Here is a 67642-nt window from a genome sequence, read left to right on the forward strand (position 1 = left end):
TGGCTTCACTCCTCTGCTGAGGAAGCCTCTCTCCCTGATTACTGCTTCCTCCTTTCGCCCTTTCAAGGCCAGGAGCGGTGGCCACTTCCTGAGGTTAAAAGAAGTCCCTCATGCTTTGCTTATTCACTTAACTCTGCCCCTCCTTTGTAAACTGGAGGGATTTGCTGAAATCCCTCCAGTGATCTTTCTGCGCATGCTATCTGTTTCTCGCCGGGACCATGACTGATACCGTAACTGCCACCAGAAGTGGCCCCAGAAAACAGACTCAAAATGGGACGCTAGCATTGGGTTGCACATATATTTGATGAGCATGTGGCTAAAGTCCTTGCCCGGGGAAACGGAGTACCAGGAGCTTATGTCATCCAGGGGCAACCCACTTCCTCAAATTATCACCAATGGTGGCATGGGATGTGGTGCAAGTGGAGGGCAAACAGATGTGTGGCCAAGGGGATGAGATATTTAGTCGCTATGGCAAATGCGGGGTTACAAAGACTATGCAGTGGGCTGGCTACTTCTGAGGGCTCTGGGAAGTACACACAGGAAAAGGACGGTTCACACCTTGGGTGTGTCAGTGCCCTCCAGGCAGGCCACCAGGAACACACCTGTAACTCAACAAGCTGGGATTCTTCCTGGTTGCAGCTAAAGAGACCACACACCTGGGGGATGCACCGGGGGACTTAGAGGGCATTAGAAAGGACTCCTTATAGAATTGGGGCTTTTGTAGGTGGTTCTGGGGAGGGTTTAAGGAAGCGGGGTTTTGCTGTGGATTGGATGCTGTCTGGAAGCTTCTTAATAACTCCCATCTAGAAGGTGAAGCTGTAATGGGAAGTGGCAGCAGTGTCCCAGCTCGGGTGGTGGAGGAGGTCCACCCGTGACTGGAGTGGTCAGCAGCCCTGTCTGATCGTGGTGCCTGGGAAACTGCTTGTGTCAACAGCAGAACACCAGGCCTAGGGGAAGCCAGGCCTCTCCACCTCCTCCCCGGACGGACAACAGCAAAGCTCCGGGGTCTCCTGAGGAAGCTCGGCCAGCAGCCTCGGGGCAGACCCTGCTGAGGGGCCGGCGGGAAGCAAGGGGCGGAGTGGTCAGCGCGCGGCCTCACCGCGGACACACACGGAGGGCGGCCGCCGCACCGAGTCACTCCGGTCACTCGGCGAGGCGCGGCGGGGCCACCCACCCGTCCTGCCGCGGGTCCAGCCGGATGCACCAGCAGCTACAGTCCGCGGCCCGGCCCCACGGCCCGCCCCCACCCACCCCCCAGCCCGGCGCGCGTGCGCACACTGCTGGCTCGGGAGCCATTTCGCGGGGCCGAGGGGGGCGGGGAGCGACTGCGCAGGCGCCCGGCGCCGGAAAGGGCGGGGCGGTGTTGCGCCGGCGCAGTGGGCAGTGCGGGGGCGGGGCCGGCCGTCAGCTGACTGTGGCGGCGGCGGCCTTGCGGGGTAATAGTTAGATCGCGGTTCCGCGCGAAGGGTCGCCGGCGCGTCACCTCTCGGAGGACGAGGCCTGAGGCCGGCCAGACCATGGCGACCACCGTCAGCACGCAGCGCGGGCCGGTAGGCTCCGGCTGGGGGCGGGCTCCGCGGCCTCAGGGCGCAGGGGAGGGCCCGACGCCGGGCTCCGGGCAAGCGGAAGGGAGTTCCGGGACGGGGGCGGCCCCGCACCGGGTGGGTCCCCGGGTTGGGGGAGGCCCCGCACCCAGTGGGTCCTCGGAAGGAGGAGACACCCAGAGAAGCACCCTGAACCCTGGACAGGCTCTTGGATGGTGGAGGCTCCCAGGCCCGGCTCTGTTCCTCGGTTTCTTAAGTGACAAATGAGGGTCTGGGAGCCGCGAGCTGGGAGTGCCCTTCCGCGCAGCCCTCGCGTCCTGTCTTCTGGCCCAGCTTATTGTGTCGCTGCCGGCGAGCGAGTCCAGACGGGCTCAGGCCGGCTCCTGGGGACTCGCCTCCAGCCGGGCGTTCAGACTGGTTTGGGGTGCGTCCTCACGAGTAGTGAGGTTTTTATCACAGCGTCTTGAAACGTACGGTAGACGGACACCTGGGTCCTTCTGAGTCGGGACAAGGTTCTTCTGTGGACACTTGGATGTGCGTTCTCTCAGAAAGCCGCTGCTGAGGGCTAGCCCCCGGCTGCCGGGGCTCCTCACCCTCGAGTCGGGCCTGACAAGTCTTGTTTGTGTTTCTCCCGACTGGCGAAGAATCCACAGAACGTTTTTCTGAGTTTGCGGAAGACCAGGGCTTGTTAGAAGCCCCCCTGGGCACAGATGTTCGTTCTGAGCGTTTGAATGGGACCTGATGGGAGTTCCTAGCCGACTTGGGTGTGGAAACGCCCCAGTCAGTAGAGTGATTTCTCAGCGTTTGCACGTCTTCACCGTCACTGCGGACAGTGAAAGTGTCTGTCGGCACTTTCTCATTTTTGGGCAAGTGGCTCATCAGAGCAGCACAAGGAGCAAATTAGTGGCTCCCTGGGGAGGGGAGCGGTGGCGCAATGGGCAAGCGGCCCGGCCCCGTTCCTGGCCTGTCACGTGTCCTCAGCCTGCTGGGAACTCAGAGCCCTTGTCGTCGGGAACCACAGGCAAACACACACAGCCGGCTCGGGGCCAGGCGAAGGGAGCGCTTGGTGAAGGTGGGCCCCTCCTCTCACCAAGGGGGACGTCGGCCATGTGCTGTGACAGGGCTGCGACAGGGCCAGGGCGGCGGACGGTGTCCGGACTTGGGGCCTGTGCTGTCGGGGTCTCGATGACCTGGCCGACCGGCCCTGTGCGGTGCTTCCCGGCGTGTTCTCTTGTCGAGTGGTCGTGGGCCTTCTGTCCGTGTGTCGTGGGCCCCATGCGTAGACCAGCAGGTGTTTGAGGGCTGCCCTCCATGACCTGTGCTCGTGCAGTAAGGTTCGGTCTGGGCCAGAGCTGCTGGGGGCTCAGGGGTCTTGGGCGCCCTGGAGCCTGTGCGGCTTGCCCAGATGGTGTGGGTGCTCTCGGTATCTTGGGTGGCACCGTACGGTGACGCCTGCCATCAGGGTCTCACAGAGCGTCCACTCTCAGACCCTGAGGCCTGAATTCAAGTCCGGGTGAATGGTGGCCTGCCTGGGCCGGGGCCGGGGCCGGGCTGAGTAAGGGTGTTGGGGCAAGGGTCTCTGACTGGAGACTTGATGGGGTAGCAGGAGCTGTGGGGTGGTGGGAGGGGAGAGCATGGAAAGCAGAGTGGGACAGGGTCTGGGAGATGGGGGGGGCTGCTGCTTCAAGGCCAGGAAGGGTCCTGAGCAGGGCTGTCTGTGCCAGAGGGCGGGGCCGCCAGTGCAGCTGCATCTGGCCTTGCGTTTGATCTGGTTGCTACAGTGGACTGTTTACTTTTTACTGTTTTCTTCCCCCCTAAGGTTTTTGCCTGGTACACATCCTCTCGTTTCCACATCTCCCCGCTGGCCCACCCCCTCTGGGTTAACTGTACTTGTAAAGGCTTTTTTGCCGGTTATCAGACTTGGAGAACCCCTCCTTTTGTGGTTTTCGGGGTCTGGTGGAGACCTCTTCCTTTGCCAGGGTGTACAGACTTGGCGTTGAAGGAGCTCCCACGTGCTGTCGTGTGTGTGGTGTGGTGGAGGCCCCGCGGGACGGCGTGGCTCGTGGCAGAAGCTGCAAGTCCAGCTGGGGCATCCGGCAGGTGCTCCCCATGCCGGGTCCTGGCTGGGCGGCTCTCCCGAGGGTCCACCCTCGGCCGGGGGGCCCCAGCCCTACCCACACAGGATGGGGTTCAGCCTCGGCCCAGGGTCACTCAGCAGGGCTCCCAGGGCCTGGATTCACGCTCGCTTGGGCTGACTCTGAAGTCTGACTGTCTCTTCCCGCTCGTGGTGAAGGAGGGACAGGCAGAGTCCTCGGGCATGGGAAGCAGAAGCCGGGGGGGGGGGTCCCACGGGTCTGGGGAGGTTCCCTTTGTCCCTGAGAAGGGGAGCCTGAGGGGCTAGGAATTTGCTTAAGTTCCAGGAGATGTGGTGTTTGCGTCTGCAGGTGAGTCCCTCCCTGAATGGCCACCGAGGGATGCCCAGCCCTGTGCTGTCTGCCCGCTTTCAGCAGTGCTGGTGTTTCTGTTCTGACAGACCTTCTCCATGCCGTGATTTTGTCTGGTCCACGAACTACTAAAAAGCACCCGATGGGCACCCACAGCAGTACCTGTGTGGGGGCCCCGCTTTCTGAGGTAGAACTCGGGTCGGGGGGGTTTGCGGGACCCGCCGCTGTTGACCACAGTGCTGCCGGTCAGCTCGACGGGACGGCGGCCAAGGCTTGGTCACAGGCTACGATGTGTGGTGTGTCCCATTGAGTCCAGGCCAAAGGGGGCCAGTAGGGACCACTTGTCCCGCTTTTGGAGATGCTGGTTGATCAGTGTGGCCCCTCCTTCCTGTCCTCACAAGCCTTTGCACGAATTGATAATTGACTTCACTGGGGGTGACAGAGGGTGATAGTTGAATTTTTTGTTTTAATTTATTTGGGCTGCGTTGGGTCTTTGTTGCTGCGAGCGGGCTTTCTCTAGTTGTGGCAAGCGGGGGCTGCTCTTCGTTGCGGTGCGCAGGCTTCTCGTTGCAGTGGCTTCTCTTGTTGTGGAGCACGGGCTCTAGGCATGTGGGCTTCATTAGTTGTGGCATGCAGGCTCTGTAGTTGTGGCTCGCGGGCTCTAGAGCGCTGGCTCAGTAGTTGTGGGGCACGGGCTTAGTTGCTCCACGGCATGTGGGATCTTCCCGGACCAGGGCTCGAACCCGTGTCCCCTGCATTGGCAGGCGGATTCTTAACCGCTGCGCCACCAGGGAAGCCCCTGATGTTTGAATTTTGTCACTTGTTCTGAATTTATTAGCTGGACCTGTTTGTACAGATGAACGCTGTCTGGTTGTCCTTAAATACAGTCTGTATGGGAAAGGCAAGACAGCTGCTTAGTTCTTTCTCTTTCATTTCCAATGTTCAGAGGAAGGAGTTGTTTTTCTTTTTAGGCCTGCGCTTGGCTTTCTCTTTTTCGGGTACAGTTGTGGACCCGCACTGTTGGAGTCTGGACCATCGCCCGTGTCCCCGTGAGCTCTGCTCTGGATTCTCAGGGTGAGTTAGGAGCGCATCCTGGTTTAGGATGGCCCCGTCTTCCTGTGATTTGGACCTTTTTGCGTGTGGTGACCCCTCTGGCCATGCACAGGCCTTTCTTGTTTGGTCTGATGCCACATGGCAATGCCAGCTTTCTTTTAGGGAGTGTTTGCCTGATGGGGTTTTCATTGTTGGACCACATCTTTCAGAACATGTGTGTCAGGTTGGTCTGTTGTCAACAACATGGAGCTGGATTGTTAAAAAGTCAAATCTGAAGTCTGTCTTCTTCATTTTTTAGCTGGAATGTGTTAGATAGTTTTATGTGTATAGTTATACACACACACTTTTTGTTCCTAATACTTTCATTTGTGCTTTTATTTGTTTCTTTTTCTCTCCTTGCCTTCTTTTGGATTGATTAAACATAGTTTTTTAAGTTCCATTTTTTGGTTTCTGCTGGTTTGGAAAACACATGTTGTCATTCTGTTCTCTTTGGGGTCATCCTGGAAATGTTAACGTACGGACTTCGCGCTGCAAGGTTAACCCTTGTAACTGCCCTCCTCCTGATGGGTTGCTGCCTCGGGTGGCCTCTCCCCATCCTCCCAGGGGCAGTGTTACCTTGATAAGCTGGTGCTTGCTCACAGGGACTGAGACATGTGCTGCTTTCTCTAGTTCCTGAAAGGTGTGTTTGCTGTCTGGGATTCTGGGCACACAGTCTCCTTCTCTGGGGACGTGAAGGTCCCTGTGTGGCATCTGCCATTGAGCTGCTGGTGGCAGATTCACCTGTGCTCCAGCCCTGTGCCTCTTCCCACATCTGAGAGCACCCCCAGCCCCTCTTTCCGCTCCCCCGCTCTGCTCTCTGTCGGTGTCTGTGGCATCTATCTGGGCATTGTGGCCAGCAGCTCTGTGCCCGTACCCTCCCATGTATACGGCCTGGGGGCTGCCCGGCCCCTGCGTTACTTGTCGTTTCTCAGACACCTGGCCAACTCCTCGGGCTCCCCGCCTGCAGTCCTGCCTGGGTACCTCCCATTCCACCCACCTCCCTCTGGTGATTCTGCTTCACCACCAGCTGGACAGGAGCTGGGTGGGAGGTTGGCGGTGCAGGGCTGGGGGCCGAGGAGGGGCAGCTGCCTCAGCCGACAGTGAGAAGGTCCTGCAGGTCGGGAAGCCACCTGTGCTTTGCAAGGTGCGGGGGTGACCGAGTTGGGGTGGGGCTCGGGTGGGGCCCCCGCAGCGGCTTGTCTGGCGGGTTCATTGTGGGCACGGCCGCAGCAGTGGGCACAGGTGCGATGGCCTCTCACTGCCTAGGGTCGCGGTCTTCACACGGGTTTCCTTCCACGGCTCCTCCTTTCTGTCCGTCTTGCTCCCTCGGGGGTCTTGGGGAGTGTCAGCGCCCACCCCACTCATCCCCAGGCTGACCATCCTGAGCGGCTCCCTGTCTCCCAAGAATATCTCACACGGACCCGCCCTTTCCTTCCCTGGAACCCTCCCTGGCTTCCCCGTCCCCTTGGGCGGCCTCACCTCTCCTGCCCACTCAGCCGCTCCTGTGGCTCTGCCTTGCGAGCAGGTCCAGCATCGGATTCCTTCTCAGCCTCTGCTTCACCCACACCAACCGCACCCCTTCGACTGGTCCTGCCCGCCCCCACCCCACCCCCCACCCCCTACTGTCACACGCTGGGGCCGGGCGCCAGGCAGAGCCAGATGTGCCTGCGCAGCACCTCACCTGCCCCGGCACCTCACCTGCCCCGGCTGCTCACCTGCCCCGGCTGCTCACCTGCTCCGGCACCTCACCTGCCCCGGCTGCTCACCTGCCCCGGCTGCTCACCTGCCCCGGCACCTCACCTGCCCCGGCTGCTCACCTGCCCCGGCTGCTCACCTGCCCCGGGGTGCTCACCCCGTGATTATTTACAGCGCTGCGACTTTCAGCAGTTGTCTTCTTTTGTTAAACTACGAGCGCCGCGGGAGCAGTGATTTCCCCCCAGCATTTGGCGTGAAAATCCACACATACGGTGGAGTTGAAAGACTTGCAGTGCGATGCCCGGCCCCGGTGCCCCTTGGCCCATCATTGGCTGTCTCATTTTACTCAGATGTGGACAGGGTGATCCATCTTGCTCGCACCCAGACCCCGGGCTGGCGTGAGAGGCTCCGGAATCCCTGGGCAAGGCCCCGTGGAAGACGCTGCTGTCCTGTCAGCATTGTGGTCTGGTCCTCGTTTGGGCCAGTGGCGTTGTCTCTCTCGCTGACCCTCCGGCGTCCTCGTGCTCAGTTAACGCCGTGTCTCGGTCCCCTCGTCCGGAGCTTGTGTACACTGTCCGGCAGGGCTGGGACAGCCAGACGTTCTGGCTTGAGTGGCCTATCCAGGTTTGGGTCATTTAGAAAGTTGGGGGAGGCCTGAGGGATAGGAATAGGGGAGGAGAGCTGACACAGAGGTTTTTGCAATGAAACCTGGAAGAGGATTGTGGCGGGAGGGGCGAGGGGGGAGGGACTAAGTGGCACCCTCTGGGGAGCCCCCCACGGCGCCAGCCCTCCCTCCCTGTTGCTTCTGGGCTTTTTCCTCCTTTCCTGTTTCCTGAAACCAGGTCATCGGCAGGAGGTGCTGGAGACTTGAGGAAGGAGCAGGGTGTGTGTGTCTGTGGGGGGCGGTGACTCGTGTGGAGACCCATCCCCGTGGCTGCAGGTGTCGGCTGGCAGTTGGAGTTCTCCTTGTAACTTCCTTTGGGAAGATGCTGAACTGATGGAAGAACGTCAGTGACCCGTCCCGTGACTGGCAGGTGTCTCTTAGGCCTCAGCGGCCACGTCCTGGGGCCTCTCTGTCGGGGTGGGATGCGCTGGGATGAGCGTGCAGCCTGCTGCTTGCCGCAGGCCTCTGAGGCTGCTGTGCGACGGGGCCTATTGGCTGGTGGGGCAGCCGTCAGCTGCGCTGGGTGCTGAGCCCCACATGCCCTGCCCTGACCCGCCATCACCCTGGGCCTCGCCCCTTCTGTTGTCTCTGGCGGGCGGGCCTAGGGCAGGTGTCCCCAGGGTGCCTTCAGGCGGGTGGCCCTGCAGACCTGGAGGCTCCTCCTCCCTGGGCTGTGATCCCCCCTCCCCCGCCCCTCACAGGCTCTGACCACGTGGATTGGTTTGTTGGGCTCTGTCCCCCTCCCTTAAGGCCTCAGCGTGGCCCGCTGTCCCCGCGTGGCTCCTGTGTGGGCTGTGCTGAACCCCAAAACCAAGATGAGTAAAGAGGGAGCATCCCCCAGGAGTTTCATTTCATTCTAGTTTCATGACCTCTAGGAGCTCCTGACAAGACAGGATCAGTGAAGGAACAGAGAGGCCTTTCCTGACCGGTCACTCTCGGCACTGAATGTCCCCATGCGGCCTGCTCCCTGTGGGGTCCTTGGCGCTGAGGTGGGCAGTCATTCCTCAGACCAGCAGGCGGGGGTGGGGTCTGTGCGCCAGCGACCCCTGGGAGAGTCATTTCAGTAAGACGAGTACCGGGCAAACGGCAGGGAGCCTGAGGGGCTCTGGATGGGGTGCGTTTGGGGGGTCACAGGGGCCTGGTCTTGGCGCTGGCAGGAATTGACGATTGGCATGTCCCGGGCATCTCAGCCCTCCTGAGGGGTGTGGCCCACGGGGTGTCACCACCCGCTTTCCTTCGAGGGCCCGTCCTGGAACCCCCTCAGCTGCACTACGCGCCCAGGAAACGGAGCCTGCGATGCCCTGGGGAGGGAATGGAAGGCACTGCGCTCCTCTCCTGGCAACGCCGGGGCCTCTGGGGGGCAGCCTCCGGGGGCACCCTCCCCTGCCCTGGGCTGGGTCCTTGATGCAGCGGAGGTGTGAGACGCAGAGCTGGCTCCCAGACAGAGGGTCTTGGGGGGCGGGGGGCACGGCTTGCTTTTAGAGAGAAGCAGTGGGAGCGCTAGGCCTCTGGGTGCAGAGTCGGCGTGCGGGCTGCTGGGAGCCAGCGAGCGCCCTTGTGTGCGCTTCCATCAGCCTTGGTGGGAGCGCATGATCTCCAGGCCCAGACCCTCCCAGGGACCTTCGATAGGAAAGGCGCTGGGGGCGCTCGCTGGGGGAGGTGCTCTCCCAGGAGCGCTGTGAGCCAGGTGGGTGGGCGCTGTCTGGGCCCCTGCCTGGTGCCGTCTGGTCTGCGCAGCAGAGACCCCCGTGTCATGTGGCGCCCGGACGTCAAGTGGTCCCTGGCGGCTGCTGTGAGCGCAGTTGCCAGAACTCGCTGTGACACGCTGGGGTCCTCCTTTCCGTTTCCACGAGTTCTTCAGGGCCCGCGGCTGGGCTCTGTGACGTCCCCTGCGCGGCTGAGGGGCCTGTGGCTCCGGTTTCCCCCCCAGCAGCCAGACCTCCATCGTGGGTCCTGCGGCTGCTCCCTCCCGTTCACCTGGGCTCTGCTCGCACTGTGGCCCCTCCAGGCCCGCACCCCCCCCGCCTGGGGGGCGAGCAACGGTGCGGCTGTCGAGGGCTCTGAACACGGGGTTAGGCCGTCTGGCTGTGGGCCGTCTCTCCGTGCATGGTCTCCTGCGGTCTTCTTGGGAGTCGTCACTCTTGGAGCCCCCAGGCTCCACCGGGCTCCACACTCAGGTGTGTCCCTGGGAGCCGATGCCTCCCCATCACTTCACCTGTCCAGGGCCAGGTATCCGGGCTTCTGGTGGTTAATCTGTTGGGTTCTTGGTCTCCGGGGCGTTTTTGCACGCGAGTTGTTTCTCGTGGAGACGTTTGAAGGGTATCAGCACAGAGGCCTTTCCAAGTCACTGGACATCCAAGCTTCAGGTTTCACCCCGTGAACAGCGCTCACGGTGGACAGGCCTTGCTTGCGGCGGTCCTGGTCCTGGGGAAGGGATCATGGACACGCGGACCAGAGCGTGTGAGGCCCCCAGGCCCAGCGAGGACGCGAGGCCTGCTTTCAGGGCGGAGACGCACTCGGGCCTCCACAGAGCCCCCCGTTTGCTGAGCGTCCTGATGCCAAGAGTGCAGGCCCTGGGAGGGGCCCGCAGGGTGGATATCTTGCCGCCGCGGACCCTCGTCCTGTGGGCGGGTGGCGCCCAGCTCTGACCGCTGTGCTCTCCGCAGGTGTACATCGGGGAGCTGCCTCAGGACTTCCTGCGCATCACGCCCACGCAGCAGCAGCAGCAGATCCAGCTGGACGCACAGGCTGCACAGCAGCTGCAGTACGGAGGGGCGCTGGGCACCGTGGGCCGCCTCAGCATCACCGTGGTGCAGGTGGGTGTGGCTGCCTGCGGGGGGGCTGTGGGGGGACGGGGGCCGGAGCGGGCGGGGCGGGGCCTTCACTGTCATAGCCTGTTGCCACATGGATGGATGGGGCTTCCTCTGATCCCGTTTTTCCGGAAACACATACCTGGTGGAGAGCGATGGATGTGAAGATACTGACGATCGCCCGGGTTTCGCCAGGAAGAGTTAGAGAAGGGGTCCGGAGCACCGCTCTCCCTGCCGGTGCCGGGGAAGGGGCGGTGTGGCTGCTGCCTGGTCACCCCGGCCCCCGGGAGAACCAGAGGTGCTGTCAGGACAGAAAGGGCGCTGCCACGTTGCTCTGACGGGCTGCATGAGGCCGCGGGAGGCAGAGACATCTGTCCATCCGTCCATTTGTCCGCAGCAGACACCAGGGCCGTGCCTGGAGGGTCGTTGTGCCCAGTAAGCTTCGGGGTGGCCTTCCTCAGACACTCGTGTGCCTACAGCGCAGCCCAGTCGATGTCTCAGGGGAGCCACTTGGAAGCGGGCAGGCCAGGCCTCCGTGTCCCCTCCGTGGTGCCGGGGGCGCGGGAGGAGAGCACAGTGGCAGACGGGCCTCTGCAGAGGGCAGCAGCCGTGAGCAGAGCACGGCCTTGGGGCCAGTCGGGGTCCAGGTGAAGGAAGGCGCCTCCCGCACTCACGGGCAGCTGGCCTTGCTCAGACCACGAGCATCGGATTATTCAGGTGGAAAAGCCTTAGCGGCTAGACAGAGACAAAACAGCTGCCTTGAAGCTATCGAAAATCAGGCCCGTTTCAGACTTTGCTGCTACATGTTTTCCAGAAAATACCAGGGCAGCTTCTAGGAGTTTTGGGGGGAAAATCTGCCGTCCTGAGAACTGCTCTAGTGAATTCACAGTGAAGACAACAGCGTGTGAGGGCTGAGGCCCTCTCCCGGGCGCTTTCGGGAAGACATTGCCCGTGTGATCCGTGTTTGCTCTTGCAGACAGAGGAGCAGGAAGTCAGCGGGTGAGGAGGGCAGGGCAGGGCGGCAGTAAACGCCTGCGTCGCCCTGAGGGCCGGGGTGCAGTGTGCCGATGGCGATGGCGAGCTTGGGGGGCAGGTGTGGAGTGGCCCAGGTATTATCGAGGAAAGTACAGCTTGAACAGGAATCGCCACCCTGTGCCAGGGGCTGCTTCAGGGCCAGGCCCTCCTGGTGCTGCCCGCTGGGGGTCCTGTGGCCTTGGGGCTCGGCTCTGAGTGGGCACCCTGTCCTGAGCTGGAGTTCAGGGCTCCCTCGGGGTCTGTGTCGGGAAGATGTGGGCGAGGCTGGAAGGCCCTGCGCTTGGTGCTCCTGGGGGAGAGCAGCCGACTTCGAGGCGCACCCACGTGGGGGCAGGCGGGTGTGTGACCCCAAGGCCTGTTGCCAGCGCCCAGGGGATGGAGGAGCCTCGACCAAAATGGGGGAAATTACAGGAGGAACAGGCCGGGAAGGAAACTCGCGGTTCGGTGTCGGACACGTTAAGTCGAGGATGATTTAAAGGCAGGGGGCCGAGGCCGGGAGGCTGTGGACTTCAGGGGAGAGGTCCAGCAGTGACATAAGGTGGGCATCCTGAGGGGCTCAGGCTGGTCCTGCGCGGAGGGGTGGTGGTTCTGGGACGTGCGGTCGTGGGCAGCCCTGGCCAGAGCTCTGGGGAAGTCGGCACGAGAATGGGGGATGCGGGGGGGCAAGGAGGCTCGCAGACAGAATAGGGGCTTGTGCGGAGCCTTCCAGAGGGGAGAAGAGAGAGGGTGTCAGTGCAGGCAGCAGGGCTTTGGGGAATTTTTTGCTGTTTTTTAAAAAATCGACCTTACTCAATATGATTTACATATGTTAAAATGCACTGATTTGAATTAGCCTGTGTTTCAATGACCTCTGACGAGCCTGTCCACCCCTGTGATGAAGAGAGCTTCCCCAGCAACACAGATAGTTCCCTCTGCCTGTCGGTGGGCCTGCCCTTGACCGCAGTGCTGACCAAGCTCAGGCCCCGGGGCACTTCCCAGAGTCTGTTGCCCAGCAGGGACGGGGGTCCCAGCCCCGGGCCGCTGTGAAGCGCGGGCTTCTGTGTGAGCGTGAGTTCCCATTTCAGAGTGGACTCCCAACTCCCGAGCTGGGTGGAGTCTGCTTTGGAGAAGCTGCCAGGCTGGTCCCTGCACGGCCACACCGTGGCTTCTCCCAGCCGCCTGCGGGACTCCTGCGCTCTGGGGGTGGGCGGCTTGGCCCGGCGGGCTGGGTCTGAGCCCGTCCAGCAGCTCCTTGTGGCCTCACGGGGTTCTGCTTTGCGTGTCGCTGATGACCGATGGTGGGGAGCGTCTTCTCACGTGCCTGTTTTTCAACCATGTTGTGTTCTCATTGCTGAGGTTTGTGAGTCCGTTATGTCCTGGACACGGGTTTGTGATCAGACTTGATGCTGCAGACGGGGCTGCTCTGTCCTCCTCGCGGTCCCCAGCTGTCCTTCCTCGGCCGTGCTTTTGCTAACCTTGCCTAAAAGATGACAAAGACTTCTTCTGGTTTTTCCTGTGCAAGTTTTATAATTTTAGGTTTTACATTTAAGCCCATAATCCACTTTGAGTCAGTACTTCCTGACCGACAGCCTGATGTGCTCATCGGTGTTCACGTTTTCGCCTACAAACGCATCCCAGCCGTCCCAAGCAGCGCGTCTGGCTTGAGGTGGGCCCGTGACCTATGTGAGATGTGGGTGGGCTCCGCCTCATCTGGTGCCCAAGATGAGTTGCCTGCACCCCTGGCCCCCACGCAGCACTGGGCAGGGATGGTCACTGCCGAGAGGCTCCTGTGCGGGAGGGGAGGCCGGGGAGCCAGCACGGTCACTCTCCGAGGGCGCAGGGAAGGCCTTGACTGGGCCCTGCTTCTCCGGGGCGGCCCCCGTCCCCCTGCTTCTCTTCTCGGTGGTTCTTGGCTCTGTCCCGGGACGGCCTGCCCTTTTCACCCTCCTCCTCCTCTGGGTGGGGATCCAGCCCCTGCCTAGCAGCAGCCGGCGTGTCCTGAGTGTCAGGCACGGTGCCGGGTGCCTTATCGCAGAAACACTGGACCCAGCCTGGACTTTCTCCTCCCTCCTGGGTCCCAGAGCACGGTCGTCCCTGGGATTGGTTCTGGGACCCCACAGACACCACAATCCAGGGATGCTCAAGTCCCTTATATAAAACGGTGCAGTTTTGCACATACCCTACACACATCCTCCCGTGTACTGAGTCATCACTGGATTACTCGTAACACCTAACACACGGCAAAGGCTGTGTGCATGCAGCTGTAACACAGTGTAAAGCTATAAAATTCGTTGCTGGTGTGGCAAATTCAAGTTTTGCTTTTTGGAACTTTCTGGAATGTTTTTTCCTAATATTTTTTATCTGTGGTTGCTTAAATCCACGGATACGGAGGGCTGACGGTTCAGTTACAGCCGTGTTCTGGTGGGTCGGCACCCAGAAAACTCTGGAAGCCGTGAGTGGAAGGGGCGGCCCACTTAGCTGAGCTGCGGCTTCCACTGTGACAGCCGCTGCCCCGTCTCATACACTGGCTTTATTTCAGGCCAAGTTGGCAAAGAACTACGGCATGACCCGCATGGATCCGTACTGCCGACTGCGCCTGGGCTACGCGGTGTACGAGACGCCCACAGCCCACAACGGCGCCAAGAACCCGCGCTGGAATAAGGTCATCCAGTGCACGGTGCCCCCGGGTGTGGACTCCTTCTACCTGGAGATCTTTGACGAGGTGGGGGCCGCGCGGGGGCCACTCAGCTGCTCCAGAACTTCAGGTTTCTTGTGGCTTTGTGACAGGTGTCCTGGTGTCCCCAGCATAGTGAAAAGCACGTTTCCCCTGCAGAGTCTTTAGAACTTGCATTCAGACACGTCACCACCCTGTGTCCAGCGTGTGGGCGTCACCCGACCAGGCAGGTCAGGCAGCCGCTATCTGTACGCAGCTCAGGTGTGACGTGGTCAGGGCCCGTGGCTGGGTGGCGTGAGTGGCAGGAACCTCCCGAGTGTCGCTGGGCCGTCGGGTGCCCTGGGTTCTAACTCAGCCTGGCCCTCCGAGGGCCTGCCTGGGCGTGTCCCACCGCTCCTGAGGCCGGGTCGGCTGCCCCCTCACCTGTGGTCGGCTGACAGGGCTGGGGGGTTGGGGGTGGGCAGCGGGGCTGGGAAGTGGCCACAGTCCCCAGGGTTCTGCCTTCCTCCCTTCCTCCCGGGTCCTCCCTCACACCCGGCCCCATCGCCTCTGGGGCCCTGGGGTGGAGGGGAGCATGTGGTTTGTGGGGGAGCGCACGTCTGCAGGTGCCCGATGGAGCCTCCCTCCCCCTGCGCCCACAGGAGGTGGAGAGAGCGGGGCGGCCCCGGGCCGTGCACACCCTGCCGGGAGGGCTGGGGGAGTGGGGCGGCCTCCCGGGCAGCCCTGGGGTCACCGCCATCTCCCATCGCCCCCCAGCGAGCCTTCTCCATGGACGACCGCATTGCCTGGACGCACGTGACAATCCCCGAGGCGCTGAGGCAGGGCAAGGTCGTGGACGAATGGTACAGCCTGAGCGGGCGGCAGGGCGACGACAAGGAGGGCATGATCAACCTGGTCCTGTCCTACACGGTGAGGCCGGCCGGCGGGCCCGTGGCCACTGGGGTGCCGTTCCCGGGCTTACCCGCATCCCCGCCCTTACTCCCAGGTGTTTCTGGCATGTGGACGCGGGGAGGGGGTGCAGGGACCCCGGGTGGGACCGACTGCCCAGCCTCACGGCCGCCGCCTCTGGCACCTTGTCTCACCCCCTTTCGGGTGCTGGGCTGATGCACAGCAGGTCCCAACATGAGTGAGTTTACCCGTGAACATGCCATCGTGCCTCTGTAACAGGCGTTTCTACGTAGACGGAAAGCCATCGTTGTACTTAACTAAAGAATTATAAACAGAGAGAGGCGGTTTGACCCTGGAATTTAAGCTTAGGTTTCCTTTCTTGAGCAGGGTTCTCTGTTGGCCACGTCTCAGCCGTGGTTCAGCAGGTCTGATGCCACCTTCTACCCGAGTCCAGCAGAGGAGGCTTTGGGGTGTCGGTGTGGGCAGGGACTTGGTGATGCTGGACGGGACGCAGGGCCTGGCTGGACCCACCTCGATCCTGGGCCGGTGACTGGGCTCCAGGCCCTGCGCTGTCCCTCCCAGGACGCTCTTGGCGAGGCCAGGAGTGATGAGGCTCGGGTGTGTGCTGTGTTCTTCTCTGACCCCTGATCGTCTTTGGTGTGTTTCAGTCGCTGCCGGCTGCCATGATGATACCGCCTCAGCCCGTGGTCCTGATGCCCACTGTGTACCAGCAGGGCATCGGCTACGTGCCCATCACAGGTGTGTGCTGCTTCTCCTCCCCGGGCGCGTGCCCTTGGGTGTTCGAGCAGCGGGGAGGCGCGTGGGGGTTCGGGGTGTGGGCTAGAGTCTGGGCCTGGTCTTCAAGGGATGCCCGGAGAGCCTCCCCAAACCAGGGGTCCGCTGTTACGTTTGAATGTTACGTGCACGTGTAGGAAATAGGGTTTGTTTTTTCTCTGTCGGCACAGAGAAGGTGAGTTGAAATTTATGGAGATGTTGAAATGGGATTTCTAAGCATTTTGAGTCACCGCAGCACAAGATCACTTCCTGTTGGGTGGATGGACCCCGGGCTCCAGCGCTGCTGTTTCTCTCCCATCTTTTTGCCTTTATGAGCTTCTTACCTTACGCGCTGGTAACCTTTCTGAATGCGTGGCTCGCACAGCACAGCAAAGTCAAGTTGGACTGTGGCTCTTCCGCCTTTGGATTTTTGAGCCTTCACGTCAGCCTGTGATCGGCTCCCACCCTGGGCCGTGACGGGTTCTGGGCTCAGCTCGCCCCCCATGTGAGCCACCATAAAACCCGGGCAGTGCATGGGCCGTGGGAGGCTTGGGGCACCGGAGAGACCAAGTGACGCCGAGGATGCCGTGTGCACGGTGGTGGCCACGTCCCCGAAATCCTCTAAACTCCATCCAGAGCGAGGTGAAGACTGTGGGGCCCCGAGTTAATTGCCCTAGGACCGCCCGCCTCCCACGCTACAACCCAAGACCCTCCTGGCGGAAGGGCCCTAAGGAGAGCCAGGGTGCCCCCTAAAGTTTGTCTCCACTGTTCCCAGAAGTGTCAGAAATGCAGGCGGTGGGGGTGTGGCCTGGATGCGAACCAGGCCAGGGCGGATGGCGGGGGCCTCACGGAGTGAAGCTGTCAGCCATCCCCAGCCCCGGGTTCCCTTTCCTTCCTCCCCGTTTCTGAAAGGCGGTGGGCGAGCACCTTCCTGGGCTCATGGAACAACCTGGGGGCCCTGGCCTCACCAGGTTTGAGTGCCCACCTGGGACCCAAGCGACCTCTCGCCTCTCAGGACGGCCAGGACTAAAGGCCGGTGGGCGAGGGGTGTGGGCAGGTGCTCGGCCCGGCTGGCCCAGGAGGGACTCGGAGGGGCTGGGCTCTGCTGCTGCCTTGGGAGCACGCCCCGTCCCCTCTGTCCCTGGAGGCAGCCGTGTGTGTCCAGCGCAGCTTCAGTCGCGCACCTGCAGCCGATGCTACCTCATCTCAACACTTGTCAGCCCTCCTGCCAGTTTTGGTTTGGACAGCGTTGAGCCGCCTTTAGGATCTTCTGACTTCAGACAGGAAAGGAAATCATGTCCTAAACTTCTCAGTCCAGCGCTCCCAGCCTGGTTCGGCGGATTGTTTGTGCTTTTGAGTTTATAAGAACTAATGATTTTATTTTATTTTATTTTTAAAATTTATTTATTTATTTTTGGCTGCATTGGGCCTTCGTTGCTGCACGCGGGCTTTCTCTAGTTGCAGCGAGCGGGGGCTACTCTTGGTTGTGGTGCGTGGGCTTCTCATTGCAGTGGCTTCTCTTGTTGTGGAGCGTGGGCTCTAGGCATGCGGGCTTCAGTAGTTGTGGCCCCCGGGCTCAATAGTTGTGGCTCACAGGCTTAGCTGCCCCGCGGCATGTGGGATCTTAGTTCTCGACCAGGGCCCGAATCCGTGTCTCCTGCATTGCCAAGCGGATTCTTTTTTTTTTTTTTTTTAATTAATTAATTTATGGCTGAGTTGGGTCTTTGTTGCGGTGCGCGGGCTTCAGTAGTTGTGGCTCGCAGGCTCTAGAGCGCAGGCTCAGTAGTTGTGGCACACAGGCTCAGTTGCTCTGCAGCATGTGGGATCTTCCCAGACCAGGGCTCGAACCTGTGTCCCCTGCATCGGCAGGCGGATTCTTAACCACTGCGCCACCAGGGAAGCCCTGCAAGCGGATTCTTAACCAGTGCGCCACCAGGGAAGTCCCAGAACTAATGATTTTAAATCCGTTTCTACTTTTCAGAGAGGTGTTTGACTAGGCTCTGCACTCGGTTAGGCGTGGAGTCTCTGTTAACACTCTCCTTCCTTACGTTTGTCTGGGTTCCCCCACGAGACCATCTCAGGACAAGGAGTCAAAGCTTTGTCTTGGGGTCCGGTGGCGCCAGGTGCTCGGACTGAACCTTCCAGCAGTTGAGAGGCCGTGAGGTTCTCAGTTGTCACCTGTGTCTAACAAGGGAGTGAGGGGACGTGGCTGGTGTGAGGGAGTGATACCAGGAGCCCCACGTGTAGCTGGCGGGGCTGGGTGTCCGGGGCCCCAGGGCCTCTGCGCGAGCGCACAGGCCCCGGCGCGGCAGTGCTCGTGAGCACCTTGCCTCGTGGGTTGTCTGCTGTCACGGGGAAGGCTGGGCACGCGCTGGGCACGCGCTGGGTGAGTTTTCTTTCCTCGTCAGTGTCTGTGATGTGAGTGCCAAGCTGGGAAAGTCTGTTCTGGAATGTGTGACAGAGGAAACGGCGCGAAAGGAGCGTAGACTGGGTTTGCTGTTTCGTTCTCAGGTGGAGGGAACTGTTTTGTGGCCTTTGATGGATGAGAATTGACCCCTGTGGTGTAAATACACACGTTCTTAGGCTTGTTTTTGCCCCTGCCACCCCCGCTGTGAAGTGGGCTCATGTGAGATGCCGGGGACCGAGTGGCGGGGGGCTGCTCGCCCCTGGTTTCTCACAAGTGTCTGGCCAGTTTCTGAGGTCACGTTGGGAGACGAGACCTGGGGGGCCGACCCCCGGGGCGGCTAGCCCGCGCGTCGGAGGTGCTGCTTTCCCTGACCCCTGTCTCCTCGCAGGGATGCCTGCCGTGTGCAGCCCCGGCATGGTGCCTGTGGCCCTGCCCCCAGCCGTGAGCGCCCAGCCCCGCTGCAGTGAGGAGGACCTGAAGGCCATCCAGGACATGTTCCCCAACATGGACCGGGAGGTCATCCGCTCTGTGCTGGAGGCCCAGCGGGGCAGCAAGGATGCGGCCATCAACTCCCTGCTGCAGATGGGCGAGGAGTCCTAGATGTGCCCCGCTGCCAGCCCGCCTGCCCGCCTGCCCGCCCAGCTCCCAGGAGCACCGTCCCCAGCAGATCCCCGTGAACGCGCCCTGCGTAGCCCCTTCCTCAGACGTCTGTGTAGCCCAGTCCACACCCTTGTTCGGGATGCATGTGGTTTTCGGTTCCTGCAGCCGTTCTCGACGTCGTCGCGGCGGGTGGGGGGCCTCTCCCGCATTGGTCGGAGGGCCGTGTCCCGTGTGCGCGCCCGCCTTCCCACCGTCCCGGGAGGCTCTCCTGGGAGCAGCTGCCCCCACCAGGGCCTTCGTGCCGAGCCTTCTCTGGTTTGATTGGTGGCTTGCGGTGACGCGACCTGATCGGGTAGGCCCATTAACGCAAGGCACACAGAACCCACTGACAGCGGGTTTGGGGTCACTTAGAAGTTTCAGCTGAAAACTTATCTCCTCCCCTTGGTGGTGTTCGTGGGCTGCTCACCCCCGTCCAGCCTCGGCTGCAGAGCTCAGCCTGAGTGCAGAGCAGCCAAGTCTGGGCGTGGCGTCGGGAGCCTTGGCCCGAGCCCTGGGCCCTCAGTCTCTCCTGCTGTCTCACCCGCCTCTGTGTGATGCTGTCCCGAAGGGTCACCGCTCCTCCCCAGGATGCACTCTGGCAACAGAACTAAAACTGGGGTGTAAGAAACAGATCCAGTCTTGTATTTGCTTATTAAAGGGCATTTAGGAACGCCTGGCTTTTACTGCCGATGTTAATTTAGGGAGACTAGGTTGGGCCCAGGCCTGTGGGTCAGTTTGGGCGACAGAGAGGGCAGTCTGGTGACTGTCAGTGCTGGCAGGTCTTCCCAAGAGGCAGGAGGTGCCCTGCCGTGTGGATGGCACCCTGGCCCTGGCTCGGGCCGCGGACAGAGAGGACAGGGACAGGCTGGGTGATGCCCCGTGGAAGTCAAATCTGAATGGTGTCTCCGAACTGACGCACTGGCTGTGGCCACTGCGGTCCACGGTAAGTCACGGTCACCGCTCTGTCTTTGGGGGCATTGCCCAGCCTTTGGACATAGAGGTGGATCCCAACCGTGTGGACGTCAGTGGAAGGCCAGCCCGAGGAAGTTAGGAGGACTCAGGCTGCAGCCCTTCCCTCCATGTAGGTTAAGTGCAGTGCCGCTTTCTGTCTCCCCCGGGCGTGCACGGTGGCCCCGGCTCGGGGAGACCTGCGTCGGTTGGTGGGTTCGGACCACTTGTGCCTTTGCCGCAGGCTCTTCTCAGATGCTTGAGAGCGATGGTTCCTCGGCTGCAGCCCTAGACTGTTGGGTGGTGACCTGACCACACTCAGCGCAGCTCCACACAGGCCGGGCCCCCAGCCCCAGGTGACCCTGCGCTGCCCCAGCCGCCCCGCCCGGGCCTCCGTTCACGGGAGTCTTAGCTTCAGGGCGGCTCCAGACCTGCCAGCTCTCATGGTCCTTTTTCATGGTTGCTGCTTCTTTACTAGGTCAGAGGAAGGTCATGCCCTGTGAGGCCTTTGTTAAGTCAGACGCCCTTCCTGCCTCGGCTGCCCCTTCCTGCCCCGGCTTCGCGTTCTTGTCCGCGCTCACCATCCAGGCAGCCCCTGGGGGTGGGGTGGGGGCCGTCTGGCTCGGGCGCCCGTGGCTGCTGGGCCCAGGGCCGGGGCACCGTGCAGCTGGCTGCTGCTCTGTGCTGGTGAGGAGAGAGGCGTTTCCAGCAGGCGCCCTGCCAGTGTTGGCAGAAACGGTCCTCAGAGCTTTGCGTTTCTGATCATTCTGTTGGGGTCCAGGGTCCAGATTCCTCCTTGATTGTAAGATACGTTTTTACTTTTCAGCCTTCTAATTTAATAAATGGTCTGTGTAAAATAGAGAAGTCAAGTTCTCCAAGGAGAGTTGACCATTTTTGTTCTGATTTAACTCGGCTCGTAACAAGCAGGTTGACAGCAGTCGCAATAAACTTACCAGCACACTAGTCACAGGACTCGTAAGTGAAGGCAGAGCAGGGCACAGGCTGGATTCTGACTGGGAGCCTGACATGTTTCCGTGCAGCGTGGGTTTGGTTTTCTGGTTGGGTTGTGGAGGCCAGGCCGCAGACGCCGTCCTCCTCTCCTGTTTCCCGAAGCACCGGCCTCTCGTTCCTTCGTTGTCCTGTTTGTAATTCTCCAGGCCGTCCCGACCCGGGAGTAGGAACCGAACATGGGCCACAATGTGTCTCCCCTTCTAAGAGGGCCCACGACGCCCGCCTCGGAGCCAGACCCCGAGTGCAGGGTCCGGCTCGGGTGCTGGGCCCCGCAGCCCTGGAGCACACGGGTGGGGCTGGCCCAGCCCTGAGTCAGCGGGCACTGGCCCCGCTGAGGACGTTGTGCAGCCGGGGATTGGGGGCGGGAGGAAGGGGACCCACTGCCTTCAGGTACGCCCCCCCCCCCGCCCCCGTTATCCCCTGACAGTTTTCTCAGGCGCCCTCCTGCCCCGGGTCAGTGTCACAGTGAGAGCTTGTGCCCAAGGCCCAGAGGAGTTGTGTGCGGGCGGGGCCCAGGCACCAGGGACACGATGCAGAGGGTAGGGTACGCTCAGCGCTCGTGTGTCCCGGGTGCTCGGCCCTGCATGTGGGGCGTGAGCCGCCGGGAGGCGCGGCCTTGGCTCGTTGAAGTGCTGGCTGAGGAGGGGACTCGGCCCACAGAGGGAGGGGGGAGCCCTCCCCACCGCAGGCCCATGTCTACACCACCTGCAGCCCGGGGAGCTCCAGGTGAGAAAGCCGCTTGGCGGAAGCAGCAGCACGTTTCTGGAGGAGCTGGTGTTGGTCCCGGGGCGCCAGCTCAGATGCAGGCGAGCGGGACCCCACCCATCCCAGCCGCCAGCCTCCCCTGGAGCAGCACGTGACGACCTGCAGTGTCGTAGAAACAGAATAAAACGCAAAGACCAAGAGAGTTAAAAATACCCACCCAGAAATGGAGAAGAACAGATAGAACTGTTGGAAATGCAGATACAGTCATGCAGTTGACCCCTTGGTGGGCAGGCTTTTGGCAGATGGGACGTTGCTGAGGGATGGTGGTCCAGCGGGGGCTGAAGAAACCCACTGCACGCGGGGCCCAGAGGAGGTGGGGGGACGGTTGGTGCCTCCGGTCGGGAGTCCTGTGAACCCCAGGGAACACGAGGTAGATGTGCATCGAGTGTGTGAAACAGGCCTGAAACTGCCGAGCTGGGCGTGGGCGGGGGTGTTACTTTGGGGTTGGCGGGTGGAGCTGGGGACAGGGGACGCGGACATTGCCCAGGTATGCGGCCTGCCCACGTCTCGGGCCCGCCACCCCTCGCGTGGACGTCCATCCGCAGCCGAGTGCGGGCTGGGTGTGCAGGCGCCGGGCAGTGGGTACCGTGCCGTGGTGGTGGCGGCGACACTTGCGTCTTTCATGTCGGAGGTCAGACATGGCCCTCCTCTCGGCCAGCCCGTCCCAGACGGCAGAGGGATCAGTGGCGTTCTGCCAGCGTCCATCCCAGTTGCACGTTCCAGGGCTGGGGAAATGACCAGTGGGCAGCTGAGTGGCCCCGTAAGCCCCAGTTTTAAAGGAGCCTTGGCGTTGCTTTGGGCCCCTGTGGTCAGTGGTGGCCCCTCTGCCCTGGGGGTGAATGCCGTGAGCCCCTCTGGGAGGAGGTAGGGACCACCGCCCTGTCCGCTTGCCCTGGTGCCTTGGGGCTCTCCCGAGGGAGCCCAGCCTCTCCTCCGGCCGATGGTTCTGGTCTGAGGACCGAGCAGGTCTGGACCTTGGGCGAGGGGCCGTGGCCCCCACGAGGAGGCTGACAGCTGTCTGTGCTGTCACTTGGTTCTGTTCTGAGTCCGCAGGCTGTCAGCGGCCCGTCCAGCTTGCCCCCATCACCGTGGGTAGTCACTGCTCAGGGTGTCCGGTTGCCTCTGACCCCTCTGCTCCTGTGGGGCCTCAGCCCCCACCCCATCACTCTGCTGCTGGGGAGCCAGCCCCGTAACGGCATCTGCTGTCTTCAGCCGCACTGCAGAGGTCACCCGCGCTGGTTCTCGGCTGTGCAGGTGCCCTCTCACCTGTGCAGGTGCCCTCACCTGTGCAGTGTCCCCGCGGCCCTGCTTAGCCTCCACATCCCTTCCTCAGCCACTGCGAGGGCCCTCCTGGGCTCTCCACCCAACGCGGACCGCGGTCGGTTCCGAATTTCCAAGAGCCCGCCCGGCAGTATGGTGAATCTGCTCCTAGGGCATTTGCTCCTGGGCCACAGCCAGCCCCCCGACTGGGTCCAGAGCTTGTCAGGCTCCAAGATGCTTTCCCAGTGCCTGCAGCTGCAGTGGGCCCACGCTGTCCCAGCCTCCACGCTGACACCCCGCTCAGTCATGGGCAGCAAGGAGTGGGCTGGCCCCGCAGCCATGGGGGCTCCGAGGACGGCCATCGCGGGTCCAGGCTCCCTTCCTCTCGGGGCTTCCTGGGGTGGCAGGTGCTGCTGCCTTTATGTTGAGCTCCGGGCCCGGTGCTCAGGGCCCCCCCTCAGGCTGCAGGATGACTTCTTGTCCCCAGCCGGCCCAGGAGGCCCCTCACTTCCCACCAGGAAGTCTGGAGACTCTAATGGGTGGGCCGAGCACCCTGGCAGCGGCTCTGGTCCTTCGTCTGGGTTCCCACGTCTCCTGAGTGCTAGGGAGATGGCACAAGGCCCGGATCCTCACCCACGTCCCGGCCAGCCCTGCAAAGGGAAGACCCAGGAGCCAGGAGCTCAGGGAGGCCTCCTGCCGAGCCTCCCGTCCCCCTGCAAGGCTCCTGACCTCCACCTGCTCCCCATGGCTAGCGGGGCAGCTTCCCAGCCTCTCTGGCAACTCCCCACCCTCCCCACACCCAGCCCCTCTCGATTGGGTCATCCAGACGTACCCGTTCCCTTTCCTCTGCTTGGTGTCCATCCTGCTGGGATGCTGGGCGGTCAAGCACGGGCTTCTGCCTGCACAGCAGGGCTCGGTCAGCACTTGTTGGATGAACAAATGCAGGAGGGATTCTGAGCTCGGCCGGTCCCCCTCCCCGCCATGGCCCCAAGGGTGGCAGGACCTCCCTGGGCTGGGCTTCCGGGTTCCCGGGGCTCCCAGAGCGCAGAGTCTGGGCCTTCAGGGCCGTCTTCCCTGTGCTGACAAGGAGAGCGGTTTATTATCGTTATCTCTTCCATTTTTATTTTCAGAAGTAATGTTCAGAACATCCCTTGGAACTGTTGATTTCTGAAAAGCAACCTTTGTGGAAGCAAAGGCTGCAGCCCAGTTTGATGTTTGACCTGTTCTGGAGGCAAAGCCCCGTGTCCAGGGCCGTAGTCCCCTAGCGCTCAGCGAAGCTGTGTCCCCATCACCCCGAGGGCGGAGGGCGGGAGACAAGCCAGCGCAGCGAAGCAGAGCGCGGTGCTGCTTGGGGATGAGCATGTCAATGGCGGTCTTGCTTGAAAGTTTTCTGTGCTAACAAGTCAGTCTAGTGAGAAACACGCGGTTCCCTGAGCGCAGGTGTCACTGGGAAACGCATTAAACCCAGTGTTAACAAAACGTTCATTCAGTAATTTGTAACGTTGTCACTAAGGTAATTATCCTCAGTGTCTATTAACTGTTAGGTACTGCCAAGATTAAAGCAATAAACCTCATTTAGGACAAAATGGAAAAGTGAAAAATTACAAAAGTTGCAGTGCAAGGGTTATTAACTCAGTGTGGAAGAGCTGTTTTCTTTCTGACATACAGCTGGCCCGCTGTTATTCCTGTGGACATCCGGGCAGGATGGACAGAGCGTGTGGACTTCACACCAGCGCAGGGAGACGCGTCCGGCGCTGGCCAAGGGGCGTCCTGGAGGAGGGCCCAGCTGGGGCCTTGGTCTGGGAGGGGCTCTGCTGAGCTGGAGCTGTGGATGGACCGCTCGGCGGCCAGGCTGAGCCCTGGTCTTGTGGGCGGGAGCTCTGCCCCCCGCAGAGCTCCGTGCCCCCTGCTTCCACAGCTCTGCTCTCAGGCCCCAGACAGGCTGGGAAACCAACGTGGCTTGGGTTCAGCGAGGGAGCAGATCGGAGGGCGAGTGAGGACGTGACCCCAGGGTACCCGGACAGCAGGAAGATCCGTGCCAGGCACCCTCCACACCCTTCCTAGGATGGAGCTAGGATGAGTTGTCTCGTAAAGAGCACTGGCGGAGTTCTGGAAACGTCTGTGACCTGCCCGGGCCCCACGCCCTCGGCCCTTCACGAATCGCACAGGAGCTGCCCCCAGTGAGCCTGGCAGCAGAGCTGGGTCCACTCAAGCTGCAGAAGCCCACGCGGGGTCCGGGCGGGCCACGGCACCAAGCAGAGGATAAGGGCGCCTGGCGTCCGCTCTGATGGGTCAGGGAGCCCAAGACCTGGGTGGGGGGACAGTGGGACCCCAATCAGGCCCCTGAACTCAGGGCTGGACCTGGCTGACCAGCGGTGAGCCTTGCCTGGAGCAAGATGAGAGCACAGAGCCGCCCAGGGCTGAGAGGCAGCACCTGGTGGTCCCAGGGTCCCATGTCTCAGCCACCCTCAGTGACCGTGGGGTTGTGGCCTCTGGGAGGAGGTGGGGTGCAGCTTGTCCAGCGTCAACTTCAATAATAACATAGCCAGTTGTTTCACCAGCAAAAGTGAGTTTATTCGGGAATAGTGGAGGAATTGCAGCTCGGTATCTGTGAACCGTGGTGGCCCACAGGCACATCCAGAGAACAAGGAAGGGGATCTTGCTTTTATGGGGAGAAGGGGGAGTTGGGAGGGGCTGTGATATCCAGAGCCCATTGGAGGAGCTGGGGGTCCGGAGTAAGGAGGCTTCCCATGGGCTGGGCCGCTGCAGTCTCTGATTGGCTGGGCTGCCGTGGAAGGAGAGGAGTTTCCTTCCTTCCTCCGGACGGCTGGGTGGTCCATAGAGATGCCTTCCTGTCAGGGGCGTGCAGGGGGACGTCTCTTCCTGTTTGGGGTAGTTGATGATGCACTGAGGGCATGAGAGCTTCCCCTGCAGGCCTGTCCGGACTCAACTTTAGCTCAGTTTCCTTAATTAATTCCACACCAGGCAGAGAGAGCGCCTGCAGAGAGCACATCTGGACACTGGTCTCCAAAGTGAGCTCTAGTCTGTGACGGGTGAAGACACTTCACACACGTGAGCTCTGGTCTGTGGAGACGGACACTCATTTCACAGGTGCCTTGGAAACGCTTAGTTTTGTAAGAGGTGCGTGGGTTTAAGGAAGCAGTCGTGCCCTGAGAATGACTGACGTTTAGGAAATGCTGTGTTTTACACGTGGGTTAACGAAGATACGGCTGGGGCATGACTCGGCCACAGCCCCCCCAGCCCGCCGCCCCAGGAAATCAGACTGTGAGACTCGGCAAGTTTACAGTTGACTCCAGTGGTGACCGAGGGGGGTAACTGTAACCTTGTCAGCCCTCCTGGACCAGCTCCGGCCCAGTCCCAGGGTGGCCTGCCCTGACCAGACCTCGGTGACGTGAGCAGGAAAGGCCACTACAGAGACCACAGGCCCCGCCTTCCCCGGGAGCTGAGGACCGCAGCCCATGGGGGACAATGTAAATCACTGTGGCTGCCGTTCCCTGGGTGGGCAGGCGCACACAGAGCGCAGAGGCAGGTCACGTGATGCAGGAGGCCCCAGAAGACCCCCGCCCCGCACACGCTCGCCAGGCTTCCTTGGCCCCGGCCAGCACCGCCTTTGCCTCCCCAGTGGAAGCCCCACCCTCTTGTAGCTGCCCCTGCCCATGTGGACACTCAAGCCGGGGCACCACCCCAGCCTTGCCCCCAGCTCGTCCCATCCCATTCTTGTGCTGGCAGTGTTCTCCACTCTGGATGGGGCAGCAGAAGAGAAAGGCAGCAATGCCTGCCCTCGGTGGAGAGAGAAGCGAAGGTCAGATACACAGCAAGTTGACGTGTGACAAGTGCCTGAAGGAGATGCCCCGCAGAGACGCAGGGAGCGCTTCCCACACTGATGCCCTCTGCATTCCCCCGTGGGCCTCCCCCGTTGGCTCGTCTGGTCTTTGTGCAGCTGTGAACCAACCTCCTTATAAAACCCACATGTTTGAACCTTCGGATGACCCCTGACTCTGGCCAATACTCCCACAGCCCAAGACTGACCCTGGGGGCCTCTTGCCTCCTGCCCCGCCTGTCCCTCCCGGAGGTCCAGCAGGGGTGTGGCTCTGGACAGCCCGGCCCACACATGGAGGGGACATCCGCCAGAACCAGGAAATGTATGTGATGCTCGGTGTTTATTTTCAAAGACTGGGGCTGGGTGAGCAGAGCGGGTGCTGTGGGGTGCCGACCCCGCCAGGGCCCGTCCCTTGGCCCTCGGAGCCTCAGGCCGGGGTCCAGACGTGGGCAGGTAGCCGGCCTTGCCCGGACAGGCCTCAGTCTGCGCTCAGCTGCAAGAGGTGTAGCCAGCGGTCACCTGTGCACCACGGGGCTTCGAGGGGCAGTGGGGGGCACACAGGCCCGCCGTGGGAGCAGCACGGCAGTGGGTGTGCAGTTTTCTCCGGGGCATCCCTCTGACACCAGGACGGGGGTGAGCCTGGGTGGAGCGGGTGCTTGTGTTTCAGATGAGGGTCAGGGCCCGAAGGCCAGGCAGGTGGCCAAAACAGGCAGGAGGGGCTCTGAGGGCAGGTCCCCCCAGCCTGGGGTCCTCCTCAAGCCGACCCTCACTACGCTGTCACCCGCCAGGGCCTGGGTTTCACCTGGGGCAGGTGTAAAGTGGGCGGGGGCAGTGGTATCCACGGAAGGTGTGCGTGGGCTCCCACGGTTTCCGTGGTTGGGTGGTGCGTGTTCTGGCTCCAGGTGGGGCGGGCGGAGGGGGGGCAGAATGTGTCAGACAGTGGTGGACCCATAGATCGGGAAGTTGGGGGTGCTGTCCTCGGGAGCCTGGGCCGAGGAGACGCAAGATGGGCCACAGCTGCACTCGTCCACGTGGGTGTAGGTGTGCTGGAAGGCCGTCCCGTTGGGACACTGCATGGTTACCACCTCCTGGTGGGCCCTGGTCTTCTTGCAGCAGATGCACGGGCACTGCGTGGCCCGGGCCCCCATGGAGTACCTGCAGACGTACGGCCCTCAGGACCTGCTCACCCAGCCACAACCGCCCGGACTGCCCGGCTCCTGGTTTCTCGGGGGTCGGGAGACAGCGGCCCCGTGCCTGTTCCCTGAGCGCTCGGGTCTTCTCTGTACTGGCCCGGGCAGCGCTCTCGGTCACTTTGAACCCCGACCTTCCCCAGCCAGGCCCCCTTTCTTTCCCACAGCAGCTCCTCTGACTTGCTGACCCTGTCAGACCCCTCCTCCAGGAACCTGCCTGGGGCCCTCCAGCCAGGCCTGGACCCATCCTCCTGCCTCTTCCAGCCCGTCTGCTCACAGCTGGCTGCAGCCCGGGCATCGGGGGTGGGGTGGGGCTCTGCCAGCAGCTCTGCCCAGACAGTCTGGTCCCCCCGGATTCTGCCTGTCCTGCACGTGGACTCTGACCTTTGGGTGGTAGCCCTGGTGCCCTGCCCCACGTGGCCCAGCCAAGCTTTCCCAGGCCGGGCTCGGGGGGTCAGGGAAGGCCCCAGGGTTGGTGCAGCCCTGTTGGGGCGGCCCTTCTTTCCTTCCTGTAGCAAGCTGGGCCCTCCAGCCCCAGCCCAGCGCCAGGTGTCCGGCCAGGGACAGGGACACGGACACGTGGGGCACCGGGTGGTGTCCCCGTGTGTCCCGGGGGTGGGGGGAGGCGCGGGCCGCTCACCGGGCCGCTCCTGGGCAGAAGCCCTCGCAGAAGGGGACGCTGACGGCGGCCTGGGTGGCGCAGCCCTGGTGTCGCAGGACCGTCATGCTGGCGCGTACCTGGCAGGAGTCTGGGCAGACGAAAGGCGGTGGAGGCGGATCTCTGAGGTCCCCGCCCGCGCCGCACCCCCACGCCACCTCCCGCTCAGGGTCGGGTTCCGGCGGCGGGGTTGGCTTCGGGAGGAGTCAGTGGGCGGGGCTGGGGGCGGGAAGGCGGGCCTCGACTTACCCACTTCCTCACAGGAGTAGCAGCAGCCGATTTTCCGGAGGATGCCCTGCGGGGGAAGGGGGACGGAGAGCGAGCTGGGGCAGGCGGGGCCTCCTGGGGTGGGGGGGGTGGGGCTCCCGGGTGGGTGGGGCTCTGGGCGTGGGCGGGGCCTCCGGGGCGGGCCTGAGCCCCAGACACACACCCTGCAGCTGGACACGTCCGGGCACGCGACGGGCGTCGGGGTCAGCATAGGGGGCCCGTTCTCAGCCTGGCAGTGGTACAACGTGCAGTTGTCCACGAGGCTGTTGACCCAGGTCTCATTGGGCTGAAATAAAAGGGGGAGAGTGGGGGCCGGGTTGAGGATTATCTGGTGGGCAGAGAAGAGCTGGCGGGGAGGGTCTCTGGGGCGCGGGGATTGAGACTGAGCCCCCCTTACCTGGACCAGCCGGCCGTCGGACGTGAGGCAAGCCGTCTGCACGCACTCCCCGCAGCACTGCCCGGCCACCCTCGAGTACTGGAAGCCCTGGGGACGGGGGAGGGGGTCACGTCCCTCAGCCCCAGCCTGGCTCGTCAGCCTCCTGCTCTCCTGCCCATATCCCAGGGGCCCAGGGCCTCCCTAGCAGCGCCTTTCCTCTGTGAGGCAGTGCCCCTGCCCTGCCCCAGTGTCCCCTCTTAGCCTCACCCCTGCTTCCAGCACCTTCTGCACTTGTGCCCTCCAGGAACCTGATCCCAGCCCTGCAGATCCTGCCCGTCGCCCAAGACCCCTTCCACCATCCTCCTGCTTCACTCCCTCCCTTTGGGGAGAAAAAAACCCCAGTGAAGCCTGAGCTGGAGACCCTTCCTGGACCCTAGGGTGTGGTGGCTGGGGGCTGCCCCAGGGGCCTGGGTCTGCCCAGGAGGCTGGCCTCACCTGGGGACAAGTGGTGTCGCAGGCATCCTCCTCACACTGCACGGTCGGGTCGTGGGTGTCCACGGACAGGCAGGTGCATGTGTGGCAGGGAATGACCGCTGGGAAGGTTGCACCGACCTGCAGTGGACAGGGTGAGGGGAGGTGACGCTGAGGGCCCTGAGGGGCACCAGGGCCAGGACCTCTCCCCGTGTCGGTGAGGCCCACAGAGCAGTCTCTCCTCTTCACATGGGATTACGGATGTGCCCGCTGGCTGAGCACAGACCAGGGCAGGCAGGGGCCCCAGGCAGGCAGGAGGGGTGGGAGGGTGCAGTCCTGCCCCGAAGCTCTTGCTGGGAGAGCTAAGCTCCCAGAGGCTCTCTACAGAAGGTGCCTGTAAAGGGCCCGGAGCCTCGACTCACTTGCTGTCATGGCGGGAGGGGCTGAATAGGGCTGGGCGTGGGGAGACAAGGAGTGGACTCGGGGCATCCCTCGGCGGATGTGCCCACCCCGGACCCGCTCTCCGCCCTACCCCGACCACCTAGCTGAGCCCTTACCCCGTAGACGGTGCCGTTGTAGGTGCACAACTGAGGCCCTGGAAGGGACGAGAGGGCTGAGGACCTGCCCAGGCAGCGGAAGGAAGTGTTCAGACCCCCCCGGCCCCACCCCCACCCCAGAGACTCAAGGCAGCTGAAGGTGGGGCAGCAGCTGTCCTCCGCCTGGGTGCAGGCCAGCTCCTCTCCCGGCCTACACTTGGGTGGGCTCTGGGGGCATGTGCTTCTGTTGCAGACTGCGGGAGAGTTGGGGGGCTGCCTGGGGTGTCCCTGCCCTCTGGCCTCTGGCTACTCTGGTTCCCAGGGTAACACCTACCCTCGCTGGACCAAAGAGCGCCCCTTCCATGGGAGCTGACGGCTCTCTGCTGCCCTTCAGGGTCCCCACGCTTTGTCACCTCCCCGGTCTTCCCCAAGACCCTGGGTGGTACCAGGGCACACCAGAGGCCATCAGCTTCATTTTTAGGTGGAAAAATGAAGGCCCAAGAGGCCTCCCCACCTCGTGGTCCAGCCAAGTCCAGCTAGGACCCTGCAACTCTTTTCTACCCTGCAGGCCTGCCGGCCAGGCGGCCTGTGCCCAACACCGTCCTCCACCCGGTCCCCTGGGGTGCAGGCCTCACCACACAGAGTCTCCATGCAGCAAGGGTTGTCGGCCAGGGGCCTGGTCTGGGCCACGAAGCCGGCCCGGCCGCATTCCGGTGGCCGGTCCCGGGCCTCGCACTGCACGGGGGCGCACTGCACCGACACGGAGTCTTCGTCACACACGCAGGACTGACAGTTGCTGACCCACCGCTCTCCGGGCTGGAACAGACCAGGTCAGGGTCCCCCAGGGCTCCTGGGTGGTGCCCCGGCCTTTGGGGCTGCGTCCAGCAGCGGGTCAGGCCCCAGCCCTCAGCCTCCCCGTCTCTGGAGCAGGCGTGTGACGGTGATGCAGCTCACGCTGGGGTGCCCACACCAGCCCCTCCCTGGCCCGGGTAGAGTTGCCGCCCTGAGATGGGGACGCCCTCCCTCCTTCTGCTCAAGCAAGGAGTCAGGCAGCTGTGGGCAGAACACTCACGAATTTGGGAAACCCATCTGGTCCCACGCAGGCTGGGAGGGAAGAACGGGGAGAAAGGGGGTCACTGGGAGTGCTGGGGTTGGGGCCCAGCAGGCCTGGCCACCCCTCCCCCCAACAGAGGCCTCTTCTTCCTGCTGGGGACAGAAGCCCCCGAGAACCCGAGGGAGTGGTCACTTAGGAGGGGGCTCAGGAAGGCTCAAGCCCACCCTGCACTGCTGGCAGAACTGGGTGGGCGGGCCCAGGCCGGGGTGTGCCCGCCCCGTGGCCCTCCGCATCCCGCTCTGCGGGGCTGGGGAGGGCCCAGGTGTGGGGTTGCTTACGGCACTGGGGCACACAGACATCCGTGTGGGAGTTGAACAGGATGTGGCCGTCGGGACAGAAGCAACCCTCTGCCAGCCCCCTGCTCGCCGGGCTCTGGCTCCTGCAAGGCGACCAGGGCAGTCCAAGGAGGAGTGCAGTGGGCATGGTGGGGGGCTGGGGTCACTCCGGAAGTCCAGGGCCGGAGGTCAGGGTGGGGGAAGGGCACCCTGAGATCTGGGGCTTGGGGTCCCGGACCCTCTGTGGGTCTCCTCCTGGGTCCCCCCAGACCCTTCAGGCAGGCCTGGGAGGCCTGCTGTCCCCCCCGTCCTATCCCGTCCCCGTCTGCTGGGCTCACCTGGAGTCACAGGACTTGGGCTGCACGGGGCCACACGGCTTATACACCTTGGTGGGTGGGCAGGTGAGGTCTGCGGACACACGGACGGGTGTCAGGTGGGCCAAGGAGGCCAGGGCCCCCGGCGGCCACACCCGACTCACCACACAGCCCGCTGGTGGCGTTGCGCCAGTCGGGGCACACGCCCCGGGCGCGGCAGAGCGCAGAGTAGGCCTCCAGGCTCTGGCAGAGCGCTTCAGGGTGGTCAGGGCGGCCGGGCCTGCAGCTGTCGCTGACACAGGTGCTGAAGAACGGGCCGGGCGGGATGAGGCCGTGGCACCCGGCGAACACCCTGCAGGTAGGGCCGGTCAGAGGCCAAGGCGATGCCCCGGGGGTGGCTGCCCCCGACCGCCAGCCCATGCAGAGGACTCACGGGCCCAGCATCAGCTCGCAGAGGGGTTCCGGGGGACACGGAGTGGAGGTGGGCGTGCTGGGTGCCGGCAAGGGGGCGCTGGTGGTCGGGGGCAGGCCGGTCGGTGCCCAGCAGCCCTCCCCGCTGCTGTTGGCGACCAGCCAGGACCGGGCCATGTCCTGGCAGGTGGGGGCCGTGGTGCCGTCGGGCCGGCGACAGTCATCCCTGCGGCTGTTGGTGCAGGTGCCTGGAGGGTGGGGCAGGCGCATCACTGTAGGGGGGCCCTGGACCATCCTGTTCTCCCCTTCCATCCCCCCAGCTTCCCTGGCAGCCAGTCAGCTATGAAACACTGCTTCCTGGCCGGGGCAGGTGGCAGGGGGAGCAGGTGGGAACCTGTGGCGGGGGCAGGCGGTCAAGAGCCAGGGCCGCCTGGGGGCACGTGCCCGCAGCGGTGGTGCCCGGCCCCTCGCTCCCCCAGCAGGCGTCCTGCGGGGCCCTGCTCACCACACTGGCCCTCAGTGTTGTAGCTGAAGCGGCTGTAGGACAGCCGGGCCTGGAAGACCCGTCCGTTGAAGATGACGCTCACGCCGATGGCGGGAATCTCGATGCTCATCTCGGTGGCCCCCGTCGCCGTCACGGTCAGGCCGTTCTTGCTGAAGCTCGGCCTCACCCGCATTTGGCCAAACAGGATCTGGGGACGTGACCGGGGAACCCGTGACTTGGGCCGAGGGGCAGCGGCCTGGCCTTTGGGGCTTTGCCTGCCATATGCTGGGCCCCCTCCTCAGCATCTGCACCCCGAAGCGCAGATGCCCCCTCGGGCCTGGGGTCACAGTCGGCGCATTTGGGTCCCAGGGTGCTCTTGGCCGCGGGCACCTCCCACGCTGCTTCCCTGCTCAGGAGTCACTGTGCTTGGGGCCCCAGGTCGCAGCGTGCCCTTTGCCTCCCCTGAGGCCCCATGGGAGCTGCCCTCTGCGCGGAGGAAATGCGCTCTATGTGCACCAGGGCTCCCGGGCCTCTGCCGGCCCCTGCCTTCCCTAACCAGGTTGGGACAGGCCAGTGCCGCTCTGCTGCCTGCACTCACCAGGCTTTCCTCCTGCCCGTCGGCGCCAGGGGTGGTGGTGAGGACGATGTCCATGGACTCATAGTGGACGCTGAGGGCGCGGGGGCAGCTGGCGGCGGCCTCACAGTAGTGGTTGTGTAGGAGGATGCTGAGGTTCCCGTGGCGCGGCTGGATCTCCCGCATGAGGACGTGGGTGCAATCGTCCAGGAAAGAGTAGGAGGTGCCGTCGAAGGTCTCGTAGTGGGTGTCCCCCCAGCCGCTGCAGGAGCCTGGGGGGTGTGGACAGGCCTCACCCAGTGCCACCCAGAGCTGCCACCTTGGGGAGTCACTCAGCCCCCAGGGCCTCAGTCCTCTCGTTTATGACATGGGTATAGCAGATTGGATGGGGGCCCCGAAGACGCGTCCACCCAGAGCCTAAGAATGTGACCTCCTTTGGGAAAAGGGTCTTTGCAACTGTGATTAAGGATCATGGAGTGAGGTCATCCTGAGTTACCAGAGTGGCCCTAAATCCAACGACAGGTGTCTTTCTAAGAGACGGAAGACACGGAGAGGGGAAGCCGCGTGATGACTGGGGCAGAGGTGGGAGGGACGCGGCCACAGCCCGGGGCGCCTGAGGCCCCAAGTCTGGAAGGGGCAGACAGGACCCTCCTTTAAAGTTCTGGGGGTAGCTCGGTCCTGCAGACACCTGGATCTTGGATTTCTGGTCTCCAGGACTGGGAGAGAATCACTTTCTGTTGTTTTGAACCACCCAGTTTGTGGTCCTTCACTTTAGCTGCCCCAGGACCCCTGGGGGTTGTAAGATCACCCCCTCCCACGTGCTGCGCCATGGGGAAATCTGCTCAGGACCCCTCAGGTTATGATCCCCTCCTCTCCCTGATCTCAGAAACCCCCGGCTTCCCTTCAAACCGCCAAGCCTGACGGGGGGTGGGCTCAGCGATCCCGGGCATCGGGCACGGGGGACATGTGCGTGTCCCAAATGCCTGGCGGCGCATCCCCTCCCCCGCCAGCCCCAGCGGCGGGCTCTCACACTCGCACTCGTAGCTGTAGTCACAGGGCCCATCCCCGCTCCGCACTCTCACAGGCAGGTGCCCGTTCACGCAGACGACGTTGCCCATCGGCTTTGGCCCCAGCAGGACGATACGGTTGTCACCCTCACACCGAGCCACCATGCAGTCCTCCAGGGTCCAGGACTCATTCACCTGGAGAGAAGGGCAGAGCGCTCACCAGGTGGACTTGCGAGACCCACCCTCACCGCCGCCGCCACAGCCTCAGGGCCCCCTCGGCCTGGGCAGGGCTGCCCCGCCTCCTGGCCGGGCCGGTGCTAACCAGGCCCAGACCCCGCGTGCCTCCCTCCAGCCAAGCTAGCTGTGGAGGGGGTCACCGAGGGGCTGGGGGTTGTGCCGTCACCCTGACGGGCGCCCGAGACCCTGTGCACACAGAAGGGCCTGGTGCTTCAGGGAGGAGGCGGGAGGCACACCTGTCGGGGAGGGATGGTGTGATTGCAGCCGGTAACTGGGGTGGTTGGGGGAACAGAGGCCGAGGTCCCCGAGGGTGAGAAGGTGGGGCAGGTGCCCTGGAAGCGGTCGATGTCGCAGCGCTGGTTGCAGATGGCTAAGAAGTGGCAGCCTGCTCCGTCGGTCTTGTTGTAGATGATGTCCCCTACGAATACAGAGACCCTGGGTCAGCCAGGGAGGGGGGACAGGAGGGCATCCCCGGACAGGCAGGCACATGAACACGGCCCACAGGACCCAGCGTCCAGGCTGCAGGGCTCCACTCACCTGGTAGGAAGAGCTTTCCAAAGGCGTGGCAAAGGCAGGCTGCGGTGGGGCTGGGAGAGGCGGTGGAGATGGAGAAGGTCCCCGGGCTGCCAGAGGTCACCCCAGACCAGGAAGGGGTGGTGGGTGGGGACCCGGGGGCGGTCGATATGGGGGAAGTCAAAAGGGGACCTGTAGGAGAGACACTGGGCAAGCCTGTCTTGGTGGTCATGGGTGGGGACCCCGGGAAGGCAGAGGGACTAGGGGTGGAGACGCTCTCGGTGGTCCCAGGGGAGAAGGGACCTGTCACACGGGTGGGGGTGGAGACACTCTGCGTGGTCCCCGTGGAGGAGGGACCTGTCACACGGGTGGGGGTGGAGACACTCTGCGTGGTCCCCGTGGAGAAGGGACCTGTCACACGGGTGGGGGTGGAGACCCCCTGGGTGGTCCCCGTGGAGGAGGCACCTGTCGCACGGGTGGGGGTGGAGACACTCTGCGTGGTCCCCGTGGAGGAGGCACCTGTCGCACGGGTGGGGGTGGCCTGGCCTGTGCTGGGTGTGGTGATGGGGGGTCCGGGTGTGGTCTCGGAGGGCCTGGTGGGGAGCTCTGTGGCCTGAGGGGAGGCCGTGGGGTGCAGGGAGTGGGTGTAGGTGGTAGCCCTAGTGCTGGGCGTCACGGGGGTGGGCAGCAAGGTAGTCCCGAAGGTGGTCGTGTGCCCGTGTGCAGCTGAAGGGACCGGGGTGGGGGCACCCGTCTGGGTCACGGCAGAGGGCCATGGCGCCGTGGCTGTGGAGCTGCTGGTGGCGGGCAGTGTGGTGGAGGTGAGGTGGGGGGTAGCCGTGGTGGGGCAGTGCCGGACGTCATCGCAGCAGTATACACGGATGTTGTAGTTGAAGCATGCGGTGAACTTCCCCCTCTGGTCTTCGTTCCTGCAGACCAGCCCGACCTCCAGGCTGCAGCTGAGCACCTGCCCGATCTGATCAATGCTCACCTCGGGGTAGCTCTCTGCCCGGCATTCAATCTTCTGTGGCTGCTGACACACCTTGCCACCCGTAGCCCGGATGTTGTCATAGGTCTCCATGTCTCCGCCCCTGACCCCCGAGGTGGGGAAGTCCACATCAAACCACTCTGTCCATTGGCACTCGGGTTGACAACTGGTTGTGCTGGTGGTGGCCCCAGTGGTGCCCGTCGACACCAGGGTTTTCAGCGTGCTGGTCTCAGGGTGTGAGGTGGCCGGCGGGCCCGTGGAGGTGGTGCCCGTTGTGCGCATTGCTGTTCCCGTCAGCAGCTGAGACGTGGAGGTTTGTGTCATCACCGACATTGGGGTGGGCCCCCTCGAGGCTGTGTGAGTCGGGAGGACCGACATGGCAGACACTGGGAGCATGCCTGTGTGGCTGGGCCTCGAGGATGTCACTCGGGCTGTCAGTCCCGTGGAAAGGGAAGGTGCTGGTGTGGCACTGCTGGCGGGGGACCTGGTAACTCCTGTGCTCCCCGGCCATGTCCTGGACTGCGCGGCTGGTGGCACAGCGGTGGTGGTGCTGGAGGCCGTGGGGGACGTGGTGGCTGTCGTAGCAGAGGTGGCCACTGTGGCAGTGGCAGCAGTGGAGGTGGCTGCAGTGGTGACTGTAGCGGTGGATGCAGTGGCAGTGGGGGCTGTGGCAGTGGAGGTGGTGGCAGTGGGGGCGGGCTGTTGGCAGGTGATGTGGGGGCAGGGGAGAGTGGGAGCTGTGAGAGGGGCACAAAGTGGTGACTGCTAGCAGGGGAGGCAGTGGGCACGTGGGGGCTGTGGCAGTGGGGGCTGTTGGCAGTGGGAGACGGAGGTGGCAACAGTGGTGGCTGTAGCAGTGGAGCGTGGCAGTGGGGGCTGTGGCAGTGATGAGGTGGCAGTGGGAGCTGTAGAGGTGGCCACAGTGGTGGCTGTAGCAGGGATGCAGTGGCAGTGGGGGCTGTGGCAGTGGAGGTGGGGTGTGGTGGCAGTGGGGGCTGTGGCAGTGGATGCGGTGCAGTGGGAGCTTGTAGAGGTGGCCACAGGGGGGCTGTGGCAGTGGATGTGGTGGGTGTGGGCTGTGGCAGTGGATGCAGTGGCAGTGGGTGCTGGGCAGTGGAGGTGGTGGCCAGTGTGGGGGCTGTGGCAGTGGTGTGGTGGCAGTGGGAGCTGTAGAGGTGGCCAAAGTGGTGGCTGTAGCAGTGGATGACAGTGGAGGTGGGGGACTGTGGCAGTGGATGAGGTGGCAGTGGGAGCTGTAGAGGGGATGGTGGCGTGGGTGGATGGGTGGCGGTGGGGGGCTGTGGCAGTGGATGGCCGGTTGCAGTGGGAGCTGTAGAGGTGGGCCACAGTGGTGGCTGTAGCAGTGGATGCAGGTGGCAGGGGGGCTGTGGCAGTGGAGGTGGTGGCAGTGGGGGCTGTGGCAGTGGGAGCTGTAGAGGTGGCCACAGTGGTGGCGTAGCAGTGGATGCATGGGCCGTGGGGGCTGTGGCAGTGGATGAGGGGTGGCAGTGGGAGTGTAGAGGGGAACAGTGGTGGCTGTAGCAGTGGAGCAGTGGCAGTGGGGGCGTGGCAGTGGAGGTGGTGGCAGTGGGGGAAGTGGGGGCTGTGGCAGTGGAGTGGTGGCGGGGAGCTGTAGAGGGTGGCCACAGTGGGACGTGTAGCAGGGATGCAGTGGCAGTGGGGGCTGTGGAGTGGAGGGTGGTGGGCAGTGGGAGCTGTAGAGGTGGCCACAGTGGTGGCGGGTGGGAGTGGAGTGGTGGCGTGGGGTGTGGACAGTGGGGGCTGTAGAGGTGGCCCACAGTGGGATGTGCAGAGTGGAGGTGTGGCAGTGGTGGCGTGTGGAGGTGGAGGAGGGGGACGTGGGGGCTAAGGGGGGGGGACTGTGGCAGTGGGTTGGTGGCAGTGGTGGCTTGTAGAGGTGGCCACAGTGGGGCTGTGGCAGGGCAGTGGTGGTGGGGGACGTGGGCTCCCCGCAGTGGCTGTACCACAGCACAGCACGCGGATTTGTAGTTGTAGCACATCTGAACAGGCCCACCTGCTCGTCGTTCCTGCAGGACCAGGCCGAAGCTGACGTCACAGTGCACGCGCTGATTCAGCTCCTCCAGCCTCACGTTGTGGAAGTTGTCGGCTGGCACTCTATGCCCTGGGGCGCTCGCAACACGGCCCCTCCCGCACGCCTGATCTTGTCGTAGACTCGACGTCCCCTCCGCCTCTTTGACCTGGGGTAGTCCTGTGCAAAACCACTCTGTCCACTGACAGAGGGCGCACAGGTGGTGTGGCCGATCGGCAGCAGGGTTCCCGACGTGTGGTCTCAGGGTGCGAGGTGGACGGATGGCGGGACCGTGGAGGTGGTGCCCGTTGTGCTCACTGCTGTTCCCGTAGCAGCATGAGACGTGGAGGTCTGCGTCGTCACTGACGCCGGGGTGGGCCCCCTCGAGGCTGGGGGTGAGTCGGGAGGACCGGCGTGGTCCTCCCTGGGATGGTGGGCTCTGTGGACGCTGGGTGGAGATGTGAGGAGCCGCAGCAGACACTGGGAGCGTGCCTGTGTGGACTGGGCCTCGAGGAGTCACTCGGACTGGCAGCCCCGTGGGAAAAGGGATGTGCTGGTGTTGGCACTGCTGGCGGGGGGACCTGGTCACCCACTGTGCTCCCAGCCATGTTGTGTGTGGCGTGGCTGGTGGCCACAGACGGCGGTGGTGGTGCTGGAGGCCGTGGGGGACGTGGTGGGCGTGGTGTAGCATAGGTGGCCACTGTGGCAGTGGCCAGCAGGGACGGTGGCATGCGAGTAGGTGACTTGTAGCGGTGGAGGTGGTGGCAAGTGGAGGCTGTAGAGGTGGCCACAGTGGGGGCTGTGGCAGTGGAGATGGTGGGCGTGGGGGCTGTGTGGCAGTGGGAGGTGGTGGCAGTGGGGCGCTGTGGGGAAGGGTGGATTGACGGTGGCAGTGGGAGACTGTAGAGGTGGCACACAGTGGTGACCTGTAGCAGTGGATGTGGTGGCCGGGGGGCTGTGGCAGTGGATGCAGTGGAGAGTGGGGGGCTTGGGCAGTGGATTGTGGTGGCAGTGGTGGCTGTAGAGGTGGCCACAGTGGTGACTGTAACGAGTGGATGTGGTGGCAGTGGGGGCTGTGGCAGTGGATATGGTGGCAGTGGGAGCTGTAGAGGTGGGAGTTGTGGCGGTGTGGCAGTGGATGTGGTGGCAGTGAGAGCTTGAGAGGGGGCAGTGGGGGCTGTGGCAGTGGAGGTGGTGGGCAGTGGGGGCGGTGGCAGTGGAGGTGGTGGCAGTGGGAGCTGTCTGTAGAGGTGGCCAGTGGGGGGGGCTGTGGCAGTGGATGCGGTGGCAGTGAGGGCCTGTGTGGCAGTGGGTGTGGTGGCCGTGGTGGCTGTAGAGGTGGCCACAGTGGTGGACGTACGAGTGGAATGCAGTGGCAGTGGGAGGCTGTATAGGTGGCCACAGTGGGCTCGTAGCAGTGGATGCAGTGGAGAGTGGGAGCGTGTAGAGGTGTGGCACAGTGGTGACTGTGGCAAGTGGAGGTGGTGGCAGTGGGGGCTGTGGCAGTGGAGGTTGGGGGAGTGGGAGCTGTTATAGAGGGGCCCACAGTGGTGGCTGTGGCAGTGGAGGTGGGCGAGGGGGGGCTGTGGCAGTGGATGGTGGTGGCAGTGGGAGCGTAGAGGTGGCCACAGTGTGTGACTGTGGCAGTGGAGGTGGTGGCAGTGGGGGGCTGTGGCAGTGGAGGTGGTGAGTGGGGGCTGGGGCAGTGGATTGCAGTGGCAGTGGGGGGTGGCAGTGGAGTGGTGCGTGGGGTGGTGGCAGTGGGGGCTGTGGCAGTGGGGTGTGGCAGTGGGGGGTGGCGTGGATGTGATGGCAGTGGGAGCTGTAGAGGTGGCCACAGTGGCGGCTGTAGCAGTGGAGTGCAGTGGCAGTGGGGGCTGTGGCAGTGGAGGTGGGTGGCAGTGGGGGCGTGGCAGTGGGAGTGGCAGTGGAAGTGGGGGCTGTGGCAGTGTGAGGTGGTGGCAGTGGGGTGTGGCAGTGGATGTTGGTGGCAGGTGGGGGTGTGGCAGTGGATGCAGTGGCAGTGGGGGCTGGTGGCAGTGGATGTGGTGGCGTGGGGCTTGGCAGTGGGTTGTGGTGGCAGTGGGAGTGTAGAGGTGGCCACAGTGGTGGCTGTAGCAGTGGATGCCAGTGGCAGTGGGGGCTGTGGCAGTGGATGAGGTGGCAGGGGGAGCTGTAGAGGTGGGAGTGGTGGCTGGGGGGAGTGGATGTGGTGGCGGTGGGGGCTTGTGGCAGTGGATGCGGTGGCAGTGGGAGCTGTAGAGGTGCCACAGTGGTGACTGTAAGTGGATGCAGTGGCAGTGGGGGCGTGGCCGTGGAGGTGGTGGCAGTGGGGGCTGTGGCAGTGGGAGCTTGTGAGGTGGCCACAGTGGTGGCTGTAGCAGTGGATGGCAGTGGCAGTGGGGGCTGTGGCAGTGGATGAGGTGGCAGTGGGAGCTGTAGAGGTGGCCACAGTGGTGGCTGTAGCAGTGGAGCAGTGGCAGTGGGGGCGCGGTGCAGTGGAGGTGGTGGCAGTGGGGGGCTGTGGCAGTGGAGTGGTGGCAGTGGGAGCTGTAGAGGTGGCCACAGTGGTGACTTAGCAGTGGATGCAGTGGCAGTGGGGGCTGTGGCAGTGGAGGTGGTGGCAGTGGGAGCTGTAGAGGTGGCCACAGTGGTGGCTGTGGCAGTGGAGGTGGTGGCGTGGGGCTGTGGCAGTGGGGGGCTGTAGAGGTGGCCACAGTGGTGACTGTAGCAGTGGAGGTGTGGCAGTGGTGGCTGTGTGGAGGTGGAGGTGGGGGACGTGGGGGCAAGGTGGGTGGGGACTGTGGAGGGGGTGTGGTGGCAGTGGTGGCTGTAGAGTGGCCACAGTGGTGGCTGTGGCAGTGGCAGTGGTGGTGGGGACGGGGCTCCCGCAGTGGCTGTACCCACAGCACAGCACGCGGATTTTGTAGTTGTAGCACATCTCTGAACAGGCCCACCTGCTCGTCGTTCTGCAGACCAGGCCGAAGACTGACGTCACAGTGCAGCGCTGATTTCAGCTCCTCCAGCCTCACGTTGGGGAAGTTTTCGGCCTGGCACTCATGCCCTGGGGCGGCTCGCACAACGGACCTCACCGAACGCCTGATCTTGTCGTAGGACTCGACGTCCCCTCCGGCCTCTTGGACTTGGGGTAGTCCTCGCAAAAACCAACTTGACAGCGGGGCTCACAGGTGGTGGTGGCCGGGACCACAGAGCTGCTGCCCACTCGGGTCACGGTTGAGGTGGACTTGGTGGATGGGGTCTGTGAGGTGGAGGCCGCCGTGGACAGGAGGGAGGTTCCTCTGGTGGGTGTGGTCTGGGTGGAGGATGGCCGCTGGCTGGCGCCCGGGGCCGGGCTGGTGCTGCAGGGCACGTAGCCGCAGCAGAGGACCCTCAGCTCGTAGTTGTGGCAGAGCAGGGTGTTCTGCTCTCTGTTGAGGCAGGTCAGCCCCCGGGCCTGGCCACACTCCACCTTCTGACCCAGCTTCTCCAAAGGCGTATCCGGGAACTGCTGGGCCCGGCACTCGACATGCGCTGGGGCCGGGCAGAACTGGTAGCCCCTCTGCCTCAGGTTCTCGAATGTCTCGAAGTCGCCCCCTTCCGTGCCCGGCTCTGGACGTCCACTGTCGTACCAGTCGGACCAGCGGCAATGCTCCCGCACGCACACGGTGGAGGGTGTGGGGACCGAGCCTGTGGGTGGGGTGCCGGGGTCCCCATCAGCATCCTCTGTGTCCTCGCCGGCCCAGAGGAGAGGTGACTCATGTCCCCTTGCCCCAGCGTTGGCCCCGGGCCATCCTTTGCACCCAGGACACCTGTACCAGGTGCCCACTGGGTTCTCCCTTGGCACCCAGACCATCACCGGGGTCAGGGGCTCTGGTGAGTGAGGCAGGACCGGTGGTGTGTCTGCCAGGCTTACCCGTGGTGGAGGGTGGAGCCGCAGTGCTGGTGAAGGTGAAAGGCGTTGTGGGTGTGGTTCCGGGGCACTCCTCGGCCTTTCGGACGATGGTTCCATTGTCTCTGCAGATGGCAATCAGGCAGGCGCCCAGCCCGTCGGTCGTGTTGTAGATGACGTCTCCGTAGGCATAGGTTCTGCCCTCGTAGGTGCATGTACAGGCTGGAGACGGACAGGTACAGGGCTCATTCAGAGCCCCCAGCCCCCATCCCTCAAACCAACAGGCCCCTGCTTACCCGCGGGGCTGTATGTGCACTGGAGGCCTCTGGAGGTGCAGTCGCTGGGAGGGAGAGAGAAGAGCTGAGGGCCAGCAGGGCGCAGGCCTTACTGTGTGCGCCCGGCCCTGCTTCCTGTCCTCCCAGACCCCACTCCCGCTCCGCCACTGGCTCACCAGCTCCGGCAGTTCTCCGCCGTGGGGACCCTGGTGCCAGCATCATAGTAGTTTCCATCCTCGTCGTAGCAGCCCTCACACTGGGCCACGCACTTCATCTGGTCCTCATTGAAGAATGGCTTGCTGGGTGGGCACTTTGGGTAGCAACCTGGGGCGGGCACAGGGCAGGGAGAACACTCCCCTCTCAGGCCAGGCGGTGGGGCTGCCCCGGCCGCCACCCATCTCTGTCCCCCCGTCCCGAGGGTGGGCATGGGGAGGCAGGAGCCCCCTTGCCCCGCTGCCTGCAGCTGTGCTGGGGTGACGAGGCATGGCCTCCCTGGAACAGCCTGCCCTCACCTTCCAGGCCTGGCAGGTCCATCAGGCAGTGGCCGCGGGGGTTCCGGCAGGTCCTCAGGCAGGGGTCCCCGCAGGGCTGGTACTGCCACTCGCACTCCCCTTGGGGGTTGTAGTAGTCGCAGAACAGGGCTGAGTGAGGGGGAGAGAGGCTGTGGGTGCCCGCCGGGCCCCGTCACCTCACTCCTCCCAGGTCCGAGGGGTCTCAGGGCCTGCCCCCCAAATTCCTGTCCCCCGCTGAGCCATCCCATTTGGGGGCGACCTCTCTGTCTGGTTTGTACGCACACGAACGTGAGCACGTGCGTGTAGTACACACGTGTCACGTGTCCTTATGTGTGCCTGCGTGCCCGTCAGGCCCCAGAGCTGGGGCAGCTGCGCCTCATGCCGTCACCATGGCCAGAGCCCGACTCACGGCAGATGTCCGGGGTCCGCCAGGACGTGCACACGCCCGCTTCGCGGCAGGCCTGGGCGTAGGCGGCCACGGCCGTGCAGAAACACTCGCAGTCGCCCCCCGAGTCGCAGGCGCACGCGTCGCTCACGCAGGCCTCGTAGTACCTGGTGGAGTCGACCTGGGGGGTGGGGTCTGCTCAGTGAGAAGAGCCAATCCCCGGCCCCTGGGCAGCCAGCTCCCGATCTGCACGGCAACCCCCCACCTGCCGTCTGCGATGCGCCCACCTGGGCACCCACCCCTGCCACTCGTCCCTCGCCTCTGCTCGGCCACTCACTTAGCTGTAGGCCAGCCCTCCCTGTGACCGTGCTGTGACCTGTCCTGGCAAACGGGGTGCTGTCTCCTCAGGGTGAGGGGGTGCCCCCGCTCCTCCCTCCCAGGCGGCAGAGACCAGGGCCACCGTGTCTCGCATCTGCCACCACGGGCGGCACCGTCCGAGGTGGAGACTGCTGTGTCAGGTTCACAAAGGACTTTCTGAGCCAGCGGGCAGGGCACTTGGGGTGCGGGCGGGGGCTGCGAGCCCGGTGGGACACGAGGCCTCACGCAGGCGGGCCAGCGTCAGCCGCGGACCAGTCCCACCACGCCGCGTGCTCGGCACCCGCGAGTCCCGGATCACGAGACCGAGTCGGTGAGTGGGCCCTGCGGTCCTTGTTAAGTAGCAGGAAGGGCTTCGGGGAAGGCTCTCAGGCCGTGGCAATCCTCCGCTTCCGTGGGGCCCGGCTGGGCTGAGGCCCCCTGAGGTTTCTGTCCGTGCTGGGGGCTGGCGGCTCAGGGAATGTGGGGGAGGACCGAGAGGTGACATTGAGGTCCTCCCTGGGTGGCTCGCAGCCCCGTTTCCAGGGGATGAGGCTGAGTGCCATCAGGGAAAGCAGAGCAGGACTGGGGACGTGGGCACCTGCCTGGTGGGAGGTCCACACAGTGTGCCGTGTACAATGGTCAGGGTCAAGGCCGTCTTCGGAGGACAGGCCTGGGCCAGACCCAGGTCCCTCCAGGAGGGAAGGAGGCAGCCCCAGCACCCCCTTGGCCCACCTGAGAATGGCAGGCGCTGAAGGTGACACCCTTGATGATGCTGCACTGCTTCTGGGCCCAGGACTTGCGGTGCGGGTTGGCGGTGCAGGGGTCCTTGGGGGCCTGGGCGTCCGGGCAGGACGGGGAGAATTTCCAGCTGTTGCCGAACTCCAGCACGTCGCCCACCACGGACTGGCTCCGCGTGGTGAAGTCGTTGAGGGCGTTGTCATCAAAGTTCCCACACAGCCCGCAGACCCTCCCCTGCAGATGGACGCAGAGATGGGCACAGGGTGGGGCTGCATGGGGTGGCCTGAGGGAGCAGCACAGAGCCTGGCCTGGGAGGCGTGACTGCAGGCCACCCTATTCCGCCAGTGAACTTTCAGGAAGGCGGGCTGCACGAGGAGTCCTGCAGTGGGCAGGAAGGCAGGTGGGCAGGTGGATAGGCAGATGGACAGGCGGACAGGTGGGCAGGTAGAAAGGTAGGCAAGTGGACAGGCAGGTGGGCAGGTGGACGGGTAAACAGGTGGGTAGGCAGGTGGGCAGGTGGGTAGGTAGACAGGTGGGCAGGTGGATAGGCAGGTGGGCAGGTAGACGGTGGGGCAGATGGACAGGCAGGCAGGCCGGTGGACAGGTGGGCAGGCGGACAGGTGGGCAGGCAGGTGGGCAGGCGGACAGGTAAGCAGGTGGACAGAAAGGCAGGCAGACAGGCAGGCAGGCACCTGCTCCCCTATAGAACCTTAGCCCAGCGGGCATGGAACAGCTGAGTGCAGAGACCAGGGAGCCACGAGCGCTTTCCAACCAGGACTGACACGCCCACTGATCGGTTTGGTCTCAACATGCCCCTTTGGGAAGCGGACATTGTGCATGGCCTCCCCAGCCCTCAGCAGTCCGTCAGCTGCCAGATTGCACTGCTGGGCCAGGTCTAGGAGTAAGAGCTCTGTCCCTCCCCAAGGGGGTCCCGCAGCCTGCCACCCCCACCTTGTACTCCTGGTGCAGCCGAATAAACACGCTGGTCTTCCGGTCCCAGGACACGACCATGCCACTGCGGGTCTCGATGGCCAGGTAGATGCCCATGTAACGGGTCTTGTAGGGCAGGCGTCCGCCTGGCCCCCTCTGCACCGCCTTGTGGGAACCCTCGTGGAGGATCAGCTCATAGTTCTGCAGAGGGGCACGGGGAGGCGGCGGCTGCAGGGCGCTGAGGGGCCAGCTTTGGAGCCGGAGCCCCCTTCCCCCCGTGGCCCAGGACAGGGGCTCTGTGGGTGCTCAGGGTCCCAATGCATGGGGCTGGCGTCAGGAATGAGCCGGACTCCTGACACTGTCTGCGAACTTGAGACGAGAGGCTGGGAGCCCGCACAGGTGTGTGGGAAGTTGGGAGCTGTGGGCAAGCAGAGTGGGGCGGAGGGCACAGGAGCTGCAGGAGACCAGCCGGCCCCATCTCGGGCCTGCCACCCATGCTTCTGCTGCCCTCCTCCCGCCTCTCCCCACCTTTGGGGCGGGTGGGAAGCGGCCCCCAGTCAGCAGCTCTGCTCTCTACACTGTGAACTCTGACCACCCTCTGCTAGAACTGGTCACCCCAGGTGTGGGGGCTGAATGAAGGCCCCCACAAAGACACATCGAGTTCTAACCCCCAGAATCCGCAAATGTGCCCTGATTTGGAAAAAGGGTCTTTGCAGATGTGATGAAGTGAAGGATCTGGAGGTGAGACCGTCGTGGATTTAGGGAGGGCCCAGATCCAGGGACGGGGGTTGCTACCAGGTCAGACAGGGGAAAAGGACACAGAGGAGGGGCCGTGTGAGGACAGAGCAGAGATCGGGGGGGACACGGCCACAAGCCAGGAGCCCCCAGAATCTGGATGAGGCAGGAAGGACCCTCGCCTGGAGCCTGTGGCGGGAGCCTGGCCTCAGAACCATGAGAGAATTAATTTCTCAGGTTGCAAGTCCCCGGGCTGTGGCTGGTACTGCGGCCCTGAGACCCGAGGCCACAGCTGGAGGTCCAGGGGCCCCGGCTGGGGCTCCAACGGGGCTGCAGAGGGAGGGAGATGGTTCCCAGGTGCCCCCACCTCCAGGAAGATCTTGATGGCCTTGGAACAGGTGACACCTGTGGTCCCGCAGGGGACGTTCTCGGTGACGATGCGGAAGCTCCCGTTGCTGGCGTCGTTGCCCGCACAGTAGTCCTGGGAAGGGGAGGAGAGGGACGTGGTCACGGCCCCAGGGCCAGCTCGCTGGCCGGGGGCGGGCGAGGGGCCATGTACCTGGGCCAGCATGTGCTGGCCGAGGGAGGGGGGCCACGTACCTGGGCCAGCGTGTACTCACAGCTCCCCTCAAAGCTGTAGCGCTCGCCGTCAAAGGTGATGAAGTGGCCGTCCCCGTAGGCCACGCAGGTGCCCAGGCAGGGCCGGCGGCTGCACTCCCACCTGCGGCCCCTGCAGGTGCTGCAGGGGAGGGGAGGTGATGCCCTGCTCAGGGGGCCAGGCCAGGAGACCACCTCACCAGGCAGCCGCGGCCGAGCCCGTCACGACTGTGACAAGGACGAGGACACAGTGCCTCTTCCATAAAACAGGAGTGCGGTGGTGCCCCTCCCCAGGCTGGAGGGGTTAGATGGAGCAGGGAGCTTGGGACACGTGGGGTCTGACACTCCACTCCCGAGTTGGGCTCCTGTCTGCAGGCTCCCCTAACCCTTGGCGCCTGGGGTGCAGGGCCCACGGCCCTGGGGGCAGCTTCAACCGGCCCTGCCGTCTGCTGGGCAGAGAAGGCCAGTCCCTGGGCACCTTCCAGAGGACGAACGGACCACCCAGGGCCTTCCAGGCCTCAGCTCCTCTCCGGCCTCCTGCCAAGGACATCCTGACCGAGGCCCGCTCGGGCCGCTGTCCCCGTGGCCTCCGCCCACACCACCCCCTCCGCGGCCCCTCCACACACCAGGTGTTACAGTCGACCCTGATGGTCTCCCCAGGCTTGTACGCGGCCTCGTTGTGCAGGCAGGGGCAGTCCTCCTCGGCCACACAGCCCCCGCTCCCATCGGCCAACAGCCCCGCGGGGCAGACGCAGCCCGACACGCAGCGCGTGCTGAACTGTGGACAGGCAGACGCCCATCAGCGGCTCGTCTGGCTCGGCTCGGGGACACCAAGGGGCAGGGGACGCTGCCCCCCACCCTTGGCCCCGGGCAGCACTGCCGTGCCCTCCCAGCTGACTCACACAGTCCACATCCAGCACGTGGCAGCTCCGCACACACTCGGCCCCCCGCGTGTCCGCGGAGGCGTTGCTACAGTCCAGGAACAGCATGGGGGCCACGCACCCTGAGGAGGAGACCACGCTGGGTGGGCCGCCCGGCCCGGCAGCAGCCCCTCCCCTTGGTCGTTGGGGGGTGGTGCGGGGCCCTGACGGGGGGAGGCCCGGGGCGGGGGTGGGTAGAACCTGTGCTCTGCTCCACGGCTCCCAGGCAGCTCAGCTTCCCGCTCACACATGAACTACAAGAGATGAGAACGATGGCCGGTCTGGGCAGCTGCCCGCTGCCCCACAGACCTCACCCAGATCTCGGCTGGCTGGGCCCCCGGGCCTTGTCATGAGGGGAGGGAGGCGCCTGCTCTGGGGTACGGTGAGGGCCCCAGATCCCCGCGAACGCACTGAGTGAATGAGCAGAGGTGCCAGGAAGGTACCTGGAGTCGGGCGGGAGGGGGTGGGGGAGGCCAGGACAGGGGTGCACCCAGGTGGGCCCTCCAGGGCACACACCGTGCCCCCCACGGGCCTCAGACCCTTGGAACACCTTCCCGGGCCAGAGGAGGGGTCCCTCTCAGAATGGCTACGGGGTGCACGGGGCTGAACTTCCCTCCCCAGGGCATCCTCTGTGTTTTAAAGTCCCCTGGGGGAGGCACGGAGATCTTTGTGTGTGGAGCAGGCGGGTTGGGGGGCATGGCATCGGGGAGGGGGTGACAGTGGGGAGGGGCCTCACCACAGCACACCGTTGTCGTGCAGGACCTCCCCTGGAGCCAGCACAGAGCCATGCGAGTAGCAGGGGCAGGCCTCGGCAGGCACGCAGCCACCGCTGTCGTCCAGGAAGGTGCCCGAGGGGCAGGTGCAGCCGTCCACAGGCACGAAGGCCACATCGCAGGTGACATCAGCCTGGCTTAGGGAGCGGCAGGTGGGCTGGCAGCTGTCCACCACATAGGCGTAGCTCTGGGTCTTGGGGCAGCTGCTCATGTACTTGTCTGGGGGCCGGCAGGTTACATACAGGTCAGCAGCCGGGCAGCCCGTCCAGCCCCGCCTGACCACATCCAAGCTGGGGCTGGAGCGGCCCGAGACTTGGCTTCCCCTCTGGACGGGGTGGGGAGGCCTAAGGCTCTCACTGAGGACAGGTGGTGGGGTGCGCCCCAGGGTCTCCGGTCCCCCCGCATCCCCACCCCGTGCCCCATCAAGCTGGCTGGTGGACACTCACTGCACACGCCGTCCCGCCAGCCACCGAGCAGCACGCCCCGGGCGGCGCAGGCCCACACGTAGGAGGACAGGGCCGCGCACATGCAGTCCTCACTCTTCTCACAGTTGCACGTGTCAAACATGCAGTTCTGGGGGGGCACTGGGATGTCAGGGACCCCAGCCCACCAGGGACCCTTCCCTCCGTGTCCATCCTTCCTGGGACCCCCGTCTGGGCCAGGAGACAGAGGGCAGCGGGGCCTCCCGCGGGGAGCTTGGTGTAAGACCACGGTGGGGGGCGGGGGGGGCGGGTGGGAACATTGCTGCTCTGAGGGATGGGAGAGGCCAGGCCAGGCTGAGGACAGGGTCCAAGGGAGGGGTCTCTGCGGGACCAGGACAGGGCTCGGCTTGAGTTCTAGATCCGTCATTGGCTGAGCTGCATGTGGGGGGAGACTGAAGGCCGGAGATGTCTGGAGGTGAGTTGGCCGGGAGGGTGCTGGCACGGGGTGCAGCCCCCCAAAGTGGGCCTGGGTCTTCCAGCTGTGGACACACACTTCCGGGGGCTGGAGTCACTGAGCGTTAGGGCTTTGGCTTCCAGAGAAGCGGCCTGTGAGCCAACTGTCAGGTCGAGTTGTGTCCCCCCCAAAGGATGTGTCCACGTCAGGACCCCAGGGCCTGTGAACGTGGCCCTGTTGGAAACAGGGTCTTTGCAGATGTGACAAAGTTAGGATGAGGTCATTAGGGTGGGCCTGGACCCACACCCCTGGTGTCCTTATGGGAGAGCTTTGAACCCAGACACACAAGGAGGAGGCCACGAGGCAGAGGCTGGGGTGATGCAGCGTCGTGGCCCCCAGAAGCAGGAGGGGCAGGAAGGACCCCCGGGGGACCCTCTGCCAGCACCATGATCTTAACCTTCAGGCTCCAGGACCTGGGCAGTGGGTAGATGCCTCCAGCTGTCAGCCCCCCAGTCTGTGGCCCTTTGGTGCAGCCGCCCCAGGCACCGAACATACCGGCAGCGGCCATGTCCCTAGAGTGGGATGCCCCTCGGCCACGGAGGTGTGGGCGGTGCTGAGAGAGGGAGCTGGGAGCGGGGCATGTCCTGCCCCCAGCACCCCGCCCCACCCAGGGGCTGGCCGCGGGTCTCACCGAGTGGAAGGGCCCAGGGCTGATGACAGAGTGGCAGGACGAGAAGGCCCCAGCAGGGTCGGCCAGCACAGAGCACCAGCGCCGGGCGTAGTTCTCTGGGGAGGGCAGGCACGCGGACCGTCGCGGGCGCAGCTCAGCGGTCACTGGCGTTCCTCCCACACCTCCTCCCCTGCACCTGCCCACCCGCCCAGCCTCCGCTCGGCATACGCAGGCCCTGTGGGGGCCGCTCTGCTGGGGGAACCGAACCGGAACTGGGGGCTCACCAGCCGCGCCGCATGGGCCCAGCTCACAGGGCAGCGGGCGCCCCCCCGGGGGTGGGCCTGCAGCCTGTCGGTGACCCCGCACCCCGCCCCGCTCACCCCCCAGCCCCGGCCACCCTGGAGCCCGGGTGAGACAGACGGGCACCTCCCAGGCCCGGCCGCAGGGTAACCCGAGGCCCCCCCACCCCCAGGCTGGGGATACCGTTCTCCACGCTGAGGGAGCAGGGGTCCTCAAAGCTGTTCTTGATGTTGGGGCAGGCGGCCTGGGTCTTCCAGCTGTTGGCGAAGGCGGCGGCCGTGCCCTCCACCACGCCGCTGATGGTCCGGAAGTCGTCGGCCTGGTTCTGGTTGAAGTTCCCGCACAGGCCTGGGGGCGGGGGGGTGGGCATCAGCGGGCCGCCCAGCTCGGCCCAGGCTCCCGGGAGCCTGCAGGTCCTACAGGCACCACCACACCGTGGCCCCGCCGGAGAGCCCCATCCCAGGATGTTGGTTCCAAAACCATCTGCAGATGAGCTCTGGTGGGGGGCGGGCAGCCCCCACATGAAGCCCGCTGTGAGGGCAGCGTGTCCTGCTCTCCATCCTCCCGGCCCGCCTTCTGGGGCCGGGGTCCCTGCTGCGCCCGGGGAACCGCTGACTCCCCAGTCCCCGCCTCTGGCCTGACTGCCCACCCCCCGCTCCCCCCCCCCCTGCCCCCCCCCCGCTCCCCCCCCACCGCCCCGCCCCCAGCCCCCCAAGCCCGCCGCTGGCCTCACCACACATCCTGCCCTGGTAGGAGGGGTCCAGCCTGAGGAACACCTGCATGAGGGGCGCCAGCTGTACCTGCAGCTGCATCCCGAGGCCCGTGTGCACCAGGATGAAGAAGGATGACGGCCTGGAGACAGTGGCGTTGGCTGCGGGTTGGGGGGGACGGTCAGAGGCTGCCGTGCTGACCAGCCAAGCCTGAGCCGAGGGCTCGGGGGGCTGCCCGGCAGGAACCCCGGCCGCCCCTCCAGGGCCCGGGAGCTGGGCAGGAACTCGCATGTGTGCTCGGGCCGTGACCGCTGACGCTGCTGTGAGGCCGGGCACCGAGTATGCGCCACACGGGTCCCCACGGAGTCACAGATGAGGCCCGTGACAGCCCCACCTTGCAGGTGGGAACCCAGCCCTGGGCCTTTCCGGGACTCCCAAGGCCACAAAGAGCTGGCGAGGGACTCTGCTGGCTCGGTGCCGCCACCTAGAGGTCCCGCCTGGCCGCCGCAGGGCCCGTTCCCTGGGGGCCACATACCCACTGCCGCGGGCAGCTGCGTGTAGATGGAGTTCACGAACACCCCGCCGTTGGCCTGGACCTGGATGGTCTGGGGAGAGGAGGCGGGGCCGCGGTCAGCGTGGGGCGGAGCCCGGCCGGCCAGCCTGCGGAGGGCCGCTGCCACCGCGCCCCCCACCCCCAAGCCGGGCCCTCACCGTGTCGCCTCCGTTCAACCACAGCATCACCGTTCTGAGGCAGTTCTCGTTGTCCGTCAGGCCGCATTTCCGCAGCTCGGCCAGCACGGTGAGGGCATTGCCTGCACATATCTGACGGCACAGAGCCCACCCGTGTCCTGGGTCGGCCAGCCCCCAGCCCGGGCAGGGAGGGACTGTGTGTGTGTGGTGCCCTGTGCCCAGGAAGCCCCTGCAGGGTCGGGGGCCTCTGGCACCTGGTCACCTCTGGGCAGCTTGTCCAGACCTGGGAGCCCCTTGGCCCCCATGAGTGTGAGCTTCCTCTCGGAATGGAACCCCAGGGGACTTCACCGCTCGGATGGCCGTCACGGAACCCCTCCTGGGGTAGAGGAGGACGGAGGGTCCCGGGAGGGCCCAGCAGGCGGGGCTCACCTTGGTTAGGACATAGCTGCAGTCCCCGTGCACGTCGTAGAGTTTCTCATCATAGGTGGAGATGTGGGACCCGCCCTGGACGGAGCAGATGCCCGGGCACGGGAGGTCCTGGCACTGCCATAGTCCCCCGGAGCAGGTGCTGGGGTGGGGAGCCGTGACAGAGGGGCCATGGTGAGGGGGAGGTGAGCCCCACGCGGGGCAGGGGCGGGGCCGGCCGGGAGACCTACCAGGAGCTGCAGCTGGTGGCGAAGGAGGCCCCTGGGGCGTAGGGGCGGCCGCCGTGCATGCAGGGGCACTGCCGCAGGGGCAGGCAGCCCGAGTGGGTGACGTCGTCCATCACCGTGCCTGGGGAGCAGCGGGGGGGGGGGCACAAGTGGTCAGAGGAGGCTGGGCTCAGGCGTTGGAAACACAGCGACCGGGTGGGGGCAAAGGCCCAGGTAGGGGGCGGTCCCCAAGGGCCCGGAGGACCTGCCTTGGGGGCAGAAGCAGCCGTCGACGCAGTGGTCCTCGCAGAGCTGGGAGCGCTCAGGGTTGGAGCAGGTGTCCGCGCAGGGTGAGCCGCACTCCTGGTATTGCATGTTCAGGGGGCACGTCTGGGCTGTGGGGAGAAGGACAGGGCTTGGCTCCAGGAAGCCACCCTGCTCCTGCCTTCCATGTGCCACCAAGGGTCCCCAAAGGGGTGCCTCTTGCCCCATCTAGCCATCTTCTGAGTGAGGCGGAAGGAGAGAGGAGCGTGGGGCCCCGAGCCTCCGGGGGCAGCCCCCCCGCCCCCACCTGGGTTCAGGGGTGAGCCCAGCTCAGTGTGCCCAAGCCAGGTCCTCCCTCTGGGCCCTCGGGGGCCCGCAGGCCTTTCACATTCCCCTCTGATCTCCTGCCCATCCTCTCACCGTAGGCCCCCCGAGGGGCTCCACCTGCCCGGATCCCCAGCCAGGTGCCAGGTGTCCTTCCTGAGGGTCGCCTCCCTCACACTCTCCCCAGGGACCCAGTGTGGGTGCAGGGCCTTGGGCTCCTCCCCAGTGCATGGGGGCACTCACGGCAGAGGTCAGGGCCCCTCCAGCTCTGCGGCTGTCCCCCGGCGTGGGCACACTGGCGAGAGTACTCCGCGAAGGTGGCACATGGGCAGGTGGGGCAGCGGCACAGGTCCTGGGTGCAGGTGGCCACGTACACCTCGGCATCCACCAGCCTGTGGCACTGAGCAAAGGCTGGGCCCAGCAGGGTGTGGCGACAGATGCCCTCCTGGTGAGACAGAGGCTGGAGGCTCTGTCCTCTGTGCGGTATCGGTGGGGACCCCAGCCCTGCAGCCTTTCCCCAGGCCAGGAAGCCGCCTTCCCCCGAGGTTCCAGCCGGCCAGCCAGCCACCTGCTTGCCCATCATCCATCACGCATCCATCTTCTCATCCCTCCCTCCCTCCATCCACCCATCTGTCCTTCCATTCCTCTGTCCATCTGTCCATCCACATATCCATCCATCCATCCCTCCAGCCAGCCACCCATCCTTCTGCTCAACTACTGAGAACTTGCTACTGCTCTGTGCAGAGCTCTGCTTGGTGACCCACGACCCTGGACTCCCTGCGCCCACCCCGGGCTCCAGGACACACCTGCCCACGGTGCGCATGCCCAGGACGGGTGCAGACCCCATGCTGGAGGCGGCTCAGAGAAGGGGGAGGCGGAGGTGCCCACCGTCAGCCAGCCCCAGCAGGGTCAGTGCCGACCTGTCGATGACCGTCCCCCTTGTTCAGCCCCCACCCCTGACTAGCTTCAGTTCCCCATTTAAGCCTCGTGGATTCTGCTGGTTTTGGGGATCCTGGAGCTGCTAGGCCACTTCCAAAGGTGGGGTCCTCCCAGCACATCGGAAGGGCTTTTGCTCTGGGCTTCCTGAGTGCCCCCCTCTTGGTGAGACTGTGTTTGGGGGGGCACGTATTTGCAGGGGTTGCGGGCAGGCACTCACCTCATCCGTGCAGTTGTCAGCTGGGGAGGGCAGGGGGTCCTGGCACTGCTCCGTGGGCCCATCCAGCTTCTGCAGGTTCCCAAACTGTAGAGGGGTCAGCCTGGCATCTGCAGAGAGGAGGCACTCCGTGCAGGGGCCCGGAGGGGCTCTGGGGGCAGAGCTCCCGCCCATGCTCAGGACCCCCGAAACTTCCCTCTGGGGCATCACTGGAAGCGTTGCCACCCCCCGATTTGCTCCCTGCCCAGCGTCCCGACGAGGCCCCCACCCTGCGCCCCAGCCTCCCTGGGACCGTCCAGCCTGGGCTCGGCCACCTGCTGCGCACTCACTGTGGGCATAGAACTCGTTGATGGCCGGGAGCCCGTTGAAGTCCCCGCACAGGCCGCAGGTCTGGTTGGCATACCTGGGGTCCAGCTCCAGCTGGGGGCGGGGGAGGGGCAGCTCTAGCTTCTGCGGGCCCGGCAGGGCCCCAGCCCCCATCCACCCAGCTCCTGCAGGGCTCCCCCTGGGTGGGGAGGGCGTCGGGGTGGGCAGCCTCACCAGGGCACTGTCCTCTCCATTCCACGTGAAGGTTAGCATCAGCCGGACGTTGATCTTGACGTAGGCACTGCTCTCCTCCACCAGGAGGCCGGCGCGGCTGTAGGGCAGCTCCTCCCTGGGCCGGAAAGTTCGGTGCTCCCACGGGTCCAGCGCCCTCCCCGCCAGCTCTGAGCCCAGCCCACCCTGGAGCCTGGCCCCTCCACACCCGGGCAGGCTCACCGCCTCCCGTTGACCAGGATGGACCCGTTGGAGACCTCCAGCACCAGCCCCTGCGTCTTGAGGGTGATGTGGGTGACCGTGGGCCTGGAGCCCACCAGGCCGCGGCGGAGCTGGAGGTTGAAGTCCTCGTAGGCGGCACCGCAGTGCGCGGAGAAGACGTAGTTGCATAGCCCGGGGAAGCGGAAGACGTCGCCGTCGAAGGTCTTGTAGTGGAAGTCGCCCCACGTGCTGCACACCTGCCCGCCGTGCGCCGCGTTCAGGGCTGTGGGGAGTGCGCGGTGGGGGAGGGCAGCCTTCCCTGGGACCAGGCCCCCGGTTTCGGGGTGGGGAGCCGCCGCCCCCTTCCTCACTCCCCTCTGCTCCGGATTCTCCCATTCCTCTGACACCAGCACCCGGGTCAGCCCCCAGCAGAACCATCTACAGGGATGGCTCCCAGCCACGCCCAAGGCCCGGCTCCAGCCAAGCTCCAGCTTCCCGGCTGCCCACACCGTCCCGGCTTTATCCCCAGGTCTGTGACCACCCCCTGAGGCTGGCAAACACCCCTGCCCCTGTGGGCAATGGGCGGCAACCACTTACAGCTCATGGTGGGGACGCCAGTGATGGGCGGGATGAAGGTCACACGCCGGGCTGCAGAGTGAGCTGGGTCACACCCGAACATGGCCGGGCAGGGACCAGCCAGGACACCCCTTCCCAGGACTGCCGTCCTCCTCACTGGCTACCCCGGGGCAGCAGGGAGCCGCAGGCCAACCCTGGCCCAGCCAAGGGAGCCCAGGACTAACACTGTCCCCTCCAGGACCCTATCCATCTGCCCAGGACACGCTCCTGCCCAGGTCTGTGTGTTTCCCCGATTGTGTGTGTGTGTGAGCATGTGAGTGTGTCCACGCCTGCGAGTGAGTGGGTGGGCATTCATGTAAGCACAGACGTGTGGGTGTGAACATGTGTGTGCACACGTGTGTGAGTGCATGTGAGCATCTGAGCCTGTCTGCTCGGTGCCTTTGTTTTCTTAGGCCCCCTCCGCTTCCCGTCCTGTGGGCAGATGGGATCCAGGAGGGTCTCTATGTGGCATGTAGCTAATGTGGCAAAGGGTCCACCCCCCACCCCTGCCCAGATCCCCTGCCAGCTCCGTGTGGGGCCCTTTCTACCACTGTCCACCCTCTCACCGTTCATGGTAGCCTCCTGACTCGCCCAGCTCTGCTCCACACTGCCCTGGGTCTCTGTGGGAAAAGGGAAACGGAGTCCGTGAGAAGCCTGACATCAGCCACCTGTCCCTTGGTCTCCAAGGGCTGCAGGATGGTGGCCACGTGAACAGCACCCGATGCTGGGATGGGAGCTTCGGCAGGGAGCTGACCCGCCCTCCCCATCTGCACCGCATCTCGCTGTGGCTCAGGGTAGAATGGAATCAGGAAAAGCTGTTGGCCTCACTGACCCCAGGCCACCCCAGGGAGAGCGTTCGGCCCCATCCACACATCCCTCAGAGAAGGACAAAGCCTGGCTTTGTTGGGGAGAAGGACACACACGGCTGGGGAGGCTCCTGGGCATCACTTAGCAGAAACCCAAGACCAGAGCCAGCTCCACCTTAGAACTACCAGCCGTGGCAGGTGGGAGGCCTGGGGGGCCCAGTGCTGGCACGGCTCCCCAGGTCACCTGTGTGTCCCCCGCCACCAGGCACAGCCCTCCAGTGTCCAGGTGCCCCCACAATCTTGATGGACAGGACTGTGCCCCCCTCCAGGCCCCTCTGTCTCAGGCTCAGGCTGGGGCACCCCGTTCTTGGGCTGGCGCCTCCAAATTCCTTCATCACGTCTGTGGGGGTCTCCATGCTCGGCCGAAGCCTGCGCCTCTTCGGGAGTGGGAGGGGCAGCCCCAGGGGTCCCCATGTCCCCGGTGGCGCTGGGGCTCGGCTCTGCAGCTACCATGACAGCCTCCACTCCCTGTGCGACTTTCCCGTCTGGGACACCGACATGGGAACCACAGGGACTGGCCTGGAATTTCTCTCTCCTCTTAAGGGCCCTAGTTGACTGCGTTTCCCAGAAGCGTGGCTGCTCCCCCGTCCGCCCCTGACCCCCGACCTGCGGCCCCTCCCACGTGTGTCCGCTGTTGTACCCACCCCATGGTCGAGAAATCAGGGGGCTTCACACGGACAGGCTCACGTGGCACACCCTCCTTGGGCCAGGTGACTGCCCAGTGAACCTGGATCCAGCGCTTGGCCAGAGAAACGCCTGCTGTTGACCACCCCATCACGCTGCAGTCTGGGTGCACATCCCCCTGATGGGAAGCCCCCCCACGCAGGGCCCAACCTCACCCACCCCTAAGGGGGCTTCAGCCCAGGGGACACCCATTTGAGGCAGGAGATAGATAGGCTCCAGGCTAGATGTTTACAACCAGCCTCCCGTCTGCACTTGGAGATGGAAATAACAGGAACAGGGTAAAAAGCTGGACTTTGCTTCTGGTAGACGCCTTAAGGTAACAGTCATGGCAGGAGCAGAGAGGGGCTAACCCTTGTTTGAGGAAAAGATCAAGAGATCACGTATTTCCCATCCCTGGGGCAAGGGAGACACTGCACACGCGCAGAAAGGCTCCTTGGGGGTCAAAAAGGAGGGGGCGCCACCCCCTAATAGGTGATGCCAAGGCCTCCCATAGGCCTCTGGGCTGGGATCCATCTTGGCTAAAGGTTGCGCACGCATGTTGGGGAGGGTCCTAGGGCGGTTAAGGGTGTGGAAAGGGAAACCGGATAATTGGCCAGAGGTAAACAGAGACCCGGAAGAACTGCCCTGTATGAATGACTTCACCGCCTCTTTCCTGGGGTCCTCCTCATTGGGGGGGCGCCCACACCCTTTCTCTCTGGGGGAGGTGAGTGGTTAGGGTTAGGGTATCTCTGCCTTGCTTCTGTCTTAACTGAACAAACTGTTTCTCTGTGAGCTCTCCCACGGGTTGTGCTGTCTCTAGTAATAAACTTTGTACCTGTTTTTACAGTTTTCGCCTCCTTGAGAAATGCATTTTTCAGTGGGGGCAAGGGCCAGGGGAACCTTGCTTCTGGCCCTGAGCCCCTGGGGGACTAGCAGCTGGGATTCCTGGTTTTCATCCAGGCTGCCCAGGCCCACTTCCTGGGCAGGGAACTAAGGTCTTGCTTCAAGCCACGGCTCACTGCTCCGTCTCCCAGCCCACGCCCACCACGGCGCGTCTCCTTCTGACAGGAGCACAGACCCATCCCAGGGATTTGCCCCCAGCCAGAGGAAGGGGAGTGGGCTGACGGCAGGCCTGCTGCCCCGGGGGCTGAGGCAGGCTGGCCGGCCACCCAAACCGTGCGGGACCTCCACCGGGAGCTCCCATGGGAATGCCCCCCCCCCCCCGCACCCAGCCCTGTTCGCCCTCCCAGAAAGGCGGCTTGGGGCAGGGGCTCTGGGAGACAACCCCCTCCCCTTCAGTACCTCCCTTTCACAGATGGAGAGAGCCTCGGGCTGGTGCCCACCTGCCCAGACCCCCGAGCTTGGGCTGAGGTGCCGTAGAGGGGCTGCCGGAGCAGTCCGTGGGGCCCGGGGACGGAGGGGTGGCCCCCGGTGGCCAGGGCTCCAGGCCAGCCCAGCTGGGTGTCACCGGCCACCCCAGGCAGCATCTTTCGTGTTGACAGTAAGCATTAGGGCTCACGGTGCTTCCCCGGCTTGGAGTGCCACAGGGCCAGACAGGCGGCAGTCAGGCGAGGATGAGAAAGGCCGCAGGGCAGTTATAGCTCCAGGAGCAGAGCCAGCGCTGGGATGGGGCTGCCGTGATGGCCGTGACCCCGGGCCAGCCCAGAGGGCGGAGCGTGGGAGATGCAACCCTGCTGCTCTCCCTGCCATCAGGCAGCTGTGCCGTCCCCTGCCCGCTCTGCTCTGGGGGCCTCACGGGAACCAGAGAGAACCCCCAGCCCAGTCTCCTCACCCAGAGCCCCCCCAATCCCATCCCGGAGGCTGAGACCCTCAGTTTCCCCAGGGGGACCTAACTTCTCCCAACGCAGGCTGGGCGCTCTGGGGGGACCAGGAGTCTGGGGCATGCAGGGCCCCGCGGAGGACACGCTGTGTACTGTCGGCCGGAGACACACAGGCGAGTGGCCTGCGGGGGCCGACGAGATGGAGTGAGGGGCTTAGGCCTTACCTGCTTTCTGCACCAAGGGCAGGACCACCAGGGCCCAGGCCAGGGCCCGGCACCCGCTCTGGGCACCCATCCTGAGGCCCAGCACGGCGGTGGGCAGGCGGCGAGGAGGGAGTGGGGCACGACGCTCGCTTCCCTGGGGGCCCTGGGGCTTATATAGTGGGAAGCCTTGGCCCCGTGCCCAGCTCCTGGGCCACGCAGGGTGCTGTCCTCTCCCCACGGCAGCCACGTGTGTTTGCTCTTGGGGAGGGGCCGTGGCACACAAGAGCCTAGAGGAGGAAGGATCTGCGGCTCTGGGCCCCAGAGGTGCAGGACCCCTCCCCCACGCCCCAGCCCGCCGCTTCTGAGATCAGGAGAGAAAGCATGGATGGAGCCGGAGGGTGGTGCTGGCAAAGCCCCCACAAAGCAGGGCTGCCTCGGCCTGCCTGGGTCCCGCCTTGCTGCAGCCCCGCGCCCGCGATAGGATGGGGCCCGGGTAGGGTGCGGTGTGTGGGCAGCAGGCGGGCTCAGACCCCGGGGCAGCACCTCCCGGGAGCCTGGCTGAGGCGGTCAGGGGGGATTGGAGGGGAAGAGGCAGCCGTGGGGGAGCTGCCCAGAGGTGCTCACCACCCCATCCCCGAGGGGTGAGCAGGGGCTGCGAGGCCATCGCTCCGCCTGGCGGGGGCGGCGGGGGTCCTGCTCGCTGCGGGGTGCGCATGCCATGTATGGAGGGGGGTACCAGTCTGCAGGCTCCCGGGGGTCCCAGAGCTCCCAGCTGTGCCAGCAGGACCCTGCCAGGCCTCTGGGCTCCTCTCTGTCACCAAGTTCAAACTCAAGGGGAAACCGAGGCCCTGAGGATGGACGCCCTGGCGCGCACGCCGGGACTGGCCAAGGCAGGGCCAGGGGCTCCCAGCCTGGGTCCTGTTTGACCCTCACCTCATGCCCAAGGCCGGCAGGTTAATCCCAGGGAAGGGGCACAGAGGAATCCCAGACCCACCTGGGGTCCCCAGCCAACGGCAGGCTGAGCAGGGACCCTTGTACACAGTGATGTGCCCCCGGGGCCCCCCGCAGGGCTGACGGGGGGCACTGGGGGACCAGGGATCTCTAAACCCCAGTACCTGCCCCAAGCTGGAGCCACGAAGGCCTGCTCCCCCGACTGGTATGGCAGGTTTTGGGGGGGCCCTGGTCAGTGCAGCCCCCCAGCCACACTCCTCCCCCCGTCCATTCCCTCCTCTGGCTCTGGCTCTCAGCCACTGGGTGTCCTCACCCCAAACCTGCTGTGTCTGAGCACAGGACGGCTGGGGGGCGGGGTGCACAGGCCCCCCCACCCACCCCCGCCCTGCCCTCCGCCCTGCCCTCCGCCTTTGTCTTTCGGATAAGTCCGTTGAAGTGGAATTTCTGGGGCAAAGGGAAAACCCATCTTAAAGCTCTAAACGTCTTTTACCGACGTCATGCCCCCAGCTTGGCCAATGGCCCCACAGGTCCTGCGTCTCCTTTTGGTTCCTGGTGTCTTTGGGGCGTTTCCGGCACCGGCAGCAGCATGGGGGCTCCTGCAGCCCTAGGCCCTGGGTCTCACCTCGGGCTCAGACCCCACTCACTGCCCGCTTCTGGGACCCCAGGGCAGGCGCTCAGGCTGCCCTCCAGCTGCCCCTCCCCCATGCTCACTGTCACCTCCCGGCCTGGGGTGCGTGATCTCCAAAGTTCTCTTTCACAGCCAACCCAGTTGTCCCCTCTGCAGAGGGCAGAGCTGGAGGGGCCTCTGGGGGAGGGCTGGGTGGGGCCCCTTGCAGAACAGGCCTGGAGGGTGCGCTGGACCCCTCCCTCCACCCCCCTACCCCCCCGCCCTCCGAGCTCTCAGGCTGTGGCTGGGCCTGGCCTTCCTGCCCTCGCTCCAGGCCAACAGCCGGTGCTCGAGGCTGTGGCACCTGGTCCCTCATGTGGGTGGGGAGTGCACACAGCCCGGACCCCTGAATCCACCCAAAGGAAGGAAGGAAGCAGGGAATCTGGCCTCCCAGACTGAGCCCCCATGCCCGCCTTCTCCCCGCTCCCCGAAGGCTCAGCTCTCAATCTGTGCCCCTGGTCCAGAGCCGAGCTGGGCGCCTTCAAGGCTGGCACATCCCTCCGCCCGCCCTGGGTGGCCAGCACCACACAGCCATCAGAGGGGCCCTGCCAGCCCCAGTCCCCACGAAGGTCGGCCCCTTGCTCCGCACCCCCCAGCACCACGTGTGAGCAGCCTGGGCGCCTCGGCCCTCGAGGACATTATCTCTTCAAGGTTATCGTCTGCCCCCCACCACCACCAGCACCCCGGAAGGAACACTCCATGTGGCAGGGGCCTGGCCCATCTGTTCACAGCTGGCACACAGTAGGCACTCAGTCAGTGCAGCGGAAGACTGAGGGGGCGGACGGCTGTGCCGTGGCCCGACGCTGCCCTTTCCCCCCAGGAGCGCCACCCTCGGGCAGGGCTGGCCGTGGGGGCCGCCAGGGTCGCAGGATTGAGACATCCCGGATGTGGACTGCCAAGCCCAGCCTGTTTGCCCAGCGAGTTTACCCCTTCACAGTTGAGAGAGCCGAGGACAGAAGAAGAAGGAAGCGAAGCGCAAGGCTGCTGGGAAGGAGAGCCCGGGCCAGGCCTCCCGGGGCTTGGGGAGGCCACAGGGACGTGCCAGGGACCTGCCCCGCCTGGGGCGCACCCTGTCCCGCGCTCAGCCTGCAGAGCCCGCAGGCAGACGTGATCCCACCCCCGAGAAAAGACCCCACACACACAGAGCCCAGAGCTGGGCTGCCCCGGCCAGTCCCTCGGCCCTGTTGGAAGCCCCTGGAGGGGTCATCACAGAACGCTGGGCGCCCTTCTCAGCGCACCCCTCCCTGCCCACCGGCCTCTCACTGCAGCAGTGCGGAGTCAGGGCCAGGGGCACTGGGGTGCATCAAGCTTCAGGTATTTATCGAGTGCTGGCTGTTTGCCCAGCTCCACACCGGACACCATGGAGGGTTCAGGAGTACAAGGTATGGCCCTGGGGGCGTCAAAGGCCTGGCTGGCTCTAGGCCTGCTCAGAGCCCGGCCCCTGGCCGTCTAGGAATGCAGGCCTTCTGCACCTGCTGCCTCTGCGGGGAGTGGAAGCCTCCACTTGGCCGATGGGGTGCCCCCCGCCCTGGTCCATACCCGGGGAGTGTAGGGGAGGGGGGATCAGGCTCCACCAGGGCATCCTCGTCCCCAGAGCGGCCACCATGGCGAGAAAGGCTGTGCCCACTCCCCTAACCCTGTCCCAGGGCTGCAAGAATGTGGAGACCCTCCCCCAGGAAGCCCCTGCCCTGTGTGAAGACCAAGACCCCCCCCCCCCCCCCAGCATCTTCTTCTATTTCCTGGTCTTCACACAACCCCTTTTCTTGCCCGTTTCATCTCTCTGTCCCTCTCACCCTCCTTCCCTCCTTCCTTTCTGCCTCTAGCAAATTCTGCGCCCCAAGCCCTGGGGATTTGACGTGGCCAAGGAAAAGAGAGGGCCCCGTTGGAGCTCGCAGCTCACTGGCCATATAAGGGAGCAGTGAGAGCTTTGAAGGAACCAAAGCTCTCTGTGGGGCTAGGGTGACATTGAGCTGAAGGAAGGGGAAGAGGCAGCCTTTAGCAAATTAGGGAACAGCAGGTGCAAAGGGCCTGGGGCAGGGATCAACATGGCTCCTTGGAGGGTCTGAAGGCACCTGGTGTGGCTGGTACTGGGGCATCTGCAAGAGGGGAGCTGGCTGTGGCGTGGGCAAGGCTGGACCAGGGGAGGAGTCAGGGTTTACTCTGAATTTGGGGGGTACAGTTTACTGGAGCATTTAAAGCAGGGAAACCATAGGGGATTTTTTTTTTTGTCTGTGTAGAGAAATGTATATAACTTAAAATTTACCATTTTAAGTGTACATTAACTGGCATTAAGTACATTCACGGTGCTGTGCAACCATCACCACTATCGTCTCTAGAACTTTTTTATCATCCTAAAGAGACTCTACGCATTAAACAACTCCCCCTCCCCCTCCCCCCGGCCCTGGCCCTGGCCCGGTCCTTCCTACTTTCTGTCTCTGTGAATTTGACTGTTTTAGGTCCTCGTGTAAGTGGAATCATACGGTGTTTGTTCTCTTGTGACTGAATTATTCACTCTGCACAGTGCCTGTAAGGTTCATCCACATGGTAGCCTGTGTCAGAACTTCCTTTTTTTAAGGCTGAATAATACTCCATTGTATGACGATACTACGTTTTGTTTATCCACTCATCCTTTGATGGACATTTAGGTTGTTTTCACCTTTTGGCTATAGTGAATAAGGCCATGGCGTCATCAACACGACGGTGTAAATACCTGAGTCCCTGCTTTCAATTCTTTTGGGTACATACCTAGGAGTAGAATCGCTAGATCATATCATAAGTCTATGTTTAACTTTTTGAGGAATCACCAAACAACAGAAGCATTTTGCATTCCCAGCAGCTTTGCACAAAGTTTCCAATTTTTCCACATCCTTGCCAGTACTTCTTATATGCCCTCTTTTTTAATGATAGCCATCCTAACAGGTATGAAGTGGTACCTCACCATGGTCCTGATTTGCATTTCTCTAATGGCTATTGATGTTGAGCATCTGTTCCCGTGATAATTAGCTGTTTGCATATCTTCTTTGGAAAAATGTCTATTCAAGTCCTTTGCTCATTTTTGAGCTGGGTTGTTTGTTTTTTGTTGTTGTTGTTGAGTTTTCGGAGTTTTGTTTTTTTTTGTTTTTTTGTTTTTTTTGCGGTACGCGGGCCTCTCACTGTTGTGGCCTCTCCCGTTGTGGAGCCCAGGCTCCGGACGCGCAGGCTCAGCAGCCACGGCTCACGGGCCCAGCCGCTCCGCAGCATGTGGGATCCTCCCGGACCGGGGCACGAACCCGTGTCCCCTGCATCGGCAGGCGGACTCTCAACCACTGCGCCACCAGGGAAGCCCAGGAGTTCTTTTTTTAAAAATTAATTAATTAATTTATTTATTTGGCTTCGTTTCTGTGCGAGGACTTTCTTTAGTTGCGGCGAACGGGGGCCACTCCTCATCGCGGTGCACGGACCTCTCACTGTCGCGGCCTCTCCCGTTGCGGAGCACAGGCTCCAGACGCACAGGCTCAGTAGTTGTGGCTCACGGGCCCAGTTGCTCCGCGGCATGTGGGATCTCCCCAGACCAGGGCTCGAACCCTTGTCCCCTGCATTGGCAGGCAGAAGGAGTTCTTAATATCCTGAATATTAATCCCTAATCAGATATATGATTTACAAATATTTTCTCCATTCTGTGTTTGTCTTCTCACTCTCTTGATAATGTCCTTTGATGCAGAAAGGTTTTAGTTTTGATGTAGTCCAATTTATCAATTTTCTTTTGTTGCCTGTGCTTTTAGGGTCATATCCAAAAATCATTGCCAAATACAGCATCACAAGGATTTTCCCCTAATTTTCTTCTAAGACTTTCATAGTTTTAGCTCTTACATTTAGGTCTTCGATTTATTTCGAGCTAATTTTCATATATGGTGTCAGATAAGAGTCCAACTTCACCCTTTTGCTTGTGGATATCAAGTTTTCCCAGCACCATTTGTTGAAAAGCATCCTTTCCCCTATTGAATGGTCTTAGCACACTTGTCAAAAACCAATTGACTGTGTGTGCCAGGGCTTATTTCTGCACTATCTGTTCTATTCCATTGGTCTACGTGTCTGTCTTTATGGCAGTACCACAGTGTTTTGAGTACTGCAGCTTTGTAATAAGTTTTGAAATCAGGAAGAATGAGTCTTGCAACTTTGTTCTTCTTTTTCAAGAGTAATTTGACTATTCCCTTGAGATTCCACATGAATTTCTGTATGGATTTTTCTATTTCTGCAAAAACACCATTGGGATTTTGATAAGGATTACATAAAGTCTGTATATCTCTTTGGGTAATATTGTTATCTTATCGGAATTAAGTCTTCAAATCCATGGATATGAGATATTTTTCTACTTATTTATGTATTCCTTAATTTCCTTCAGCAATGTTTGTAATTTTTAAAATAAATTTATTTGTTTAATTTATTTATTTTTGGCTGCATTGGGTCTTTGTTGCTGCACATGGGCTTTCTCTAGTTGTGGCGAGCGGGGGCTACTCTTCATTGCAGTGTGCAGGCTTCTCATTGCGGTGGCTTCTCTTGCTGTGGAGCACAGGCTCTAGGCTCATGGGTTTCAGTAGTTGTGGCACTCGGGTTCTAGAGTGCAGGCTCAGTAGTTGTGGCGCACGGGCTTAATTGCTCCACGGCATGTGGGATCTGCCCAGACCAGGGCCTGAACCTGGGTCCCCTGCATCAGCAGGAGGATTCTTAACCACTGCGCCATGAGGGAAGTTCCAGTGTTTTGTAATTTTCATTGTACAAGTCTTTTGCCTCCTTGCTTAACTTTAATCCTAAGTATTTTATTATTTTTGATGCTACTGTGAATGGAATTATTTTCTTAATTTTCTCTTTGGGTTGTTCCTCGCTAGTGTATAGCAACTTGCTGAATTCATTTATTAGCTCTGTCTTAATCCATTTGGGCTGATATAACAAAATGCCACAGACTAGGTTGTTTATGAACAACAGAAATTTATTTCTCACAGTTCTGGAGACTGGAATTCAGCCAGCATGATTGGGTTCTGGTGAAAGCCCTCTTCCTGGTTTAAGACTACCCACTTCTTGCAAAGTCAACAGGGGCTAGTGATCTCTCTGGAGCTGCTTTTATAAGGCACTAATCCCATTCATGAGAGCTCCACTCTCATGACTTAAGCACCTCCCAAATGCCCCACCTCCTAATACCGTCACCTTTGAGGGTTAGAATATCAACATATGGATTTTGGATGGAAACACACCATAGCAAGCTTGAATAGTTTTTGGTAGAATTTTCAGAAATTTCTACATATAAGATTAGGTCATTTGTGACCAGGGATAGTTTATTTTCCAATCTGGGTGCCTTTTACTTCTTTTTCTTGCCTAATTGCTTTGGCTAGAACTTCTAATACTGTGTTGAATAGAAGCAATGAACATACGCATCATTGTCTTGTTCCTGATTTTAAAGGAAAAGGTTTTATCTTTCACCATTAAGTATGACATTAGCTGTGGGCTTTTCATGTATGGCCTTTATTATATTGAGATAGTGTCTTTCTAGTCTTAGTTTGTTGAGTTCCTAATCATGAAAAGATATTTCAATTTGGCAAATTCTTTTTCTGCATTAATTGAGATGTGGGTTTTTTCCCTTTTCAATCTATTAATGTGGTGATTGGTTGGTTTTTGTATGTTGAACATCCTTGCATTCCTGGAATAAAACTCACTTGATCATGGTGTAGAAACCTTTTAATATACTACTGAATTTGTTTGCTAGTATTTTGTTGAGGATTTTTGCATAACTATTCACGAGGGATATTGGTACGTAGCTTTCTTTATTTGGACCAAACATAGTTTCTTTTGTTGTTTTTTTTGAGGTTTTTGATTACTGATTTGATCTCCTTCCTAGTTAAAGGTCTATTCAGTTTGTCTGTTTCTTCATGAGTAAGTTTTGTTAGACTATGTGTTTCTAGGCATTTTTCCATTTCTTCTAGGTTATCAAATTTGTTGGCATGCAATTGTTCATACTATTCCCTTTAATCATATTTTTTAGTATTATTTGTATTATATTTATTTCTTTGTGATCTTAGTTTTTAATATACTATATTGCCCTCGTTAGATTATACCTTCATATTCATAGAACAATATAAACTAATGCCAGTAATAATAATATTGTGGTACAAAAGATCCTGAAGCCTTTTTTTTAACTGTTTTGAGCAACCATACATGGTATTATATTTATTTCATTCTGTTATTTTAATTTTTTATTTAAATATAGTTGATACACAATATTATACAATTTACAGGTGTACAAATAGTGATTTACAATTTTTAAAGGGTATGCTTCATTTATAGTTATTATAAAATATTGGCCATATTCTCCATGTAGTACAATATATCCTCATAGCTTATTTGTTTTATACATAATAGTTTGTACCTCTTAATCCCCTACCCCTATGTTGTCCTCCCCCCTTCCTACTCCCCACTGGTAACCACAGTCTTTTCTCTACAACTATGAGTCTGTTGTTGTATTGACTAGTTTGTTGTATTTTTTGGATTCCACGTATAAGTGATATCATCAGTATTTGTCTGTCTCTGTCTGACTTATTTCACTTAGTATAATACCCTCCAAGTCCATCCATGTTGTTGCAAACCTTTAATCACATTTATCTCTATAAAATTGACAGTAATGCCCCTTTCATTTCTGATTTTAAATTTTGATTCTCCTTCCTTTTTTTTCTTAGTGCATTTAGTTAAAGGTTTGTCAATTTTGTTGATCTTGTCAAAGAACCACCTTTTGGTTTTGTTGGCTCTCTGTTGTTTTTCTATTCTCTATTTTATTTATCTCTGCTCTAACCTTTACTTTTTCCTTCCTTCTGCTAGATTTGAGTTTAGCTTTCTCTTCTTTTTCTAGTTCTTTAAGGTGTAAAGTTAAGTTATTGGTTTGAGATCTTTTTTCTTTTTTAATGTAGGTTTTACAGCTATAAATTTTCTTCTTAGCACTGCCTTTGCTGAATCTCCTGTTTTGGTATGTTGTGTTTTTGTTTTCATTCATCTCTAAGGATTTTCTCATTTCTTCTTTGACCTGTTAGTTGTTTAAGAGTGTGTTGTTTACGTTCCATGTATTTGTGAATTTTACAACTTTCTTTCCATTATTGATTTTTAGCTTCATTCCTTTATGGTTAGAAAAGATACTTTATATGATATTAATCTTTTAACATTTACTAAAGCTTGTTTTAGAGCATAACAATTAGTTTATTCTGCAGAATACCCCATGTGCACTTGAGAAAATGTGTATTCTGCAGTTGATAGGTGGAGTGTTCTGTATATGTATGTTAGGCATAATTGGTTTTTTTTTGTTGTTTGTTTGTTTGTTTTGCGGTACACGGGCCTCTCACTGTTGTGGCCTCTCCCATTGCGGAGCACAGGCTCCAGACGCGCAGGCTCAGCGGCCATGGCTCACAGGCCCAGCCGCTCCGCAGCATGTGGGATCTTCCCGGATCGGGGCACGAACCCATGTCCCCTGCATCGGC

At 62.5% G+C, this 67642-nt stretch overlaps 2 protein-coding genes across 5 annotated transcripts; one reads left to right on the top strand and one right to left on the bottom strand.

The window, feature by feature from the left end:
* The first annotated feature begins 1382 nt into the window (after positions 1-1382).
* TOLLIP (toll interacting protein) lies at positions 1383-20966 on the top strand. Of its 4 annotated transcripts, XM_029208213.1 has the most exons (7): positions 7542-7809; positions 8315-8428; positions 10106-10255; positions 13803-13985; positions 14694-14846; positions 15494-15584; positions 18395-20966. In XM_029208213.1, exons 2-7 carry the CDS (start codon positions 8393-8395, stop codon positions 18604-18606), a joined length of 825 nt encoding a protein of 274 aa, XP_029064046.1. In that variant the 5' UTR covers positions 7542-7809; positions 8315-8392; the 3' UTR covers positions 18607-20966. The 4 variants fall into 4 exon arrangements, with proteins under 4 accessions (XP_029064047.1, XP_029064049.1, XP_029064046.1 ...); XM_029208214.1 differs by lacking the exons at positions 7542-7809; positions 8315-8428 and adding an exon at positions 1383-1550; XM_029208215.1 differs by lacking the exons at positions 7542-7809; positions 8315-8428; positions 10106-10255 and adding an exon at positions 10325-12929 and having other exon boundaries at positions 18395-20965.
* An 839-nt stretch (positions 20967-21805) lies between these two features.
* On the bottom strand, positions 21806-55329 carry MUC5B (mucin 5B, oligomeric mucus/gel-forming). Its single transcript, XM_029209433.1, is given in 56 exon segments — positions 21806-27625; positions 28301-28409; positions 28568-28613; positions 28749-28871; positions 28983-29069; positions 29457-29573; positions 29990-30027; positions 30118-30222; positions 30604-30784; positions 31041-31072; positions 31361-31461; positions 31696-31765; positions 31836-32023; positions 32105-32330; positions 32588-32774; positions 33165-33412; positions 34171-34342; positions 34621-34802; positions 34922-36622; positions 36674-37600; positions 37921-38383; positions 38529-38798; positions 39296-39573; positions 40040-40191; positions 40388-40736; positions 40843-40921; positions 40923-41068; positions 41071-41622; positions 41849-42046; positions 42121-42164; positions 42276-42423; positions 42612-42740; positions 43021-43177; positions 44086-44325; positions 45043-45222; positions 46124-46237; positions 46357-46495; positions 46980-47131; positions 47256-47356; positions 47475-47527; positions 48010-48265; positions 48493-48619; positions 49614-49708; positions 50076-50240; positions 50626-50763; positions 51138-51207; positions 51314-51424; positions 51722-51860; positions 51949-52066; positions 52194-52319; positions 52756-52957; positions 53669-53775; positions 53995-54085; positions 54206-54320; positions 54425-54686; positions 55001-55329. Coding segments are annotated over 56 exon segments (11211 nt in total). The 5' UTR covers positions 55083-55329; the 3' UTR covers positions 21806-27402.
* Positions 55330-67642: the final 12313 nt, after the last annotated feature.

This window comes from Monodon monoceros, unplaced genomic scaffold (genome assembly GCF_005190385.1).
Source record: "Monodon monoceros isolate NGI ecotype Baffin Bay Population unplaced genomic scaffold, NGI_Narwhal_1 Super_Scaffold_7, whole genome shotgun sequence".
NCBI classification, from domain to species: domain Eukaryota; kingdom Metazoa; phylum Chordata; class Mammalia; order Artiodactyla; family Monodontidae; genus Monodon; species Monodon monoceros.

What these genes read in the sequence shown, in the direction of transcription:
- TOLLIP (XM_029208213.1), top strand. Translation starts at nt 8,393, where the DNA reads ATGCGGCCTGCTCCCTGTGGGGTCCTTGGCGCTGAG. An exon ending in GTGGGGTCCTTGGCGCTGAG is followed by an intron (nt 8,429 to 10,105) that starts GTGGGCAGTCAT and finishes TGCTCTCCGCAG; the next exon opens with GTGTACATCGGGGAGCTGCC. An exon ending in ACCTGGAGATCTTTGACGAG is followed by an intron (nt 13,986 to 14,693) that starts GTGGGGGCCGCG and finishes ATCGCCCCCCAG; the next exon opens with CGAGCCTTCTCCATGGACGA.